The 72,089-nt window shown below is 40.3% G+C and overlaps 1 pseudogene across 1 annotated transcript; it reads left to right on the forward strand.

Annotated features, from left to right (window-relative positions):
* The first annotated feature begins 27,154 nt into the window (after window positions 1–27,154).
* LOC307194414 (histone-lysine N-methyltransferase SETD2-like) lies at window positions 27,155–49,873 on the forward strand (annotated as a pseudogene). The gene is made up of 2 exons: window positions 27,155–27,175; window positions 44,628–49,873. The product of its transcript is annotated as a histone-lysine N-methyltransferase SETD2-like (transcript).
* Window positions 49,874–72,089: the final 22,216 nt, after the last annotated feature.

Raw genomic sequence — 72,089 nt, forward strand, 5'->3', positions numbered from 1 at the left:
TATTTGCTGTGGCACGTGGGCTTCTCCCTAGTTGTGGCATGTGGGTTCTCTCTCTAGTTTTGGTGCGTGGGTTCTAGAGTGCATGGGCTCTGTAGTTTGCAGCATGCAGGCTCTCTAGCTGAGGCGTGCAAGCTCAATTGTTGTGGCATGCCGGCTTAGTTGTCCTGCAGCATGTGAGATCTTAGTTCCCTGACCAGGGATCAAACCCACATCCTCTGTATTGTAAGGTGGATTCTTTACCACTGGACCACCAGGGAAGTCCTATACACAAACAATTTTAAAGGAGATGGTAAAGGGGCAGGTAATAGGCATACGTAGAGCCCTTGAAAGACAGGCTTCGAAAGACAGAAACAGAGGCAACCGTGTCAACCAATGTATACATGTCTGCTCATCTGGGCAACCATGACCTTCCCAGGAATGGACTGAACCAGAAAAACAGCTTCCTAAAGAAGCTTAAGTACACACTTAAGAAAATTATGTATCCTTAGGCAATTAGGAACTCTAGAATAGTTATTAACTGAGATTGAACATAAACATTTATACATGAAAAGGCCGACCTAGCTTCTTTATTGCCATATTCAAAATAGCTTTTTAAATTTTGTTTTAAAAGAAAACCCTTTAAATTATTTTTAAAGAAAAGTTTAATGTTAGTTTCAGGTTTTTCATCTTTGTAGATAAAATGAAATGTTACCATAGTATAATGTGGGATGATCAAACTTCTGCTGAGTTATTTTGATTTATTTAAACAAGGAACCATGGAAGATACTTATAGATATATAAAATGGACAAGTATATACCTTCCCCTTCAGAGGTTTATAAAATGAAAACCATTTCAGTATGTGTGTTAACTGCTAACATACTAACAAGTAGAGATGAACCTATCCCTACTTTCCCTTATTCCAACCATTTTATGTTGGTTCTGCCCTTTATATTATATTCAATATGACTTTTAAGTTCAAAAGTTCAACTCCTATTCTCACCACTACTTCCCCCCAAATCACTTCCACCATGGCCATTGCCACCAGTAGTAGAAATACAGCTGCAGAACTTTTCACCCAGTCTTCAATGACTCTGACTGTATTATCAACCCTTAAGAGAACAGTAAATGAAAAGCAAACACCGTTGATTAGGTCTGGGAGTTTTTCATAAGGGCAACGCTTATCACTACCAACTGCAGGCAAATCTCATTTTGTTTCCTGTATCTAGTAAAAATTGTCACAAGTTGTAGTCATGCTACTTTGGTTACACTTTAAAGTACATTTTTCTCTTTCTAGACTAGTCTTTCCCCAAATGTACAACCATGTAATGTCTGTCTTGGGAAAATTTTAGCAAAAAAAAGAGTTTCTTGGGAAATTCTGAATACCATATTCCTTTTTTAAAGATTCACAAGATGAGTTAATGTGAGTGAGTGACTCTCATAACAAAGGAACCTACTTATCTTAGCTCAGCATTTCCTATTTGACCATTAGACTCTCCCCTGCCCATAATGTGTGAGTAGCTATGAACATCCCTCAGAACTTGTATTTCCAGGAAGACACTCTGGTAAATACTTATCTTGACTGACAAGGGATAGAATCAATTCAGATGAATGTTACGTCCTTTCAAAGCTTGAAAGCCCTGATAAGGTCTCAGAAGAGGCCACTAACCACAACTAAATGAGGAGGAAAGGATTTCTGGGAATCACAAGGCTGCTTGATCAATGGTAGACAACGCTTAAGGAGATTCCTGAGATTTAAAACAGCCCGAATGTGCTGTGGATGTAGCTGAAGAGCCCTCTGATAGTATACCTTTGGCTCTTCCGTGTCTCTGGTCAGTGTTTCAGGGCTGTTCATGGCACTTTCGTAAGTGGATACAGCCTGAAATAGTGTAAATGCTAGGCCACGATTGTCAAACTCCTCTAAGTTTGGCAAAGTTTGCTTGTTTTTTTTTTTTAATTAAAAAAATTTAATTATTATTATTTTCTAATCCAGGTATTCCATGACCAAAATAAAACACTGAAATCTTCCATTACTTTCTCATCAAAAACGGTACAACTGTGCCAAACTTTCTGATAAATTTCTAGTTTGTAAAAGGAAAAAAGTAATATAAAGTCGTTTATAAATTTTTTCTTGAGGTATACAAATTTGGCAGGAGAGCATAGATTTGACACATAGTAGTGAATATAACCCCTAAGTAATGCAATTTAGAAATAGCATACACAGCTAGCATGGTTAAATAAACTCCAATCTTTCATGGCTTATAAAGTTACTTGCAAGTTCTTTTGGTAAAAAATTCTCATGAGGGCTTCCCTGGTGGTGCAGTGGTTAAGAATCCACCTGACAATGCAGGGCACATGGGTTAGAGCCCTGGTCTGGGAAGATCCCACATGCTGCAGGGCAACTAAGCCTGTGTGCCACAACTACTGAGCCTGCACTCTACAGCCTGCGAGCCAAAATTACTGAGCTCACATGCTGCAACTACTGAAGCCTGAGCACCTAGAGCCCCTGCTCCGCAACAAGAGAAGGCACCGCAATGAGAAGGCTGTGCACCACAACGAAGAGTAGCCCCACTTGCCACAACTAGAGAAAGCCCGCGTGCAGCAATGAGGACCCAACGCAGCCAAAAAAAAAAATTCTCATGAGATGCTGGCTGAGTTTTTGGTCTGGAGGGATTGCTGCAACCTGCTCCATAGTGCCCTCCTTTTACACAAGGTGGTGGGAATTCTTTGGTTTGTATATGAGGGATTTACATAAATGTCTTTAGATCAGAGAATCAGTAAACCTAGCCTTCCAAAGAAGGAAAGTTACATAAAATGTATGCACATAAAAATAAATTATATCCCTAAAATGGTTCTTCTTTTGGATTCATCAGTTGTCTCATTTCCCCCTTCTTTGTCACGAGATCTTACCTCGTCTGATGTAGAAAATCCTGGCAAGATACATAAAAATAAAATTTTAAATAATGCACAATTATGTAAAAAAAAAAAAAGGCTAGCAATCCTAAGGTTCAAGTGCAAATGCAAAGGAGGTCTGGATGTACATTAATAAAGGAAATTTATGCTGATGTAGGAAGCAAGGGCATCTGTTTTCTTCCTAAATGATAAAGAAGCCAAATGATCACAGGTACATAATTCAGATGTTTCTGCTACATTTAGAGTGGATATATTTGACAATTTAATATGTACTCTCCATCTCTGTCATCTAAACAACAAAACTGTGAAGCTGTCTTTAATGTAGAAAAGCCTAGAAAATGTCCAAGGAATAAAAACAGGATCTGCACTTGTCAAATCCTTTGACAACAAAATGCCCCACTTGCTCCCTGTTCTGTCCTATCTAAGAAGATCAGTTTAATTTTGGAGAAGGAGTTCTTATGCAAACGCCAAGGAAGACACTTCGCAATAGCTTAAAAGGTCCACACAATAGCTTGGGAAGCTGTTTGGAGAGACATGTTATTAGAGGCAGCTGGACAGAGAAAACACGTGGAGCTGGGCCTTTCCTGATGCTGCTTGGTGTACCTTTAATAGGCAGACAGTTCTAGGGCCTCCCCTGCCGCAAAGCACACTGGGAACAGTAACAGGGCCAGCACGGCCCTCTGCTAATATTTCTGAAAGGAGATAGAGTCTATTGTAGCAGGAGGCAAAAAACACTGTTGTGCTGAAAAAATACTCCTGTTCCAAGCCCATGAAAAGTCCTTGGTTTAGACATGAGAACTACTTTGTTACTCCCTGGAAGCGATTACAAAGAGCATATCTCAGCCAGGATTTACTGATTTAGGTAAAGCGCTGTGATCTCTGATAGATTCTGGGTGAGTGCAGTGAGCACGGTGAGGGCAGTTCTTAAGCTCATTGTTTCCTAGATGACAAACAGTAATGGAAAGCATATCTGGCATATTTTCCCCCCTTTTATCACAGAAAAGATAATTTCTTAAAACTTGATCTTTTTCTTATTTCTCTGGGTTTGGGGGCCCTAGAAATAAGCATCTGAGGTGAAAGCACTGACTAGAGGGAGGGTCAGACCAAATTCAAGAAGAGCTTCCTTGATGCACTGAGGTGTCTGTAAGATGTCCGTCCCCTGGGTCACGCAGCTGCCCTCTCTTGCTGCTCTCAGCCCACCTTCTAGGACTTCATACTCACTCACGGTCCCACTGTTCTTTAAAGAGTCATGTTCACTGACTGCAGAACTTTTTTCTTTTTGATCTGAAACAGGAAATAAATTCACCCCTGAGCTCTCAAAACCAGAAACAAACATTAACAAGGAGAAAGGAAAAAAATATGAGCTCTTTGAGCAGAGAAGAGACTTTCTTTTAACAAATAGCCCCAAACTAACATTCGCTTGTTGGCATTTACTGTAATTTAATGATTCTATTGCTAATACCAAGCTCAGTCCTCCATCTGGATAATGACACTTTTTATTTCTGTAATGACAAAGGTTTGCAGGAATATCTTCTCTTTCTCTCTAGGTATCTGGTGAAAATTTCTGTGGGCTTCACCTAACCACACATGAGCACGACTGTTTATGAAACAAAGCTGAATTTTATTAAAAACACTCTTCAACAACCAAGTAAAAATACTGTTGATATTTTACAAATTCAGTTTTATAAAACACATACTTTTCTCCTATTTACCAAAGACTCTTGCAAAGATAAAACCTACTTTATGTTTTTCTCTTTAATTAAATGTGTGTTTGAGTTATACTGGAGCATGATATCTTTGGAAAAATCAAGTGGGATTTATTTCTACTGAAAAGATGTAGAGTTCAAGAGATGTCTGTGTTTCTACATCAATTGCCAGAATAAACTTGACTCTTGCTTCTACAGGTACAGTTATACAGAAGTTTTTGTTCATAGTTATTCCTTACCCTATTGAAAGCAATTCAGACTCACATTGGTATAAAAAACAAATACTTCACTGAACTGGAAAAGACTGCTACTTTTTAGTGCTGGGGTGAACAGCCACTGCATTTAGTTGGTCTCACCATTAAAAAAAAATTTCATCCTATAAGATGAATCACAAATTTTTAAAATAAAAGCATAGGTAGTGTGCTCAAGTAATAAACCTTATTGTTTCATTTTAAAACACAAATATAAGTACAGAGACAATTTTTTTTTTTTTTTTGCAGTACATGGGCCTCTCACTGTTGTGGCCTCTCCCATTGTGGAGCACAGGCTCCGGATGCGCAGGCTCAGCGGCCGTGGCTCACGGGCCCAGCCGCTCCACAGCATGTGGGATCTTCCCGGACCGGGGCATGAACCCGTGTCCCCTGCATCGGCAGGCGGGCTCTCAGCCACTGCGCCACCAGGGAAGCCCCAGAGACAAATATTTTCATGAGCTACACAGAAAAGAATTTTTTTTTTTTTTGCTTACATTATATTCCTTTTAAAAAACTGAGGTTAAAAAAAAACCAAAACTGAGGTATAGTTGATTTACAATACTATAGTAGTTACAGTTGTACAACGTAGTGATTCAATATTTTTAGAGATTATACTCCATTTAAAGTCATTATAAAATATTGGCTTTATTCCCTATGCTGTACAATATATCATTGTAGCTTATTTATTTTATACATAGTTGTTTGTTCTCAATGGTGAAAAGCTGAAAGCCTTCTTGCTAAATTCATGAAAAAGACAAGGATGCCCACTCTCACCACTTCTGTTTAACGTAGTATTGGAAGTCCTGGCCACAGCAATCAGACAAGAAAAAGAAATCAAAGTAACCAAATTAGAAAAGAAGAGGTAGAAATGTCACTATTTGCAGATGACATGATACTCTATATACAAAACCCTAAAGTCTCCACCCCAAAACTATTAGAACTAATACATGAATTCAGCAATTTGCAGGATACAATATTAATATACAGAAATCTGTTGCATTTCTATACACTAACAATGAACTATAGAAAGAGAAATTTTTAAAATATCCTGTTTAAAGTCACATAAAAAAGGACCTAGGAATAAACTTAACCAAGGAAGTGAAAGACCCATATTTTGAAAATGATGAAACACTGATGAAGGAAATTGAAGAAGATTCAAAAAAATGGAAAGATATCCTGTACTCTGGGATTGGAAGCATTAATATTATTAAAATGGCCATGCTACTCAAAGCAATCTACAGATTTAATGCAATCCCTACCAAAATACTCATAACATTTTTTGCAGAACTAGAACAAATAATCCTAAAATTTATAAGGAATCACAAAAGACTCAGAATAGGCAAAGCAATCCTGAGAAAAAGAACAAAGCTGGAAGCATAACCCCTCCAGACTTCAGACTACACTACAAAGCTACAATAATCAAACTAGGATGGTATTGGCACAAAAACAGACGCATAGATCAATGGAACAAAATATCCCAGAAATAAACCGATGTACTTCTGGTAAATTAATCTATGATAAATGAGGCAAGAATGTAAAATGGAGAAAAGACAATCTCCTCAACAAGTGGTGCTGGGAAAATAGACAGCCACATGTAAAACAATGACATTAGAACATTCCCTCACACCGTACAGAAAAGTATATTCAAAGTGTTTTAAAGACCTAAATGAAGATACGAAAAAGTAAAACTCCCAGAAGAGAACATAGGTGGAACTCTCTTTGACATAAATGATAGCAATATTTTCTTGGAAAAAAAATCGTTTTGAATGAAAATAATAGTGCTTTGATTTTAAAATGTATCTACACATGTGACTACTAGGTGATATTAAAACAATTCTAGTTTATTATTTTAAGTAAAATTAACACAGTATGCAGGACTCTAAATGTGAACACCAATATAGTAGTAAACTCATTCCAGCAGAGGACATTTCTCCATGTGTTAAACTTGGATAACAAGTGTTGTTGGAATTTTAATTCCTTCCAGAAGCACCTGCCAGTTGGTGTATGAGGCCATCCATAATTATGAGAGCTATTTTAAAAGTTCATTAAAAATAAGCTGTGTAAAAATGTGGTGTTTTTCGTATTCAGTGGGTCTTAGTTTTTACTATGTTCAAACTGCACGTTTCATTGAACATACTTTACATAAGAAATACAATATAATAATCTTATTGAATGCTCTTAGGATAGCACCAAAAAAAGTAGGCTAATTTGCACCTTCAGTTAGCTTTTGTTATATTTCCTTACAGCTCTAATAACATTTCTTTACTAGTCACCATTTTTTTAAAATAATTTTTTTCTTATTGAAAACTATACATCTAAGTCTTATGAAATTACCTTGAGGAGTTCCAGTTGCCCATACAGGAAGGGTGATTAGGTATTATATTAATGGCAATATTACCATAACAAGTCTCTATGCATTAAGTGAATTTTAATAAAAATAAGGTCAGACCTTTCCTTTGCCATGTTTTAACCAAAGTGAGATAGGGTTTCTTTTGTATAGAATCATTAAAAGCATAGTCCTTCCTTTTTAGTTATACTCAGATAGAAAACAACATGATCAAGGAACTTCAATCCTATTTGTGCAGTTTTCTTTCCTTTCAGAGGTTCTGCTTAAAACATCGATAAAAGACATATCAGGAGCATATATGGCCATTGTAAGGGTCCCACGGTTGTCCAGACACACTTGAGTCCTCCATAGGGCAGGATAATATATCTCCTGTTTGACCAAAATATTAGAGGAGAAAATCAATCTTAGTTAATTTACTTTTTATTTTGTGCTGAAGTCATACATGTGAAGAAGAAAATGGATGTCTGAGTGAGTGATGATCTCAACCCTCTTATCAAGATTAAATCCCGCACATCGTTGATATCCAAACACCTGGGGCACAGCAGCAAATCTTAGAGCACTGGGTACCATAGGGGCATTACAGGAATGGAGTGGTAGGAAGGACATCTAGGTGAACAAATGTTCCGTGGAACATGGGGTAATATTCTGGTGACATTGGAGAGACCAGTGTAACTCACTGGCATTCCCAGATGTGAGGTTCTTGATGACCAGCTGAAAATGACAGATAATTTCATCCAGTGGGTCTGAACAATAGTAGAAACTATGTGCTTTTTTTTTTTACTATTTTATCTATAGTAGATATATTTCTCCTATAATATTGAATAGAAACTCTTTTAAATAGTCTCTACTTTAAAAAATCACCAGGTTAGCAGACATTCTCTGTTCCCTTTGTGAAATACACTGAGTTATGACCTGACAGACACTTGAGGAAGTGCTCTGCTCTTTAATACACCTGTGCACCTCTGCTCCCACTTGGTTGAGTTTTTTGTTTGCTAAGAGTCACTTAATGTTTATTCCCAAGTTTATTCAGTTGCACTTTCTATTGTAATTGCATAATTTAGTAAAACATCCTGTAAGTGGATAAAATCATTTGATTTGAGTGTGAAAGAGTCGTCATTTTTATGAAAACCAAGTGTGTGCTTTGGAAAGTCTAAAAAAGTGAAATTGCTAACAAATAGAAAACTTCTGTTCAACTAAGCATGAATGAGACAATTGTAAAAGACTAGAGGGGAAAACCCCTGAAAATAGTGGATTCTTTACTCAATGTACTTGCAAGTACCTTTAGATTTTTGTTCCACTTTAAATATATGAAAATTGATGCTAATCATAGGTGATACATTTTGGATGTGCTAATGATGATTTAGTTTTCTAATCGATAGGCTCTCATTAAAAGACCTAGACCTGTCTTTAAAATATGGGTGACTGTATATTTGTATGTTTTAGGTTAAAATAAAATGTTTGAGGTTAAATATTATTTTCTTTATGATTCTTGGCTTTAAACTAAATTTTTAAATTAATCAATCAACTATTGGCCATTAAAAGTTCACTAATGGGCATCCTCTGCATTTTATCCAGACAGTGTCACTGTGCTCCTTTTGGATTTAACAGATGATGCATTTCATTGGAGTGCTTGTGCAAGAAGAGCTGAGATATTGGATGGTCTGGATTTTCTACTCCCAACACAAGAGCTGGAATTGTAGAAACCTTCCCCAGGGCAACTCAACGGTCTTCTGATTCTCCATTACACATAATCCCAAACTTTTTAGAATGCAGAATAAACATGAGAGTTGCCCTTCAGCAAAGAAAATCTAATGTTCGTGTTTGCTGAAGATTTAAGGGAAGAGTTTTGACTTTTTTCCCTGATGATTCAGGTTTTAAATAGAAACTGTAACTTTAAAGGCAATATTTTTCCAGGGCAAGTTTTCCCACACTATACAAATATATTTAAATGGGCCATGCCCAGAGGGAAGCAGCAGAGGTAATTATGCAATATTGTAAAAATAAAATAAAAATTTAAAAGAAGTGAAATAGTCATGTTGTATATCATTCCTAGTTTATTAGGGTAGTTTGAGAAATATAAGCCAGCCAAAAAGTGATTGGCTGGTAATAAATACAATTCAAATGACTAACTTCACTCTTGCTTTTGGAATCTACACCATTGTTACAGCTGGAATCAAGATTGTTAGAACTGACTTCAGATACTTTAACCCTGCGTTTCCCTTCATTCTCTCTCTTGTTGTGTGCAGATATGGGACAAAATTAGATACACTGAAATGGGAGATGGGATAGGCACTTGGAAGGGGGAGGAATCCCTCCCTTAGCAACTTTTGTGTAGAAGTAGTAATATTGAAATAAAGGCAATTTTCCAATCGCCTATGGTAAATAATCACCAAAATAATGAATAAGCTGGTAGTTTTTCCTTTTTCTCTAATGCTGATAAAGAGTGATGATTTATTTGAAAAGACACCAACACTGCTTGAATATTTACAACAGGGCCCTCTAGACAGTGAGGAGGGTATTTTCCAACCAGCCAGATATGTTAGCCTCGTCTGAGATGATAAAATATTTCATCAATCACTATGGGTATATTTGTAGCTTTAATTATTTGGTTTTTCATCTCTCAAGAGAAATGTTTCTCACAAAAAAGTTAATGAAACAGCATTTATTTTTATTGTTTCACTGGAGATAAACTCAAAGTGTCCAACTGACTACTTACTATAATCCTTTAAAATCAACCACCAGTGAATCACACTCATTTTATATCCTTATCCCAAGTGACTTAATGTCTGCTTTGGTTTTCTTTTTGAGCCTGACAGAAAATAGATTTTAATAATAAAAAGTATTTACTAAAACATTTCCTTTTATCCTATATTTTTTCAGGTAAACTTAGCACTCATTTTCTCCCCACAAGTATGCTATGTAAAATTGTTAAATGTTAATTCATTGTTCAAGGAAAAATATACCCATAAAGTTTAAATAATACTTTCTGATTGTTAAAGTACAACATTTTAAGGGTATAAATGTCAACATAATCCAACCAAAGACAATTGTAGTGAACCTAAGTCATTGTGGGGCAGAGTTTGAACTCCAGACCTAAAACTGATACTTTTTTTTTTTGTTTTGTTTTGTGGTACGCGGGCCTCTCACTGTTGTGGCCTCTCCCGTTGCGGAGGACAGGCTCCGGATGCGCAGGCTCAGCGGCCATGGCTCACGGGCCCAGCCGCTCCATGGCATGTGGGATCTTCCCGGACCAGGGCACGAACCCGTGTCCCCTGCATCGGCAGGCGGACTCTCAACCACTGCACCATCAGGGAAGCCCTGATACATTTTTTTAAGAAGCAGTAAAGAGTAGTGTTCAGGAATGTTGTCAATTTCCTTCATGTTTTACTCACAGTTTCATGAACTGTATTTGAAATGGTTTTCCCAGGGGAGGAGATGAAGATGGCGGAGTAGGAGGAGGCTGAGCTCCCTCCCCCTATGGACACATCAAAACTACATCTACATGTAGAGCAGTTCTCACTGAAAACAAGCTGCAGACTGGCAGAAAGACTCTCTTCCATAACCAAGGCTGTAAAGAAAGATCCACAAGGAGTTGATAAGAAGAGACGAGAAGTGATCAGGTTGGGACCTGCACCCCTAGGAGGGGACACAGAAGAGGAGGGTGATTACATGGGCTTGGAGATCCTCCTGTGGAGTGAGGGATTCGAACCACATGTTGGGCACCCCAGCCCTGGGGTCTGATACTGGGAAGACGAGTCCCCTTAGGTGTTTGAAAATCAGTGGGAGTAACAAGAGGGCTGAAGAAACCAAGACTCCACTTGTGAAGTGTGCACACACTTCTGGGAATTGCATGGAGGAAGCAGACTGAAACTGCCTGGGGCTCTGGTGGTTACCCCTGACAGTCCCTGTGCACACCCTGGCCCTCACTGGGTGCCTGCTCTGGCCCCTCCTGCTCCAACTCCCCACTAAGGGGAAGGCTGTTGCTGAGGAGAATACTACTATGGGGGATGGAGCTTGCTTGGACCTGGCACTGCATTTGAACAAGGCGAGGGCAGCCACTGCTGGCACTCGTGGAGGTGGTGGGTTGGGAGCTATCTTGAGCTCTGACTGGTGTGCCAGGACTGCACCAGCACCCACTCTGGTGGGTGCGGGGAGAGCACACACTTAGGGGAAATAAAACCAACTTGGACTCAACCCTCAGGGCTTCTGCTCCAGAACCTTGGGACCAACCCACACCCCTGACAGGGCGGTGATGGCCACTGACCATAGGAGAAGCTCTGGCTCACACCTGGCTCTGGCTCTAGCTCCTGACTCTCCAGCTCCACCTCCCACCAACGTGATAGATGCCAGCACACCCCAGGGGAAGATGTGACCCATAGTCATTTCAGATCCAGCTATCCCAACAAAGCCACTGGGGACATGAAGACTTCATAGGGATGCTCCCACACAGGACACCCCTTCAAGACTGGGATAGGTAAGTGTTTCACCTAATTTCATATATAGAGAGAAAGATAAACAGAGAAGACAGAGGAATATGTTTCAAATGAAAGAACAAGAACCACACCCCCCTCCCTGGAAGAATACTTAATGAAAGAGATGTAAATAATTTACCAGATAAAGAATTCAAAGCATTAGTAATAAGAATGCTAATTGGAGCAGAGTTAAGATGGTGGTGTGGGAAGATGCAGAGTTATTGTCTCCCCACAACTAGGGTGCCTGCCAGCCGCTGGTGGGGGACTCTGACACCCAAGGAGACAGGAGGAACCTCAAAGTGAACTGGTAGGATGTAGGGGGATTGAGGAGGGAGGAGAAGCAGACACCAGACAGGATCTGCAGCCCTGAGGCCGGGAGATCAGGAGAGGCAGGAGGGAGGGACTCTCTGGGAAGAGCGGGAGAGGGGCAGAGGGCGATCGCCTGGCCCAATGGGCCGGGGAGCCTGCTGAGCTCCCAGGCCAGTCCCCTGCCTTCCAAGGCCCCCTCCAGGCTGCATGGGTCCTTGAGGGCATAGGAGATACGCTGGGGAGATCAGGAGAAGCATGCAGGAGGAGCCATCCAGGAAGAGCGGGAGAGGAATGGAGGGTGATTGACCCACCCACTCGGGCCTGGGGAGACTGCTGAGATCCCAGGCTGATTCCCTGCCCTCCAAGGCCCCCTCCAGGCTGTGTGGGTCCATGAGGGCATAGGAGGGAGGCTGGGGAGATCAGGAGAGGCAGGCAGGAGGGGCCATCCAGGAGGAGCGGGAGAGGAGCAGAGGGCTATTACCCTACCCACTCAGGCATGGGGAGCTTGCTGAGCTCAATGCTGATCCTCTGCCCTCCAAAGACCCCTCCAGGCCACGTAGGTCTTTGGAGGCATAGGAGGGAAACCAGGGAGATCAGGAGAGGCGGGTGGTAGGGGCCCTCCCAGACTGGAGGAGCAGAAGAGGAGAAGAGGGAGTTTGCTCTGCCCACTCGGGCCCAGGAAGCCTGCTGGGCCCCCAGGTGAGGTCCCCTGCCCTCTGAGACCAGGGGTGGGGGGCACGCCTGGGCCCTTTCTGTTCCTTGAGCCTAAGCCCCACCTCCCCAGCCTCCAGAGCCTTTTCCAGCTCTGTGGATCCTGGACATTGGTCCACCGCCCAAACTTTGCCCCTGCTTAGGACCCTCTCTCCACAGCCAAGGCCTTATCCCCCCTTTTTTCTTTTCTTTTCCCTCCTCCTCTTTTTGCTATTGTGGTACTGATGTACCTTCCAGTTGTTGATTCATCTATATTTTTGTTTTTATATTCTTCCTAACATATCTGTTAGTTTCCTAGTCTAATTTTATTTTTACTTTATTATTTTATTTTTCGCCACCTCAGGTGGCTTGTGGGATCTTGGTTCACAAGCCCAGGGTCAGGCTGAAGCTCCTGTGGTGGGAGCTCCAAGTCTGAACCACTGGATTAACAGAGAACCTCAGACCCCAGGGACTATTCAGCAGAGTGAGGTCTTACAGAGTTCCTCATCTCAGTACCAAGACCCAGCTCTACCCAATAGCCTATAAACTCCACTTTTGGAAGACTCAGGCCAAACAACTAGTAAAACAGGAACACAATCCCACTCATTAAAAAAAAAAAAAAAAAAAGAGACAGCAAAAACCTTTTTCACAGATGAAGGAGCATGGAAAAAACCTCCAAGACCAAATAAATGAAGGGGAAATAGGCAATCTACCTGAAAAAGAGTTCAGAGTAATGATAGTAAAGATGATCCAGAATCTCGGAAATAGAATGGAAGCACAGATTGAGAAAATACAAGAAATGTTTAACTAAGATCTAGAAGAACTAAAGAACAAACAAGCAGAGATGAACAACACAATAACTGAAATGAAAAATACACTAGAAGGAATCAATAACAGAATAACTGAGGCAGAAGAACAAATAAGTGATCTGGAAGACAAAATGGTGGAAATAACTGCCAAGGAGTGGAATAAAGAAAAAAGAATGAAAAGAATTGAAGACAATCTCAGAGACCTCTGGGACAACACTAAATGCACAAACATTCAAATTATAAGGGTCTCAGAAGAAGAAGAGAAAAAGAAAGGGTCTGAGAAAATATTTGAGGAGATTATAATTGAAAACTTCCTTAACATGGGAAAGGAAATATTCACACAAGTCAAGGAAGCACAGAGAGTCCCATACAGGATAAACCCTAGGAAAAACACACTGAGACACAAATTAATCAAACTCACAAAAATTAAACTCAAAGAAAAAGTATTAAAAGCAGCAAGTGAAAAACAAAAAGTAGCATACAAAGGAATCCCCATAAGGTTATCAGCCGATTTTTCAGCAGAAATTCTGCAGGCCAGAAGGGAGTGGCAGAATAAAGTAATGAAAGAGTAAAACCTACAACCAAGATTACCCTACCCAGCAAGGATCTCCTTCAGATTTGATGGAGAAGTCAAAAGCTTTTCAGACAAGCAAAAACTAAGAGAATTCACCACCACCAAACCAGCTTTACAAGAAATGCTAAAGAAATTTCTCTAGGCGGGAAACACAAGAGAAGAAAAAGACCCACAAAAGAAACCCAAACAAAACAATTAAGAAAATGATAATAGGAACATACATATTGATTATAATCTTGAATGTAAATGGATTAAATGTCCCAGCCAAAAGACATAGACTGTCTGAATGGATATAAAAACAAGACATATATATATGCTGTCTACAAGAGACCCACTTCAGACCTAGGGCCACATACAGACTGAAAATGAAAGGATAGAAAAAGATATTCCATGCAAATGGAAATCAAAAGAAAGCTGGAGTAGCAATACTTCTATCAGATAAAATAGACTTTAAAATAAAGACTGTTACAAGAGATAAGGAGGGAAACTACATAATGATCAAAGGATGAATCCAAGAAGATATAACAATTATAAATGTTTATGCACACAACATAGGAGCACCTCAATACATAAGGTAAATGCTAACAACCAGAAAAGGAGAAATTGACAGTGACACAATAATAGTAGGAGACTTTAACACCCCACTTACACCAATGGACAGATCATCCAAACAGAAAATAAATAAGGAAACATAAGCTTTAAATGACACAAGATACCAGATAGATCTAACATATATTTATAGAACATTCCACCCAAAATTGGCAGAATACACTTTCTTCTCAAGTGCACACGGAACATTCTCCAGGATAGATCACATCTTGGGTCACAAATCAAGGCTTGGTAAATTTAAGAAAATTGAAATCGTACCAAGCATCTTTTCTGACCACAATGCTATGAGATTGGAAATCAGTTACAGGAAAAAAAAACCTGTAAAAAACAGAAATGAATGGAGGCTAAACAGTATGCTATTAAATAACCAAGATATCACTGAAGAAATCAAAGAAGAAATAAAAAAATACGTAGAAACAAATCACAACGAAAACACAACTACCCAAAACCTATGGGACACAGCAAAAGCAGTTCTAAGAGGGAAGTTTATAGCAATACAATCTCATCTCAAAAAACAAGAAAAATCTCAAATAAACAATCTAACCCTACACTTAAAACAACTAGAGAAAGAAGAACAAAGGAAACCCAAAATCAGTAGAAGGAAAGAAATAATAAAGATCAGAGCAGAAATAAATAAAATAGAAATGAAGAAAATGATAGCGAAGATCAATAAATCTAAAAGGTGATTATTTGACAAGATAACTAAATTGATAAACCCTTAGCCAGATTCATTAAGAAAAAAAGGTTGAGGATGCAAATCAATAAAATTAGAAATGAAAAAGGAGAAATCACAACTGACACTGCAGAAATACAAAGGATTATAAGAGACTACTACCAACAATTATATGCCAATAAAATGGACAACCTGGAAGAAATGGACAAATTCTTGGAAAGGTACAACTTTTCAAGACTGAACCAGGAAGAATTAGAAAATATAAACAGACCTATAACAAATATTGAAATTGAAACCATAATTAAAAATCTTCCAGCAAACAAAAGTCCGGGACCAGATGGCTTCACAGGTGAATTCTATCAAACATTTAGAGAAGAGCTAACACTGATCCTTCTCAAACTCTTCCAAAAAATTGCAGAGGGAGAAACACTCCCAAATTTATTCTACGAAGCCACTATCACCCTGATACTAAAACCAGAAAAATATATCACAAGAAAATAAAATTAAAGACTAATATCACTGATGAACATAGATGTAAAAATCCTGAACAAAATACTAGCAAACAGAATCCAGTAGCACATTAAAAGGATCATAAACCATGATCAAGTGGGAGTATCCCAGGGATGCAAGGATTCTTCAATATACACAATACAATCAATGTGATACACCACATTAACAAATTAAGTAATAAAAACCATATGATCATCTCAATAGATGCAGAAAAAGCTTTTGACAAAATTAAACACAAATTTATGATAAAAACTCTCCAGAAAATGGGCGTAGAGGGAACCTACCTCAACATAATAAAGGCCATATATGACAAATCCACAGCAAGCCTCAGACTCAGTGGTGAAAAACTGAAAGCATTTCCACTAGGATCAGAACAAGACAAGGACATCCACTCTCACCACTCTTAATCAACATAGTACTGGAAGTCCAAGCCACAGCAACCAGAGAAGAAAAAGAAATAAAAGGAATACAAATTGGAAAAGAAGAAGTAAAATTGTCACTGTTTACCAAAGACATGACACTATACATAGAAAATCCTAAAGATGCCACCAGAAAACTATTAGAACTAATCAATGAATTTGGTAAGGTTGCAGGTTACAAAATTAATGCACAGAAATCTCTTGCATTCCTATACACCAACAATGAAAGATCAGAAAGGGAAATTAAGGAAATACTCCCACTTACCACTGCAACAAAAAGAATAAAATACCTAGGAATAAACCTACCTAAGGAGGCAAAAGACCTGTACTCAGAAAACTATAAAACACTGATGAAAGATGGCATAAACAGATGGAGAAATATACCATTTTCTTGGGCTGGAAGAACCAATATTGTGAAAATGACTAAACTACCCAAAGCAATCTACAGATTCAGTACAATCCCTATCAAACTACCAATGGCATTTTTCACAGAATTAAAACAAAAAATCTTATAATTCATATGGGAACACAAAAGACTCCGAATAGCCAATGCAATCTGGAGAAAGAAAAACGGAGTTGGAGGAATCAGGCTCCCTGACTTCCAAACTATATCACAAAGCTAAAGTAATCAATACATTATGGTACTGGCACAAAAACAGAAATATAGATCAATGGTACAAGATAGAATACCCAGAGATAAACCCACACTCATATGGGGACCTAATTTATGACAAAGGAGGCAAGAACATACAATGGAGAAAAGAGAGCCTCTTCAACAAGTGGTGCTGGGAAAACTGGACAGCTACATGTAAAAGAGTGAAATTAGAACACTACCTAACACCATATAGAAAAAACTCCAAATGGATTAAAGAATTTAGTTTAAGACTAGACACTATAAAACTCTTAGAGGAAAACATAGGAAAAACACTCTTTGACATAAACCACAACAAGATCTTTTTTGACCCACATTCTATAGTAACAGAAATAAAAACAAAAATAAACAAATGGGACTTAATGAAACTTAAAAGCTTTTGCACAGCAAAGGAAACCATAAACAAGACAAAAAGACAATCCTCAGAATGGGAGAATATATTTGCAAATGAAACAACAGACAAAGGATTAATCTCCAAAATATATATACAAATAGCTCATGGAGTTCAATATCAAAAAAGCAAACAATCCAGTTAAAAAATGGATGGAAGACCTAAACAGACATTTCACCAAGGAGTACATACAGATGGCCAAGAGGCACATGAAAAGATGCTCAACATCACATTACGAATTATTAGAGAAATGTAAATCAAAACTACAATGAGGTATCACCTCTTGCCGGTTAGAATGGCTATTATCAAAAAATCTAGAAACAAATGCTGGAAAGGGTGTAGTGAAAAGGGAACCCTCTTGCAGTGTTGGTGGGAATGTAAATTGATACAACCACTATGGAAATCAGTATGAAGTTTCCTTAAAAATCTAAAAATAGAACTACCATATGACCCAGCAATCCCACTACTGGGCATATACCCTGAGAAAACCATAATTCAAAAAGAGTCATGTACCACAGTGTTCATTGCAGCACTATTTACAATAGCCAGGACATGGAAGGAATGTAAATGTCCATTGACAGATGAATGGATAAAGAAGATGTGGCGCATATATACAATAGAATATTACTCAGCCATAAAAAGAAACAAAATTGAGTTATTTACAGTGAGGTGGATGGACTAGAATCTGTCATACAGAATAAAGTAAGTCAGAAAGAGAAAAACAAATACTGTATGCTAACTCATATATATGGAATCTAAAACAAAAAAATGGTACTGATGATCCTAGCTGCAGGGCAGGAATAAAGAGGTAGACATAGAAAATGGACTTTAGGACATGGGGTGGAAGGGTGAAGCTGGGGCAATGAGAGAGTAGCCTTGACATATATACACTATGGAATATAAAATAGTTGGCTGGTGGGAAGCAGCAGCATAGCACAGGGAGATCGGCTTGGGGCTTTGCAATGACCTAGAGGGGTGGGGTAGGGAGGATGGGAGGGAGGCTCAAGAGGGAGGGGATATGGGGACATGTGTATGCATATGACTGATATTCTTTGTTGTGCAACAGAAACTAACACAGTATGTGAAGCAATTATACTCCAATAAAGATCTATTTAAAAAAAAGAATGCTAATTGAACTTGGGAAAATAATAGAGGAATACAGTGAGAATTTTAACAAGGAACTAGAAAATATAAAAAGTACTGGGCCTCCCTGGTGGCACAGTGGTTGAGAGTCCACCTGCCGATGCAGGGGACACGGGTTCGTGCCCCGGTCTGGGAAGATTCCACATGCCGCGGAGTGGCTGGGCCCGTGAGCCATGGACGCTGAGCTTGCGCGTACGGAGCCTGTGCTTCGCAACGGGAGAGGCTCAACAGTGAGAGGCCTGCGTACCGCAAAACTAAAACAAAAACAAAAAAAACAACAACAAAAAGTACGAATGAGGGCTGAAGAATACAATAACTGAAGTGAAAAACACACTAGAAGAAATTAATCGTAGACCAGGTGATACAGAAAAACGCATATGTGATCTGGAAGGTGGAATAATGGAAATCACCCAATCAGAACAGTGAAAATAAAAACAAATAAAAAAATGACAGTTTAAGGGACCTCTGGGACAACATCAAAAGTTCTAACATTTGCATTATAGAGGTCTCAGAAGGAAAAGAAAGAGAGAAAGGGGTCAGAAATGTATTCATGAAATTATGGCTGAAAACTTACTGTTCCTGTAGAAGGAAACAAATTTCCAGCTACAGGAAGTACAAAAAAAGTCCCAAAGAAAATGAACACAAAGAGACCCACACCAAGACATATCATAATTAAAATGGCAAAAGTTAAAGATAAAGAAAGAATTCTAAAAGCAGCAAGAGAAAAACAGAGTCACATACAAGGGAAACCAAATAAGGCTATCAGCTGATTTTTCTGCAGAAACTTTGCAGGCCAGAAGGGAGTGTAATGATATATTTAAAGTGCTGAAAAGGAGACCCCCACAACCTAGGATACTCTACTCAGCAAAGTTATCATTCAGAATGGAAGGAGAGGTAAAGAACTTCTCAGACAAGCAAAAACTACAAGAGTTAATCAAACTGAACCGACCCTATAAGCAGTGTTTAAAGGGTCTTCTCTAAGTGGAAAAGAAAAGGCTGCAATGAGAAGTAAGAATTTATAGGAAATGAAAAATCCCACTAGTAAAGGCAAATATATAGTAAATGCTGTGGATCAACCACTTAAATAAGCTAGTATGAAGATTAAAAAACAAAAATTGTAAAATCAACTGTAACTACAATAAACAGTTAAGGGATAAACATGAAGATGTAAAATATGACATCAAAATCACAAAATGTGGAAGAAGGGAGTAGAAAATGTAGATCTTTTGGAATGTACTTGAACTTAGACTTCTATCAGTTTATGGTTTTTCTCTATCTAATGGTTAGGATTTGTGAATTATATGAGATACTAAACATATGGAAAATGATGAAGAAGGCAGGTGTGCGTATTTTATTTATTTATTTATTTTTGCTGTGTTGGGTCTTTGTTTCTGTGTGAGGGCTATCTCTAGTTGTGGCAAGCGGGGACCACTCTTCATTGTGGTGCACGGGTCTCTCACTATGGTGGCCTCTCTTGTTGCGGAGCATAGACTCCAGACGTGCAGGCTCAGTAGTTGTGGTTCACGGGCCTAGTTGCTCCGCGGCATGTGGGATCCTCCCAGACCAGGACTCGAACCCCTTTCCCCTGAATTAGCAGACAGACTCTCAACCACTGTGCCACCAGGGAAGCCCCAGGTGTGTGTATTTGAACAAACATGTTATCTGCATATGAACAAAATGCCCTTAGCACGTACTTAAGGGTTTGTATGTGCCAGAGACACACCTGGAGCCCGAGCACAGCTCTGTCATCTCACCTGAGGCATCTCTGGGAGCACAGCAGGGCCCATCATGCATCCTGAGGGCACATCACACAACCAGGGAATCATACAGCTCTGAATTATCAGGCCAGTCTGGCTTTCCTAATTTAGGGTGCGGTGGGCAGAAGGTGAGGTGAGGTGACACTGGGGCTCCTGCAAAGCTACATGCTGCAGAGGACAATGACAGGCACTCATCCTGCTAGGGGAGCCAGCATTAAGTAAACCCTTTCTTCCTTTCATGTCTATCCATCTACAAGGGGAAGGCTTTTTGATCACAGAGATTTGATGAAATAGCCTAAGTTGATCTTTGTGAGCATGATAAAGAACCAAAGAAAGAGATTAGTGATTTTCATAAAAGGAGAATAACCCATAACCACAACCTCCTCTACAAAGTGTGAGACGAAGTACACTGTGTGGTGCCTCTTTATTCTCTGCCTCTTCCTTTTAGTCTTTCCCACCAGTCTCATTTCCTTCAACATGGGAAACCATGCAGCCGACTTGTGCCTAAGACTCTCTCCCATCCCCTTCCAGCCTGCAAAATCACTGCTTCCTTCTTCCTCTGCACAGTTCTCTTAGGTGCCTGTTGGAAGAAAGACACCATCCAGACCCAGGGGTGTGCATGGGGACTTGGAAAGCTCCTGAATTACTCCACAATGGTGGGTAGTAAAGTCCACTTGCTTGAGAGAATTATCATATGACTGGTCTGGCCAAGAAGGCAATCAGTTCTGAGTGAATGGAAGGAGAGGAAAAGGTCGAGGTCTGTGCAGACCAGAGCAGAATCATTAACAGGGGGATATCTCAGAAGTGAGAAGGTCCTGGACAAATTAATTTTCAAGCATTTGAAAATCTGAGTAGTTCACTATATATGCGGGGCCTGCTATGTGCCAAGAACTGTGTTAGGTGCTGGGAACAGAGCTCCCATCCTCAATGAGCTTACAGGAGGTCAGGAAATCTGGGTAATTACAAAACAGCTTGTTACAGTGGTGATCAAGGTGCATGGGAGCACAGAAGAGGAGGCTTATCTCAGATGTGGGGACAAGGGAAAAGTTCCCAGAGGCAGTGATAACTAAGCGGAGAATTTAAGAGTGTATAACAATTAGTTTCCAGAGCAGAAGGGAGATCTGGGAAGGGGCAGAATGTCCTAAGCAGAGGATCTAGAGAAAAGAGAATGTGGGGCTTCTGACAGACTACAAGAATTCAGGGTGGCTGGATCTTAGAGGGCTGAGTCTGGGAGTGCATAGACCCTGAGGGGCTTTGGGGGTCCCATTTAGGCTTTATTTGAAGCAGTGGGGGTCAGTGGAATTGTTGCTGGATGGAATTTGTGTCTGCTCACCCATGTGCAGTAAAGCCAATCTACTGACACCAGGTTGTGGTGAAGGCAAGTGTAGTGTTTACTGCAGGTGCCAAACAAGGAATTCTGGTGGCTAATGCTCAAAAGGGCCGAATTCCTTGTTTGGCACCTGCAGTAAATGCTGCACTTTCCTTCACCACAACCCAGTGTCAATAGATTGCCTTTACTGAACGCAGATGGGTGGACCAAAGTTTGGCTCGGTAACAGAATGTTTTAAACAGAGAAGTGAGACCAACAGTTTAATATTTTAGAGTGATTTCTCTGGGAGTTGTTTCAGTAGAGGAGTAGAGAGAGAAGGCTAGGGGCCAGAACTACAGCAGCGGCTAGAGAGAGAAGTGGAAGGATTCAGGAAATATTCAGGAATCAGAAGTGACAAGATTTGCTGATAGATGATTCCTTAGAGAAAAACCCTGTATGTTCACTCAGCTCTCTCCTACCCCTTTCCCCTTTTTCTTTCTTTCTTTCTTCCTTCCTTCCTTCCTTCCTCCCTCCCCTTCCTCCCTCCTTCCCTCCCTCCCTTTCCTCCCTCCCTCCTTCCTTGTTTCCTTCCTTCCTTTCTTATTAAACTTAGGTTTGGGCTTTAAAGTTGATATAAAGTGACTTTAAAATAAAAATGACTAGGACTAGGTTTTTCATTTAGAGAGATTAAATTTTTTGACTTTACAATAAAATAAGAATAGCAGCTAGCACTCATGAATAGCTACTATGTGTCAGAGGCTGTTCTAAGCACTTTACATATATTAATTCTTTTAATCCTTATAACCTTATTACCCCCAAATTACACACGGGAAACTGATGAACAGAGAGGTTGAGTAACTTGCCCAAGGTCACACAGCTGATAAGTGGCAAAGCTGGGATTTCAACCAAAGTACTTTGGTTCAGTCCCTGCTTCCCCACTTAACTATGGGAATGACCATGGGGAAAATATTTAAAAAGATTGCCTGAGATCTGTTTGGGATAAGATTGCCTGCACCCCCTGTTGATTAGATAGGAGATGAGTGATCAAATAGGAAGCTGGAAAGGGCTAGAAGAAGAAATTACTGATGATGGTCTAGTTTCTGGGCAGCTGTAATTTCTCCAGGATAACATGTTTTCACTTAATATTTGTAGTGGATTGAATGGTGGCCTCCCAAAAGATAAGTCTACCCAGAAACTGTGAATATGACCTTATTTGGAAAAAAGAGTCTTTGTAGATGTAATTAAGTCATCTTGAAATGAGATCACCCAGGATTATCCAAGTGAGTCCTAATTCAATTAGAAGTGTCCTTACAAGAAGAGGAGACACAGAGGAGAAGGCCACGTGGAGATGAAGGCCGATTTGCAGTTACACAGCTGCAAACAAAAAAAACCCAAGGACTGTCAGCAGCCACCAGAAGGTAGTAGAAATGTATGAAATGAATGGTCCCTCAGAGCCTCCAGAAGGAATCAAACCTGCTCCTGCTTGATTTCAGACTCCTGGCCTCCAGAACTGTGAAAGAAAAAAATTCTGTTGTTTTCTATCCAGAAAAATTCTATCTATCTAAATGTAAAGAGTGCTTGGTAAGATGTAGGTTGAAAAGACAGCATAGGCTAGAAGACCATCTTCTTCTTAATGTGTTAAGCATTTCGATTACTGCACTGATATGGATACCTTCTTATTGGAATTGATCCTTTACTTCTCATTCAGTTAGCATAGTTACTCTGCTTTATGTTTCAAATGAGGAATACACAAATGGTTCTGTGGAAGTGTGACAAGATCAGATCATTGGTCTGTGATGGCAAGAGGCAGTGATATTTATAATAGCCAAGTAAAGGTGGGTGGAGTTAACCCCAAGAACACTGCTTTTCCATCGTATTCTACTGTAAGCTCCTTCTGTAACATTTTCTGCTACTCTTTTCCCATCTTCAGTTTTACAATGAACAAAAAGAATATAAAAATGAGATAAATGCAAAACATTCCATATACCTGCAGCTTCCAAGATTGCTTCTCTCTCCAGAGTCAGGCTTCTGTGTTTGCTTTCTTGATGCCCTAAGTTAGTACTTGTAAGTATTTTAATTGAAATATGCAGTTATCGGCATATTTTTTCCACAAGGAAATGTAAAGATCATAAATTATTTTGGTAGATCCAAAATTGTTATTATAATTACAGCAAGTCAAGATTACAGTTAAAGCCTTCCTTTTAACTTAGAATCTTCATTCCCATATTTCTTACAACACTTTGTTGTAGAACCGTAAAGATGACAGAAAGACAAGTTCTGTCAACTGTATCTTCAAGTTTTAAAAATATTAAGCTATTTTTTCAACATTACTGGACAGTGGAGCAGGAGGACATCCCTGAGAAAGTAAACATAAATTTAAAAAAATTAAATTAAAACAAAGTAGTGTTCAGCTAGAGGCTGAAATGCATTAATTTGTTTCTCTCTAAAATCTGGGCCCTCTTTGACCTGACTTCTAGTTTTGACAATGACTACACTTAAAAGAGCTAGTTCTTAGACAGTACTTAATTATAAATCAAGCTCTGGGCTAAACATAACTTTTCCATGGATTCACTTGTTCAATTCTATCAATGACCCTGTCAAGTGGGCGCTATCATTGTCATCTTCATTTTAAAGATAAAGAATCTGAAGCACAGAGAAGTAAAGCTTTATTCCCAAGGTCACAAAGCTAGGAAGTAGCTAGTTGAGTAGGAATTTGAACAAAGCTTCAAGGTTTTAAGACATTACATTTAACTATCTCCTATACTTGAGCAAAATCAGTCTTGAGTTTCTGAGCCAATGCGTGATGTGAAGGAAGCACCCCGGGGAAACCAGCTGATTAGGACTTCGCTCTTGCAGGGCTTATATTCACTGTGGTAGGTCTGCTGCTCTCCCTGGCTCAGGAATTCAGAGAACAGCAAAGAGGAGTGTGCTGCCTGTAGAGGGAGAGGATAATTTAGCAAGGGATTGGAAAACTTTATATAAAGGGCCAGAGAGTAAAAGCTTTTGGCTCTGCAGGTCATATGATCTCTGTCACTCAACTCAGCCATTATAGCATGAAAGCCGCCATAGAGAAAATATCAACAAAGGGGCATGGGTGTGTTCCCATAAAACTTCACTTACAAAAGTAGGTGGAAGACTGGATTTGACCCAAAGATGGTAGTTTGCCAACTCCTGGTTTGAAGTGCTATTTGTTGCCCTTAAGCTATAGTGAGATCAACTACCTCAGAAGCCCATCAACTTTCTCCTAACGAAAAATAACCAGGCCTCCAATGTGGCAGAGACATGGCCCCAGTCCTAGTCTCTCCTCCTGATGGGTTCTTAACCTGTGGTCCGTGGACACTCATAAGCAAGTTTCAGAGAGTCCACAAACTGGATATAAGAGAAAAGATATTTTATTTTATGTCTTTCTTAGTATTTTGAAGACTGTGGAGGAAAATTTGATCAGTTTGAGTTATTTCAGTATAGTAAGTCCCCTACATATGAACGAGTTCCATTCTGAGAGTGCGTTCATAAGTCTTATTTGTTGGTAAGTCCAACAAAGTTAGCCTAGGTACCCAACTTACACAATCGGCTATATAGTACTGTACTGTAATAGGTTTATAATTCTTTTTACACAACTACTACATAAAAAACAAACAAGGGCTTCCCTGCTGGCACAGTGGTTGAGAGCCCACCTGCCGATGCAGGGGACACGGGTTCGTGCCCCGGTCCGGGAAGATACCACATGCCATGGAGCGGCTGGGCCCGTGAGCCATGGCCACTGAGCCTGCGCGTCTGGAGCCTGTGCTCCGCAACGGGAGAGGTCAAAACAGTGAGAGGCCCGCGTACCGCAAAAAAAAAAAAAAAAAAACCCAAAAAAATAAAAACAAAACAACAAACAAACAACCCCCCCCCAAAAATATAAAGAAAACATTTTTAATCTTATAATACAGTACCTTGAAAAGTACAGTAGTACAGTACAACAGCTGGCATACAGGGGCAGGTAGCGAGTCAACAGGCAAGAATAGTTACTGACTGGAGGAGGGATGGGAGATGGGAGATGGTAGAGCTGAAGGATCGTCAGCAATAGGAGATGGAGGGCAAGCTGCAAGTTCACTCACGTTAATGGCACAGGGCCTGGTTCCTTGCTGGATTCAACTCCATTTACCATCTTGAAAAAAATGATCCAGTGATGTCTGGGTAGTAGCTCTTTTTTTCTCATCATAGATGACACGGTAGCACTGGATTGCATTCTGAACGGCTGCTGTAGCCTTCGCGTACCATCCTACGTTCAGGTCCTGCGCCTCAAAAACTAACAGTGCCTCCTCAAATAAAGAAAATCCCCTTGCCATTTTCTGTGTCATGAATCTCTTCGGTTCTTCAGTTACTTCTTCTTCCTCTTGTCTCTCTTCATCCTTTCTCCGGGCCTCCAATTCCATCAGGTCTTCATTAGTAAGCTCCTCATGTTGCACAGCAAGGAGTTCAATGAAGTCGTCCTCTTGCAGATCTAGCTCCAGCTTCTCACTGAGGGTCTCTAAGTTGCTGAAGACCTCTTTGGGCTCCTCATTTACTTTCTCAAATCCATGAAAATTTTGAACAAACTGTGGGCAAAGATTCTTTCAAACAGGAAGAGAGCCCTTGGCTAGGTTTTTGAGGCATCTTGGGTTCTCTGAATGATAAACTAAGAAAGGCTTCAGCTTCATATCACCAGAAGCATTGCCATGAAACAACAGAGTTACCTTATCTTTTGCTGCTTTATAGCCTGTCACCAACTTTGCCTCCTTACTGATGTAACTTTGGTCTGGCATCCTCTTCCAGTAGAGTCCTGTCTCATGCACATTAAAAACCTGCTCAGGTAAATACGTGCCTTCATCAATAATTTCTCTAAGTGTTTCAGGAAATTCCCAGGCAGCTACCGCATCTGTACTCGCTCCCTCACCACTTACTTTTACATTGTGGAGGCTGGCTCTAGCCTTGAACCGATGAAACCAGCCATGGCTGGCATTAAAAGATGCACCCTCTGATTCTTAGCCATGTTCCTTCTTCAAGTGTTCATAAAGCCTTTTAGCTCTCTCTTGAATCAGCATTAAGCTGAGTGAGACTCGATGCTGATGCTGATCCTGCACCCACACACTGAGAAGTTTCTCCATTTCCTCCATCACTTTTCCATGCTTCTTCAATATTATTGTTGACATTATCGGCACAGCAGACGTCACATGTTCCATGATCTTGTCCTCATTCTTTAGAATTGTGCCGGTGGTTGAATGGCTCATGTTATAAGAATGAGTGACGTCTACCATCTTTTCGCCTGACTCCACTCTCTTAATTATTTTCATTTTTGTTTCCATCGTTATCGCTTGGTGCTTCTTTAGCAGTACAGCTACATCATCACTGCTTTTATGCTTGCTTCTGGACATCCTGGGCTTGAAATAAAGACACTGTACTGCTTTACTCTATACAGTACTGCACAGTAAAGTACACAAAAGCACAACCACTTTAGAGGATGCACGCATGTGACAATGTATACCAGACACGTGAACTAACGCTTGATTGGTCATGCTAAGGCACGTTCACATCTTTGAAAGTTCTCAACTTGAAGGTTCATATGTAGGGGACTTACTGTAATTAAAACTCTCGTTTTAATCCAAACAAGAGTACGGTAGCATGGGCTGTAACTACAACCAGGTGAAGATGTGTAGTCATTACCCTCCCCAGGTTTAGACATCAGATGATTTCTTGTTAATAGAAATTAAAGAAAATTCCCTGTAGCAGGATTATGAATATTTCTCTTTGCTTACACTGGGTCTAGTTTAGGTGTTGGGAACACAAAAACAAGTGTTTATGTATTCTTTGGCTTTAAAATCAGATGTGTGCTCAAATCCTGGCTCCCTTCTTGCTAGCTGGGTCATTTTGTGCAGGTTACTCACTCTCACTGAGCCTCGAATTTCTCAGTGTAAAACGGAATTATAAAGACTGAGTTAAACCATTGAGCACAGCATCCCAATAAATGGAAGCCCTCATCAGCTGCGTTGTGAAACATGGTGCTGGGTATTTGTACTTCTTGTGTGTAAGGTTTTTGCCAATGGAAACTGTGGGGGAACCTGTCATCCTGAAATGCACTGGACACTGGGATCTCTTTAGAGCAAGAAGCTCTTTTGAGAAAGACTGGAACTTGATCAGAATTTGAATTTTCTCCAAGACAAAGGCCTATATAAGGTATTCTGTAAGGCTGCTTTTGTACCGCCAAGCAAAACCACCCCATATAATTAGGCCTCAGTGAAGCCAGATGTCCTAGGAATGGTCGAGTAGGTTTATAGTTTCAAACTGAGGACAGGGTCTCTGTCAAAACATTATCGTCACCCAAACTGTTGACATTTCTTCTAATTTGCTGAAGCAGATTATGATAAAATTGGCAGTTAGGCCTTTGACATGCAAGTAAATGAAATCACTGACTTAGCGCAGTTCTTCCTTGATTTACCATGGGGTTACATCCCAATAGAGCCATTATTAGTTGAAAATATCATACTTTGAAAATGCATTTAAGACACCTAACCCACCGAACATCGTAGCCTACAATTACATGTGCCCAGAACACTTGCATTAGGTTACAATTGGCAAAATCATCTGACACAAAGCCTATTTTATAACAAAGTGTTGAATCTCTCATGTAATTTATGGAATACTGTACTGGAAGTGAAAAGCAGAATGGTTGTCTGGGTACAGTTCAGTTGTAGGTGTATCAGTTGTGTACCCTTGTGATCATGTGGCTGGATTTTGCCCATTATGGCCAATTAGGGACTTACTTATTTTTTTGAAGCATGATGTGGGTCCAAAAGAAAAGCATCTTTGGAGGCCTAGCTTTGTCCTCTGACTGTACAGTCCCTATGCTGACATCACTGGGTTCAGGGGTCTGTACCACCTTCTGCAGCCCCTCTAGGGCAGGACCAGTCTCGCTGTCTCTGTACCTCAGTCCTTAGGTCATAATAACGATACTAACAGCTTGCATGTTTTGTCTTATTTCATCCTCGTACCCAATTTACAGATGAGGAAATGGAAGCCAGAATGGTTAGGTATATAATTCTGACACAACTTCAACATGTGTCTGATACCACCAAGCAATTCTCTGACACCAGCTGAATGTCCTATCAGATCCCACAGGTTAAGGGCTCAGTTCTACCATATTGCTCCCTCACCCATTTCAGATGCCAATTGCAAGTCCAGGTTATTATCTGTGCTTCTGACCTACTATAAATCGGAGGTTCCCACTACCCCCTCCTTGGGTTTTATTTATTTGCTAGGATGGCTCACAGAACTTGGGAAACATTTTATTTATGAGATTACCAGTTTAATATAAAAGGGTATAACTTAGGAATAGCCAGATGGAAAGTTGCATAGTGCAGGGTATGGGGAAATGGTGTAGAGTTTCCATGCCTTCTGCAGTGGTGCATTCTCCCTGAATCTCCATGTGTTCACCAACCTGGAGGCTCTCTGAACACCAACTTTTTTTTTTTTTAATGTAGGCTTCATTACACAGGCACGATTGATTAAATCATTGGCCATTGGTGACTGAACTCAATCTCTAGCCCCTTTTCCTACCTGGGAGGTTGTGGGGAGTGGGTAGAAGTGAAAGTTGCAACTATTCTATCACATGGTTTGTTCCCCTGGCAACTAGCTCCCATTCTTAAGTTACCTAGGGGCTTTTTGAAAGTCACTTCATTGACAACAAAAGACAGCTTTATCCCTCTCAACACTTAGGAAATTTCAAGTGTTTTAGGAGCTTTGTGCCTGGACCAGGGATGAAGACCAAATATATATATTTCTTATCATAAATCACAATATCACAGGTAACTTGTCCAAAGTCACCTGCTTAGTAAATGGTAAATGCAGGAGAAGGACTGGAGAAGTGTGGTTTTATGCAGATCCTACATAAGCCAAAGCACTGTGCTGACTCATAGCAGTGACTGTTAAACTCATCCAAACATTATTCAGCATCGACAAATTTATAAACACATCTGGACTTGAGGAAATAAGTATAAACTTAAAGTCTTAGATTCTTAAATGTTATTTCAGTATAAAGAATAAAAAAGATGATCTCATGGTTTCTAAAAGTAGTGATAGTTTTTCTTGGCATAGAACAAAATTCTTTCAGATGCTCTCCCTTGGCCTCTCAGATTACATAGTGTCTTCCTTCACACAGATGTGATGGTTGTGTTTCAATAATCGAATCTTGACTTACTACACACTCTCTCAGAAGAAGAGCATCTTTCTAGATGCAAGGTGAAGGAGCTTTCTTTGAATTACTGCCATCTGCTGTTGTTATCGTATCGAACTAGGGTCTGCTCACCCACCACAAAGCAAAGCCAACTTACTGACACTGGATTGTGGTGAAGGAAAGTACATCATTTATTGCAGGGCCCAGCAAGGAGTATGGGCAGCTCATGCTCAAAAGACTTGAACTCCTTGATGGTTTTTAGGGGAGCATTTTTAAAGGCAATATTTGGAGTGAGGGCTGCAGGATTCATGATTTTCTTCTGATTGGTTGGTGGTGAGGTAACAGGGTGGTGCTTTGGGAATCTCAATCATCAACCTTCTGGTTCCAACTAGTCTGTGGTCTATGTGTTTGTGGTCACCATGTAGTCACTATCCTCCACCTGGGGGGCGGGTGGCAGTGAGTGTCTTAGTTCCTTAAGAATAACTCAAATATATAAGATTTTTATATATATCCATCGAGAAGGAATTAGGACTCTGTTTTATCCAGAGATTTTGTCATTACTTTTTTATTTAATTGTTTTTCCTTTGTTTCTTCATTCCCTCACTTCTCTAATTAGTAACTGCCTGTGCCTGATCTTTGGAACTCAGGGAAGGCCTAGGAGACTAAAGCCTTTTTATACAAACAAGAAACAGGGGACATGGAAGGACTTTGGTACCTGAGAGTGTTAGGGGAAACACTGACTGAAACTGCTCACCATGACCAGGCACCAAGGTAACCATTTGCATGAGTTATTTTGTGACAGGAGGTCCTGGTAAGGAACACGAAAAACAAGCCATACCAACCAGAAGAATTCAGGAAAGATCAAAAGGAGATGCCAGTCCATATGTCCTACCAACATCCCAGAATCCTCCTCACTGGAATCCATCTTGGCTGAGTGATGTGTGTGCCACCAGGAAGGACCCTGAGTCAGAATGATTGTCCAGAGACAACCTGGAAACTAATCCCATCACTATAAAACCTGAGACTGTGAGCCATGTGGCAGAGCAGTCCTCCTGGGTTCCATTACCTTCCTGCTCTCCACCCAGGTGTCCCTTCCCAGTAAAGTCTCTTGCTTTGTCAGCATGTGTGTCTCCTCAGAAAATTCATTTCTGAGTGTTAGACAGGAGCCCACTTTTGGGACCTGGAAGGGGTCCCCCTTCCTGCAACAGGAGGGCCCCATAGGGTACTGCTTGGTTTTAATCCCCCCTTTTCTTTCATACTCCTTAATATTCGGGGGAACAGGTGTGGGACAAGAAAAGTAATAAAGTTTTGGATAGAGAGGTTAATCATACACTCAGCAGAGGAACTCAGTTTCAGGGGCACTTGGTTTCCATGTGAGGGTTTGAACCCCAGCTTGTTATCCTTGAAATAAACTGCTGTCTTTCCAAAGATCCACTACCCAAGGTCACTTAGATGAAGACACAGCTGCTGTTCAGACAAAGGTTTAATAAAGGGCAGAACTCGAAGTTCTTTATAAAAGTTCTGACAACTGAAATGTGAAAAGAATATTTTGAAGAAAAAAAAGACTCAAAAAAGGACATTACATTACTGGATGTTAAAGTCTGTTTTTACAGAAAGACTTGGCCCTGGGTGGTTAGAGAGAACAGGTCTAGCATAATCTGTGACAATGAAGCTGACCATGTCCTCCTTCCCTGCATTCTGGAGGGCAGGTTCAAACAATTGTTAATCAGGGAAGGGAGGGGATGCAGAGACAAGGGAGGAGCAGTCAAGAAACAATAGTGCAGCCTTGGGGCAGGGTCCTGGTTCTGCCTCAAGGGATACACATAACGATATCTTTACGCTCTTCTACAGAACTAAAACTCCCACCAAATGGAAGATGTTCCAGAGAGAAAGTCACAGTTCAATAACCTCAAGAACCACAGATCACAAGACCACCTGACTCCAGAAGATCTCTAGATTGAAGAAATACAGGCCCTGCACGCACACTGATCCTTATCAGCAATCATGCCCCTTGACTACAAAACTCCTCACAACCACCCCACCCCGCCCAGGTTGGGACACACAGTTTTTGAGGGCACAAGCCCACTCTGTCTCCCTTTGCCTGGCAAAGCAATAAAGTGATTCTTTCCTACTTCACCCAAAACTCTGTCTCTGAGACTCGATTCAGCACCAGTGCACAGAGGCTGAGTTTCCAGCAACAGTCATGATGCTGAAGGCAGACTGGTTTGATGGAGATGGAATGAAACTCAAAAGCAAAGGTTGATTTCATTTCATATTTAAAATTTTCACATTTAAAAAATAGAAAACGTGCATGCAAAACTGAATTTTTATTTTCTATCAAAAAAGTAAAATGGTCATTTCAAAATCAGATGAATTTATTTAAAAATGGAAGCAGAATGTTTGTCACTTTTTGGGCATCCCAGTATCTACCCTTAGCCACACCTGGGTTTCCTACTGGAAAGTCCCTCTCTACCTGCCATGTACAATTTTGTTGAGATTCAAAGTTTTCTGCTCTCTGCATCAGTCCTCTGATGACTTTGGACAAGCCAGTCATCTCACTAACCTAGGGGGGATGAAGGTACATGACCTGAATCTAAACTCCGCTAATAGGATTCTCTCTACTGAGGACTTTGATGTTAAGTGAGACAAAAACAGTGGAAGTTTATCATTTATTCCAGTGACGATTCTCAGATCTTACTGTCAAAACCCCATATTAATTTGCTCAGGCTGCTATAACAAAAATACCACAGACTAGGTGATTTACACAATAGAAATGTATTTTCTCACAGTTCTGGAAGCTAGAAGTCCACGATCAAGGTGTTGGCAGGTCTGGTTTTCTCTGAGGTCTCTCTCCCAGGCTTGAAGACGGCTGCCTTCTCCTTGGGTTCTCATGTGCTCTTTCCTCTGTGAATGCATCCCTGGTGTCTCTGTGTCCTAATCTCTTCTTCTTATAAGGACACTGGTCAAATTGGATTAGACAACCTGCCCCCCACCCCCAGCCAATGGCCTTATTTAACTTAATCACCTCTTTAAAGGCCAAAATACAGTCACATTCTGAGGTACTGGGGATTAGGGCTTCAACATTTGAATTTCAAATTCAGCCCATAACATCTCCCATTTCTTGTTTACTAAAAGCCAGCTTCCTCCACATTCCTTTCAATTCTGTGAGCTCCCCCTACCCTCACTGTATAGTCTTCTTATTTAAGTTACCTAAAGTCACTTTTTGTTCTTTCGCTAATGCACACCCAGTGTCGAGCAGACTGAAAGACGTTCCCATGGGATTATGTAAACACTGACATGGTGGAGCAGTTTGACATAGAAAGGGTCATTCTGTAGGAACTTCTTTTTTGTTTTTTTTGGTCTAAAATTTGTTGAATCTTGCAGTCAAAAGGTACAAACTTCGAGTTATAAGATAAATAAGCACTGGGGATGTAATGTGCAACATTAACACTGCTGTATGTTACATGTGACAGTGTGAAGAGGGTAAGTCCTAAGAGTTCTCATCACAAGGAAAAAGGCTTTTAAAAAATATTTCTTTAATTTTTTTACTTACATGAGATGATGGATGTTCACTAAACATTGTGATAATCACTTTATGATGTATGTAAGTCAAATCATTGTGCTTAATTATCATTAAACTTCTACTGTGTTGTATGTCAATTATTTCTTAGTAAAACTAGAAGAAAAAAAAACTAACATAATTCACACACACAAAGCTGTTGAATCAAAATCTTCTCTCAGAAGCAGCTGGTGAGAGAGACGCTGATGAGGTTGGAATGATTAGGATGAGCTAATGAGATGCTGTGATGGGAATTACTGATAAAATTTTATTCTCCAGCATTTGCACTTATGAATTAATTTTGTCATTTATGTGTGTGAATGATAAAAGTTACCTTTTCAGAAACATCCACTGACATTTTACACCATTCATAATAGACACAACTCTTCCTCTGAGACAATAAGAAGGAGGAAGATGAAAAGAAAGTTTGTGAACTAGAGAGCGTCTGAGATCAGTCACTCCACAGGACCCCATCCTCTCAGCAGAGCGAAGGTGCACCTGTGAACTCTCCTCACAGACTTCAGACACCTCACGTACTTTAATTTCATTTAAAGCTCACAACCAAACTGTGGGAGGAATGAAGGTCACCCACAGGTGCGGTGAAGGGAAATGAGGAACAACTTTGCAACAAGAGCTGGGAAATAAGGACATATCTGGAGCCATCAACTAGAGATGAGCAAATCTCCATTGCAGCACAGCTGAGGACAAAGAAAACACATGTGGGGGAGCAGCCCATTTTAAAGACATTTACCAGCAAAACTTGTGGTTTTTTAACAGGAGAAGGAACATAGATTAGAGGATTTTTTTTGGTAGGATGCCCCATTATTATGTTTTTCTCCTGATAGGACTTGAGTTAAGGGTTTTTGGGAGGAAGACCACAAAGGTAAAGTGTCATAGAGAGTACACACTATCAGCAGACGGTTTATGAATACCAATGCTGACCTTGCTCACCTGGCTGAGGTAGTCGTTGTCAGGTTTCTCCATTGCAAAGTTACTCTTTTTTTCCCTTGTACAGTTCTCTTTAGAAGGATGTCACTAGGCACAGCCTGTACCTAAGGAAGGGGGAGAGGATTCTTTTCAAGGTGGAGGATTAGTAAATTAAGCACAAGGGAAATCAAGGGAGGGAGGTAAGGGGTAACAGATGGAATGATGGGTGCATGTCTAACCGCTGGCTGAAGAAGGGGAGCAAGAAGAAACAGGCTGACAGAATTGAGGACAGACAGCTAATTTAGCAGGAATAAATAATTGAAATAGAGTATAGACTGGCAGTCTGTTGGAGTTGGGGCATTTAAAAATGGTGTTGAGATATAAACAGAAGCCAGGTGAGGGTCCTTGTTGCTGGAGCAGAAACCCCTGTTCACACAGCATGGTGAGCAATGGCCCCAAAGAGTGTTTATACTTTACTACAAGTATTGGGCTATGAATTAACACTGTTATATTCTACCACGTAAAAGCCTATCAGGATATGAAAGAGTTTTTCACTTCCTTATGAAACAATAAGACTACAGATCACAATTTAATATCCTAGAATATTCTAAAATTGCTTGACTGAACGATGACATTAGGCTTACCAGTTTTATTTTGTTTACAGTTGATTTTACAGCCCAGCTCATCATTTATACAGTTTCCATCTGAATTCGTAGACGAGAAACTTTCCTATGAGCCCTCTCTTCATAAATTCATTTTAGAACCATCCCACATTAGATTTCATATAATATCATTTGAAAAAACTAAAGTAAGACATCAAATAAATTATACCTCCCAGAGACCTTCGAGATGGCGGAAGAGTAAGATGTGGAGATCACCTTCCTCCCCACAAATACACCAGAAATACATCTACACGTGGAACAACTCCTACAGAACACCTACTGAAGGCTGGCAGAAGACCTCAGACCTCCCAAAAGGCAAGAAACTCCCCACGTACCTGGGTAGGGCAAAAGAAAAAAGAAAAACAGAGACAAAAAAATAGTGACGGGACCTGCACCAGTGGGAGGGAGCTGTGAAGGAGGAAGGGTTTCCACACACTAGGAAGCCCCTTCATGGGTGGGGACTGCGGGTGGCAGAGTGGGGGGAGCTTCGCAGCCGTGGAGGAGAGCGCAGCAATAGGGGTGCGGAGGGCAAAGCAGAGAGATGCCTGCACAGAGGATCGGTGCCGACCAGCACTCACCAGCACGAGAGGCTTGTCTGCTCACCCGCCGGGACGGGCGGGGGCTGGGAGCTGAGGCTCGGGCATTGGTTGGAGCGCAGGGAGAGGACTGGGGCTGGCGGAGGGAACACAACCTGCAGGGGGTTAGTGCACCACGGCTAGCCAAGAGGGAGTCCAGGGAAAAGTCTGGACCTGCCGAAGAGGCAAGAGACTTTTTCTTCCCTCTTTGTTTCCTGGTGCGCGAGGAGAGGGGATTAAGAGCGCTGCTTAAAGGAACTCCAGAGACGGGCACGAGCCGCGGCTAAAAGCACGGACCCCAGAGATGAGCATGAGACGCTAAGGCTGCTGCTGCCGCCACCAAGAAGCCTGTGTGCGAGCACAGGTCACTATCCGCAACTCCCCACCCGGGAGCCTGTGCAGCCCGCCACTGCCAGGATCCCGTGATGCAGGGACAACTTCCCCGGGAGAACACACGGCGTGCCTCAGACTGGTACAACGTCACGCTGGCCTCTGCTACTTCAGGCTTGCCCCGAATCCGTGCCCCTCCCTCTCCCCGGCCTGAGTGAGCCAGAGCCCCCGAATCAGTGGCTCCTTTAACCCCGTCCTGTCTTGAGTGGGAACAGACGGCCTCAGGCAACATACACGCAGAGGCGGGTCCAAATCCAAAGCTGAACCCCGGGAGCTGTGAGAACAAAGAAGAGAAAGAGAAATCTCTCCCAGCAGCCTCAGGAGAAGCAGATTAAATCTCCACAATGAACATGATGTACCCTGCATCTGTGGAATACCTGAATAGACAACGAATCATCCCAAATTGAGGCAGTGGACTTTGGGAGCAATGATATATATATATTTTTTCCTTTTTTTCTTTTTGTGAGTGTGTATGTGTATGCTTCTGTATGTGATTTTGTCTCTATAGCTTTGCTTTTACCATCTGTCCTAGGGATCTGACTTTTTTTTTTTTTTTTTTTTTTTTTTTTTTTTTTTTACTATAGTTTTTAGCACTTTTTGTCCTTGGTGGATTTGTTTTTTGGTTTGGTTGCTCTCTTCTTTCTTTTTTCTTTTATTACTTTTTATTATTTTTTAGTTTTTAATAATTATTTTTTACTTTTTATTTTAATAACTGTCCTTTCTTTCTACTTCTACTAATTTCTTTCCACTTTTTCTCCCTTTTATTCTGAGCCATGTGGATGAAAGGCTCTTGGTGCTGCAGCCAGGAGTCAGTGCTGTGCCTCTGAGGTGGAAGAGTCAACTTCAGGACACTGGTCCACAAGAGACCTCCCAGCTCCACGTAATATCAAATGGCGAAAATCTCCCAGAGATCTCCATCTCAACACCAAGACCCAGCTTCACTCAACGACCAGCAAGCTACAGTGCTGGACACCCTATGCCAGACTACTAGCAAGACAAGAACACAGCCCCATACATTACCAGAGAGGCTGCCTAAAATCATAATAAGGCCACAGACACCCCAAAACACACCACCAGACGAGGACCTGCCCATCAGAAAGACAATATCCAGCCTCATCCACCAGAACACAGGCACTAGTCCCCTCCACCAGGAAGCCTACACAACCCACTGAACCAACCTTAGCCACTGGGGACAGACACCAAAAACAACGGGAACTATGAACCTTCAGCCTGCAAAAAGGAGACCCCAAACACAGTAAGATAAGCAAAATGAGAAGACAGAGAAACACACAGCAGATGAAGGAGCAAGGTAAAAACCCACCAGACCTAATAAATGAAGAGGAAATAGGCAGTCTACCTGAAAAAGTATTCAGAGTAATGATAGTAAAGATGATCCAAAATCTTGGAAATAGAATAGACAAAATGCAAGAAACTTTTAACAAGGACATAGAAGAACTAAAGAGGAAACAAGCAATGATGAACAACACAATAAATGAAATTAAAAATACTCTAGAAGGGATCAATAGCAGAATAACTGAGGCAGAAGAACGGATAAGTGACCTGGAAGATAAAATAGTGGAAATAACTACTGCAGAGAAGAATAAAGAAAAAAGAATGAAAAATCTGAGGACAGTCTCAGAGACCTCTGGGACAACATTAAACACACCAACATTCGAATTATAGGGGTCCCAGAAAAAGAATAGAAAAAGAAAGGGACTGACAAAATATTTGAAGAGATTATAGTTGAAAACTTCCCTAATATGGGAAAGGAAATAGTTAATCAAGTCCAGGAAGCACAGAGCGTCCCATACAAGATAAACCCAAGGAGAAACACACTAAGACACATATTAATCAAACTATCAAAAATTAAATACAAAAACAACATATTAAAAGCAGCAAGGGAAAAACAACAAATAACACACAAGGGAATCCCCATAAGGTTAACAGCTGATCTTTCAGCAGAAACTCTGCAAGCCAGAAGGGAGTTGCAGGACATATTTAAAGTGGTGAAGGAGAAAAACCTACAACCAAGATTACTCTACCCAGCAAGGATCTCATTCAGATTTGAAGGAGAAATTAAAACCTTTACAGACAAGGAAAACCTGAGAGAGTTCAGCACCACCAAATACCTAGAAACAAATGACAATGTAGACACAATGACCCAAAACCTATGGGATGCAGAAAAAGCAGTTCTAAGAGGGAAGTTTATAACAATACAAGCCCACCTTAAGAAACAGGAAACATTTCAAATAAACAACCTAACCTTACACCTAAAGCAACTAGAGAAATAAGAACAAAAAAACCCCAAAGTTAGCAGAAGGAAAGAAATCATAAAGATCAGATGATAAATAAATGAAAAAGAAATGAAGGAAACGATTGCAAAGATCAATAAAACTAAAAGCTGGTTCTTTTAGAATATAAACAAAATTGAATTAGCCAGACTCATCAAGAAAAAAAGAGAGAAGACTCAAATCAATAGAATTAGAAATGAAAGAGGAGAAGTAACAACTGACATTGCAGAAATACAGAAGATGATGAGAGATTACTACAAGCAACTCTATGCCAATACAATGGACAATCTGGAAGAAATGGACAAATTTTTAGAAATGAACAACCTGCCAAGACTGAATCAGGAAGAAATAGAAAATATGAACAGACCAATCCAAGCACTGAAATTGAAACTGTGATTAGAAATCTTCCAAAAAACAAAAGCCCAGGATCAGATGGCTTCACAGGCGAATCTATCAAACATTTAGAGAAGAGCTAACACCTATCCTTCTCAAACTCTTGCAAAATATAGCAGAAGGAAGAACACTCCCAAATTCATTCTATGAGGCCACCATCACCTTGATACCAAAACCAGACAAGGATGTCACAAAGAAAGAAAACTACAGTCCAATATCACTGATGAACATACATGCAAAAATCCTCAACAAAATGCTAGCAAACAGAATCCAACAGCACATTAAAAGGATCATACACCATGATCAAGTGGCGTTTATTCCAGGAATGCAAACATTCTTCAAAATATGCAAATCAATCAACCATATTAACAAATTGAAGGAAAAAAACCATATGATCATCTCAATAGATGCAGAGAAAGCTTTTGACAAAATTCAACACCGATTTATGATAAAAACCCTGCAGAAAGTAGGCATAGAGGGAACATTCCTCAACATAATAAAGGTCATATATGACAAATCCACAGCCAACATCATCCTCAATGTTGAAAAACTGAAAGCATTTCCACTAAGATCAGGAACAAGACAAGGGTGCCCACTCTCACCACTCTTATTCAACACAGTGTTGGAAGTTTTAGCTACAGCAATCAGAGAAGAAAAGGAAATAAAAGGAATCCAAATCGGAAAAGAAGAAGTAAAGCTGTCACTGTTTGCAGATGACATGATACTATACATAGAGAATCCTAAAGATGCTACCAGAAAACTAGTAGAGCTAATCAATGAATTTGGCAAAATAGCAGGATACAAAATTAATGCACAGCAGTCTCTTGCATTCCTATACACTAATGATGAAAAATCTGGAAGTGAAATTAAGAAACACTCCCATTTAGCATTGCAAGAAAAAGAATAAAATACCAGGAATAAACCTACCTAAGGAGAAAAAATACCTGTATGCATAAAATTATAAGACACTGTTGAAATAAATTAAAGTTGATACAAATAGATGGAGAGATATATCATGTTCTTGGATTGGAAGAATCAACATTGTGAAAATGACTCTACTACCCTAAGCAAACTACAGATTCAATGCAATCCCTATCAAACTACCACTGGCATTTTTCACAGAACTATTGTATCAAAACACAAAAGACCCCGAATAGCCAAAGCAATCTTGAGAAAGAAAAACGGAGCTGGAGGAATCAGGCTGCCTGACTTCAGACTATACTACAAAGCAACAGTAATCAAGACAGTATGGTACTGGCACAAAAACAGAAATATAGATCAATGGAACAGGATAGAAAGTCCAGAGATAAGCCCACACACATATCGTCACCTTATCTTTGATAAAGGAGGCAGGAATATACAGTGGAGACAGGACAGCCTCTTCAATAAGTGGTGCTGGATAAACTGGACAGTTACATGTAAAAGTATGAGATTAGAACTCTACCTAAAAATAAGGTGAAAATGGATGAAAGACCTAAATGTAAGGCCAGAATCTAGCAAACTCTTAGAGGAAAACATAGGCAGAACACTCTATGACATAAATCACAGCAAGATCCTTTTTGACCCACCTCCTAGAGAAATGGAAATGAAAACAAAAATAAACAAATGGGACCTAATGAAACTTCAAAGCTTTTGCACAGCAAAGGAATCCATAAACAATACCAAAAGTCAACCCTCAGAATGGGAGAAAATACTTGCAAATGAAGCAACTGACAAAGGATTAATCTCCAAAATTTATAAACAGCTCATGCAGCTCAATATCAAAAAAACAAACAACCCAACCCAAAAATGGGTGGAAGATCTAAATACACATTTCTCTGAAGAAGTTATACAGATTGCCAACAAACACATGAAAGGATGCTCAACATCACTAATCATTAGAGAAATGCGAATCAAAACGACAATGTGGTATCACCTCACACCAGTCACCAGAGCCATCATCAAAAAATCTACAAACAATAAATCCGGAGAGGGTGTGGAGAAAAGGGAACACTCTTGCATTTCTTTTGGAAATGTAAATTGATACAGTCACTATGGAGAACAGTATGGAGGTTCCTTAAAAAAACTACAAATAGAACTTCCTTATGACCCAGCAATCCCACTACTGGGCATATACCCCGAGAAAACCATAATTCAAAAAGAGTCATGTACCAAAATGTTCATTGCATCTCTATTTACAATAGCCAGGACATGGAAGCAACCTAAGTGTCCATCATCGGATGAATGGATAAAGAAGATGTGGCACATATATACAATGGAATATTACTCAGCCATAAAAAGAAATGAAATTGAGTTATTTGTTGTGAGGTGGATGGACCTAGAGTCTGTCATACAGAGTGAAGTAAGTCAGAAAGAGAAAGACAAATACCATATGTTAACACATATATATGGAACCTAGGGGGGAAAAATGTCATGAAGAAACTACGGGTAAGATTGGAATAAAGACACAGACCTACTAGAGAATGGACTTGAGGATCTGGGGAGGGGGAAGGGTAAACTGTGACAAAGTGAGAGAGTGGCATGGACATATATACCCTACCAAACTTTAAATAGATAGCTAATGGGAAGCAGCCACATAGCACAGGGAGATCATCTCAGTGCTTTGTGAAAACCTAGAGGGGTGGGATAGGGAGGGGAGGGAGGCTCAAGAGGGAAGAGATTGGGGATATATGTATACATATAGCTGGTTCACTTTGTTATACAGCAGAAAATAAAGCAACATTGTAAAGCCATTATACTCCAATAAAGATGTAAAAATTAAAAAATGTATGTAGCTCATAGGATTAAATGGATTAATTCAAGTAAAGTTCTTAGCACAGTTCCTAGGCCAATAGACATTAGCAGGAGCCAGATCTTATAGGCCATGATGAGGGCTTAAGATTGTATGAGAGACAGTTCTAGTGGTAGTATGGAGAATCAAGTAGAAGACAGGCAAGAAGCAGGGACACTAGCTAGAGAGCTTTCGCAAATATTCGGTCAAGAACTGGTGATAGAGCGTGGACCTGGTTAACGGAGTTTGAGGTAGTTCAAATTTGGAGGAAACTAGAGCAGTGTTCATGGAGGGAAAATATTTAAGCTGAGCCTTGAAGGAAGATATTTCCAAGGGAACCTCGGAAAAAAGCACAGATGACATGTCTTGAGCAGTGAAGAGTCAATGTGGTAATGGAACAAGAAATGGAAGAGGAAGTTGAAAGATTGAGACCAGAAAGATGAGTACTTTCAGAGCCTTACTTAACCTGCTTATTTGATACATAAAAGAACAGTGAGAGAAATTAATAGAACAGAAAGACATGGCTATGTCTTAGGAGTGACAGAGGAAGACCAATCAGATAAGAGGTTCAAAGAAAAAGGGGTTACCAACCATGTAAATATTTTGGTAGGATGAAGATTAATGCTACTGATAACTTGAGGAAGATTCAAATTGTAGCGGCTGAAGACAGATTGCAAGCAACTAAGCAGGTGGGGAAAACTACAAGTCTTCATTTCACAACAGGCTCTTGGATTTCAGCAGATAAAGGTAAAGAACTTTAGCTTGAAAAAAGTACTAGGAGTCTAGGAGGGAGTGGAAGTGGTGGAGGCTGACAAAGGGAAAACCAGAACATGACTATAGGAGAATGCTTGAAGATTAAGATGTAGGGCAAGAGAAAAAGAAAAAAAAAAACCTCTGGAGCTCTGTACCAGAGAATGAACATAAAGTACAGTGTGATCCAAGACAATGATGGAAACCATGCATTGTGAAAAGAAGGCTATCAAGCTTCAATATATGTTTTTGCCATGGCAATTTTAGAGACTCATGTTTTTATATAAACACCACACTAAAGAAGGAATATCACAAGTGACTTCATGAATCATCAGAATGAGAATTTGCTCTTGAATGTGAGCGCTTTACTGAATATAAAATCCTCTAGATAAAGTTTCACTTTTGTAGCAAGGTCTCTTTGATTATAAGATCACTTATGGAAATTAAATCATTTCACATTATTTTACCTTTTTATTTTCTAAAAATGTGTTAGGTAACATGAAGAAAATATGTGAATTTTGGGGTTACCTAAAGTCTTAAATTTCTTTGAGTAAATAGGAAATAGACTCTGGAAGTACCTATAATGAATACCTGTTATATGGCTGCCCAGTATCTATTTTTCTTCCTTCTTGGAGTAATAGCCTGAATTTCTTTTCAATACCTACCCAGTCCCTCCATTCTCACCGTTGTGATTTACATGGAAAATGGGCCTCATTTGCCCCAGAGAAAGGCCCTGATTCAGAGGCAATCTGAATGTGCCATCTCTGAATGTTTTGGAATTGGCACGATTACCTAAGCTGGTCAAATCAGTGACTCTTAAATACTTTTGCTGAATATATGATATAGATTCTCTTTGTTTCACAAAAAGGATTCATGTAATTCTTAGAGTTTCTCAAAGTCAGTTTAGGATTATGAACTGGGGTGTGGGGGGAGGGAGTAAGTTTGTCCAAAAACAGTCAACACCAGGGAAGTGACAGTTAAAAACTGAAAGAAACTAGGTTCTAAGTCACATTATGTGAGCTTCTAGTCTCACTCCTAGCAACATGTATCTCTGTAGTTTCAAAGGAAGTTAATTGGTTCACTCTATGTAAGCCATTCTCAGTTGGGTTTTTCTATTACTTGCTGTACTTGAAAGCTTCCTAGGTGACAGAATCTGTGATCTAGACACTAAAGCTTATGTGTCACTTTTCCATCAGCTGTCAGGATGTTGGTGAACTTGTCTATGGAAATAGATGTCATTTTTATGAAAAGTGAGCATTTTGGGACCCTTATGTATGTTGTATAAGTTCTTTAAAATGTTTAGTTTTACAGAGAAGCTTTTTTTTTAAATAATAAAGATATTCAATTCACCATGAAAAGCATAAGAGACTTAGAAAAATAAATAAAATCTGCTTATAGCTGAAGGCCCAACTACACAAAAGTTGGATTTGAAGGTTGTCCCTTATCTATTTTCTGACAGCAAATATTGCAGGATCGTTTGCTTATATTAATGTAAGTTTCAATATATGTTAATTATGAATAGAACAAGCCTAGAAAGTGATAAAACCAATTCACATTCAACTTGTCAAAAGAAATAGTAATAAGCTTCTTCCCTTAAGTGAAGCATGTTAACCTCTTCCCCACCCAGGTTCTAAAGTAATTCATAAGTAAACAAGAGGTATGTGGAACATGATGTATTATCTTTATTACTAATAACCCTCATTCTCTAATTTCAGCCTTATATCTGTGTAAAAGAGGGCTTCCTTACACTGAGCCCCATAATGATACAGACATACGCATCCAGCCGCAGACAGCACTGGACCCAGACTATTTTGCCGCCTGCCCTTGTAAGACTTATGGAGAAATGGGGCCCAATGCATGCTTTCTGTGAGCAGCTTATTCCCAAAGAGAGGGGAGAAAGTGCTACTTATGCTCACTTCTTTGTCCCAAATTCAAGCAAGTCATCACACCTCTACCAATCTAGGTCCAACCAGGAGACAGAACACGGTAAATTTAACCAGAATTGTTAAGCTATAATAGACTGAAATAAATACAATTACCCCTCTGTATCCATGGGTTCTGCACCCCGGATTCAACCAACCGTAAATTGAATTGCAGTAGATTGAATCCTCGGATGCAGAATCCTCCAATGTGGAGCCCCGGGGTAACTGAGGGCAGACTGTACTACTCCATTTTATATAAGAGACTTCAAGCAATCGCAGGGGACTGGGGGTGCAGGGGGAGCCTTAGAACCAATTCCTTGCTCATGCTGAGAGATGATTGCATGTTGAGAACTCTTAACAGTACCCTAGGGCAGAGGGAGAGTACCCAAGGAAAGGCAAGCTTGGAAGAGGATCCCCCTCTGGCATTCGTACCTCTGATGGAATAAAATTTAAAGGCAGGACAAAAAAAGTTAAACACAGAATTCTGTTTTAGCCTTCTCCCTCCCTAATGTCCAGTGTGCATCTGCATTACACATTAAGCAGAGCTCTTCAAATCTTCACGATCTAAAACAGAGAGAGATGATAAATATTTTAGCTACTCAAAACTTGAAAGAGATACTCGTTACATATCTCCTTGCTTTAGATCAGAGAGAGCGTGAAGGCAGAGCAGGTCTCGTTTCTTCAAGATTTCTTCAAATAGCTTTATGAATGTGCATTTGAAATCAAAAACAGTTATATGTGATAATGGAAGTCTGACAGATCAGCACTCAAAATTTGCATGTGGAGAATATAAGCAGAGTGTTGGTAGTACTAGTTCAGCTTCTGTTAATCATTTTGATGATTTATATCCACCTACAGGGAGCTCATGTATTGCTTCATCCCTTCAGAGTCTTCCACCAGGGACAAAAGTAGACAGTTTAACTCTCTTGCAATGTGGAGAGAATACATCTCCAGTTTTGGATGCTGTGCTGAAGAGTAAAAGCTCAGAGTTTTTAAAGCATGCAGAGAAAGAAATAATAGAAGTAGCTAGTGGCCTTCCTGATTCAGGAAGAGGATTTGCTTCCTGGGAAAACAGACATAATAATGGACTATCTGGGAAATGTGTGCAAGAGGCTCAAGAAGAAGGGAATTCCATACTGCCTGATAGAAGAGGAAGACCAGAAATCTCTTTAGATGAAGAAGGTAGAAGAGGACATACACATACTTCTGATGACTCAGAAGTTGTATTTTCTTCTTGTAATTTGAATTTAATCATGGAGGACAGTGATGGTGTAACATATACCTTAAAATGTGACAATAGTGATCGTGCCTCAGAGATTGTATCCACTGTCCATGAAGATTATTCTGGTTCTTCCGAAAGTTCAAGTGATGAAAGAGATTCAGAAGATACAGATTCTGATGATAGCAGTATTCCAAGAAACCGTCTTCAGTCTGTTGTGGTTGTGCCAAAGAATTCTACTTTGTCCATGGAAGAAATAAGTCCTTGTTCTTCTTGGAGCAGTCAAAGTTACAGACACTATTCTGACCACTGGGAAGATGAGCGATTGGAGCCAAGGAGGCATTCATATGAGGAAAAATTTGAGAGTATAGCAAGTAAAGCCTGTCCTCATACTGAGAAGTTCTTCTTTCATAAAGCAACAGAGAAGAATTCAGAAATCTCTTTTATACAGCCCAGACAAAAACAGACAGATAATCACCTGTCTGAAATTGCTCATCCTCAGAGTGATGGGGTTGATAGTACAAGTCATACAGACATAAAATCTGACCCTCTAGGTCATCCAAATTCTGAGGAAACAGTGAAAGCCAAAATAACTTCTAGGCAGCAAGAAGAGCTGCCAGTTTATTCTTCTGATGATTTTGAAGATGTCTCAAGTAAGTCTTGGCAACAGACCACTTTCCCTAACAGGCCAGATAGTAGACTGGGTAAAACAGAGTCAAATTTTTCTTCTTGTAAGATCTCCCGAGTGGATGGTTTCCGTTCATCATCAGAAGAGCTCAGAAATCTAGGGTGGGACTTCTCTCAACAAGAAAAGCCTACTACCACATATCAGCAACCTGACAGCAGCTATGGAGCCTGTGGTGGACACAAGTATCAGCAAAGTGCAGAACAGTATAGTGGGACATGTACTTACTGGCAAGGCAATGGCTACTGGGATCCAAGATCAGCAGGTAGGCTGCCTGGAACTGGGATTGTGTATGATCGAATTCAAGGGCAGGTACCAGATTCCTTAACAGATGACCATGAAGAGGAGGAGAATTGAGATCAACGTGGAGGATCTCACTTTTCAGGCCAGTCCAATAATTTTTTTCTGTCCCTTCAGAAGGACAAGGGGTCAGTGCAAGCACCTGAAATAAGCAGCAATTCCATTAAGGACTCTTTAGCTGTGAATGAGGAGAAAGATCTTTCGAAAAACTTAGAAAAAAATGATATGAAAGATAGAAGGCCTCTTTAAAAAAGGATAAAGGAATTGGAGAGTGATTCTGAAAGTGATGGTGAGCTTCAGGACAGAAAGAAAGTTAGAGTGGAGGTAGAGCAGGGAGAGACATCAGTGCCTCTAGGCTCAGCATTGGTTGGGCCTTCGTGTGTCATGGAGGACTTCAGGGACACAGAACAATAGAAGGAATGCGCCAAACAAGGGAAGATGCCTTGTTACTTTGATCTGATTGAAGAAAATGTTTATTTAACAGAAAGAAAGAAGAATAAATCCCATCAGGATATTAAGCGAATGCAGTGTGAGTGTACACCTCTTTCTAAAGATGAAAGAGCTCAAGGTGAAATAGCATGTGGGGAAGATTGTCTTAATCGTCTCCTCATGATTGAATGTTCTTCTCATTGTCCAAATGGGAATTATTGTTCCAATAGACAGTTTCAAAGAAAACAGCATGCAGATGTGGAAGTCATATTCACAGAAAAGAAAGGCTGGGGCTTGAGAGCTACTAAAGACCTTCCTTTGAACGCCTTTGTCCTGGAATATTGTGGAGAGGTACTTGATCATAAAGAGTTTAAAGCCCAGGTAAAGGAGTATGCACGAAACAAAAACATCCCCTACTATTTAATGGCCCTGAAGAATGATGAGATAATAGATGCCACTCAGAAAGGAAATTGCTCCCGTTTCATGAATCATAGCTGTGAACCAAACTGTGAGACTCAAAAATGGACTGTGAACGGACAACTGAGAGTTGGGATTTTTACCACCAAGCTGGTTCCTTCAGGCTCATAGTTAACATTTGACTATCAGTTCCAAAGATATGGGAAGGAAGGACAGAAATGTTTCTGTGGGTCGGCTAATTGCCAGGGTTACCTGGGAGGAGAGAACAGAGTCAGCATCAGAGCAGCAGGAGGGAAAATGAAGAAAGAACGATCTCGGAAGAAGGATTCGGTGGATGGAGAGCTAGAAGCTCTGTTGGAGAATGGTGAGTGTCTCTCTGATAAAAACCAGGGTGCTCAGCTTATCCTGGCTAATGGTTAGAATTGAAACTTTGGAACAGAAACTTACCTGTCTCAAGCTCATACAGAACACACATTCACAGTCTTGCCTGAAGTCCTTTCTGGAACGTCATGGGCTGCCTTTGTTGTGGATCTGGATGGCAGAACTACGTGATGGCCGGGAAAGTAACCAGAAGCTTCAGGAAGAGATTATAAAGACTTTGGAACATTTATCCATTCCTACTAAAAATATGTTGAAGGAAAGCAAAGTACTTCCTATTATTCAACGTTGGTCTCAAACCAAGACTGCTGTCCCTCAGCTGAGCGAAGGAGATGGGTATTCTAGCGAGAATACATCACGTGCTTACACACCGCTCAACACACCTGATCCTTCCACCAAGCTGAGCATAGAAGCTGACACAGACACACCCAAGGAGCTAATGTTTCGCAGACTTAATATTATAAGTGAAAATGGCATGGACAGTGTGATCTCTGATGCTACCAGCGAGCTAGAAGGCAAGGATGGCAAAGAGGACCTTGACCAGTTAGAAAACGTCCCTCTAGAAGAAGAGGAAGAGTCACAGTCACAACAGCTACTCACACAACAGCTGCCTGAATCTAAAGTTGATAGTGAAATTGCTGTGGAGGCCATTAAGCTACCGACATCTGAACCAGAGGCTGACACTGAAATAGAGCCTAAAGAGAGCAATGGCACAAAACTAGACGAACCTATTGCTGAGGAAACACCATCCCAAGATGAAGAGGAGAGTGTATCTGATGTAGAGAGTGAGAGGAGCCAGGAATAGCCACATAAAACAGTAGATATAAGTGATTTGGCCACCAAGCTCCTGGACAGTTGGAAAGACCTAAAGGAGGTATATCGAATTCCAAAGAAAAGGTAAACTGAAAAGGAGAGCACAATAACCGAATGAGGAAGGGATGCTGTTGGCTTCAGAGATCAAACAGTTGCCCCAAAGACTTCTAACAGGTCAAGAGAAAGAGACCCAGACAAACAAACTCAAAATAAAGAGAAAAGGAAATGAAGGGGCTGCCTCTCACCACCTTCTTCTGCCTATGAGTGGGGAACAAAAAGGCCAGGTGGCAGATATGATACACCAACTTCTAAAAAGAAAGTACGAATTAAAGATCACAATCAACTTTCTACAGAGGAGCGCCGAAAGTTGTTTGAGCAGGAGGTAGCTCAGTGGGAGGCTCAAAAAAAACAGCAGCAGATGCAGAACCTGGGAATGACGTCTCCACTGCCTTATGACTCTCTTGGCTACCATGCCCCTCGTCACCCCTTTGCTGGCTACCCACCAGGTTACCCCATGCAGGCCTATGTGGATCCCAGCAATCCTAATGCTGGAAAGTGCTCCTCCCCACACCCAGCATGGATCCTGTGTGTTCTCCTTCTCCTTATGATTATTCTCAGCCCTTGGTGGGACATTCTACAGAACCTCTTGCTGCCCCTCCACCTGTGCCAGTGGTGCCACATGTGGCAGCCCCTGTGGAAGTTTCCAGTTCACAGTATGTGGCCCAAAGTGATGGTGTGGTACACCAAGACTCCAGTGTCACCGTCCTGCCAGTGCCAGCCCCAGGCCCAGTCCAGGGACAGAATTATGGTGTTTGGGATTCAAAACAACAGTCTGTGAGTGTACAGCAGCAGTACTCTCCTGCACAGTCTCAAGCAACCATCTATTATCAAGGACAGGCTGGTCCAACTGTCTATGGTATGACATCACCCTATTCACAGACAACTCCACCAATTGTACAGAGTTATGCCAGCCAAGTCTTCAGTACATCCAGGGACAACAGATTTTCACAGCTCACCCACAAGGAGTGGTGGTACAGCCAGCCACAGCTGTGACTACAATAGTTGCACCAGAGCAGCCTCAGCCCTTACAGTCACCTGAAATAGTTGTGACAAATAACCTCTTGGATTTACCACCCCCATCTCCTCCCAAACCAAAAACCATTGTCTTACCTCCCAACTGGAAGACAGCCCGAGACCCAGAAGGGAAGATTTACTACTACCATGTGATCACAAGGCAGACTCAGTGGGATCCTCCTACTTGAGAAAGCCCAGGAGATGATGCCAGCCTTGAGCATGAAGCTGAGATGGACCTGGGAACCCCAACATATGATGAAAATCCCATGAAGACCTCAGAAAAGCCTAAGACAGCAAAAGCAGATGCCTCCAGTGAGCTGGCTAAGGAAAGCAAAGAAGTATTCAGAAAAGAGATGTCCCAGTTCATTGTCCAGTGCCTGAACCCTTACTGGAAACCTGACTGCAAAGTAGGAAGAATTACCACAACTGAAGATTTCAAACACCTAGCTCGCAAGCTGACTCACGGCGTTATGAATAAGGAGCTGAAGTACTGTAAGAACCCTGAGGACCTGGAGTGCAATGAGAATGTGAGACACAAAACCAAGGAGTACATTAAGAAGTACATGCAGAAGTTTGGGGCTGTTTACAAACCCAAATGGGACACTGAATTAGAGTGACCTTCAGGGCCAGGATGGGAGGACGGGCAAGCTGGTAGGAGAGACTCTGGGGAGAAGAAATCCCGTGGGCCCTCTCTCCCCACCCCACTGTCAGGGCTGTGCTACTGATGACACATCACCCTGGGGAATTCAAACCTGCAGAATGAGCTCACAAAAATGAGCTCCATCTACAACAAGTGGTCCCTGGTTGTGAGCTGTTGGTAGAGGCCATCTGAGGCAAGGGTTTAGGCCCTTGAGACCTTACCTTCTGAGATCTCGGCCAGGCCTGACCCCACTCTTAAGGCTGGGTCTCCTCCTTGGCAGTGCTGTCAGCGCACAGACTCATGCACATCCCCACCCACGACCCTTACCCTGACGATTGGTATTATATTTTAATGTATATGTGACTATATTGAAAATAATTTGTCTTTCCTGGTTTTTGGCTTTTGTTTTGCTTTTAAACCTCTGCGTGCTAGGATCACAGAAGACTTTGTAAGGATGGTTTAAGTTCTCCTGCAAGGTTTAATGTGTTATCATGTAAATATTCCAGAGCAGGCTGCCTTGTGGTTTTGGCCAGCCTTGTGCTATGTTGATAAGATTGATTTACTGCTTAAAATCACTTTACTTGGGCTTCCCTGGTGGCGCAGTGGTTGAGAGTCCACCTGCCGATGCAGGGGACGCAGGTTCATGCCCTGGTCCGGGAGGATCCCACATGCCGTGGAGTGGCTGTGCCCGTGAGCCATGGCCGCTGAGCCTGCGCATCCAGAGCCTGTGCTCCGCAACGGGAGAGGCCACAACAGTGAGAGGCCCGCGTACCGAAAAAAGAAAAAATCACTTTACTTTATCCAATTTTTACTGAACTTTTTATGTAAAAAATAGAATCAATTAAAGAAAAAAAAATGGATAAGTCTATGCCTTCAACTTCTAACAGGTGGAAGAGTTCTCAGTGCTTTCTGAGAATCTGCTTCCCAGGTTATAATACTCAGTTTGGCTCCAACCGAATTCCCTTTTTCTTAACTTGATGGTTAATTGAATTTTGGAGAAGGTGCGGTTGCAGACAACCACTGGCTGGTGAGAAAGTTTGCTGGGTTAGGGTCATCTGATAAACAGGAAACAATCACCTAGGGCACAGGCAAGCCAAGGCATGTAAGCAGGTTGCTGAGGAAGCTGGGATGTTTCTGCAGGTACCAAGCCAGAGCGGACATTGCCCACCTTGGAAAGGTCTCAGGAACATCCCTGCAGGGGGCAGGAAAGTCAGGCCTGGTCATGCTTGGGAGTGTGCGTGGTGAGGGCTGTGGGTTGCTACAGCATGAAGCCAGAAGCACGCGGTGTGCCTCTTAAGACAGCAGCAAGGTGAACACCAAGGCTCCTGGGCTGGGGCTACAAGGTAGTCAAAGGACTGAGCACTCTGGGTGTGCAATTGGAGAATGAATTTGGAGCTGGGAAGCAATAAGTTCAAAAGCAGCTCAGTCGACCGCTTTGACTTCTCAGCTTTCATATGCACCATTCTACACACATTTCAATGCCTGCCCAGCAAAGAAACTACATTTTCGCAAGAAACAGCTAACCCTCTGATAAGTGAAGTTCTTGCCCTTCCCCCAGGTAAAACACAAAGCCCCAAAGGTCATTGAATCCATTGCTACCTATATTAATTAGGCCTCAATTTCAGTCTTAGGTCCCACTAAAGACTACATTGTAAAGTTGACCTCCACCTAGTGTTATATAAAATTAAAATGGGAAGGAGAAGTTAGAATAAACACATACATATAACAGAAAATATGCAAAGCTACCAGTCCTCGTTTCTGTAGTTATTCACAAGGTCAGAGCTGACGTCTATAGCTTCCAACTTCACCCACTTATTCCCTGTTTTCCTTGCCCACAGCCAGAACCCACAGCTCCATCCAGATTCTTTACTGGTAGAATGATTCAATCCTTCCCTTCTGAATGGTCTGAAAACTCAATTGTCCTGCCTTTTTCCAGTTCCTGTAGCTTTCCATTGATCTTTACTGTTGGCATGGAATTATTGAAGGGAACCTCAGAAAATCTCCTGGGTTCCAGAAAAAATCCTCCTTGCTTCCATTAAAAAGTCGAACAATTTCCTGCAGTAACTGAGATCATAACACCAGTAGATTAACCTTTTTCACCTGCTGGTTCAGTGGTATAAGGAGTGTAAGGTGGCCAGGGAGCAGTCTGTGGTAGACAGAATTCTAAGATGGATCCCACAATTCCTGCCCCCTGAGGTAAACACCAGTGTAATTTCCTTTGAGCATTGTACGGACCTGTAAATACAATTGGATATCACCTTCATGATTATACAACAATATGGCAAAAGGAATTTGGCAGATGAAATTAGGGTCCCTAATCAGTTGACTATAATTCAAAGGGAGATTATCCTGGGTGGGTTCAACCTATCTAATCAGGCAAGTCTTTTAAAAGCAAAAGTTCTATTCTCCAGGATAGATCACATGCTAGGCCACAAGACAAGTCGCAGTAAATTGAAGATTAAAATCATATGTTGGGCTGCACCCCACAGGCCTGCAAGGCTTGTAGTTGCCAGCCTCAAGACTGAAGAAAGAGCCTAGAGACAGCAACAGAGACATCAGTGACTTATTGGACAAGGGATCTTACACACCTGAAGCAAGGTCCTGGAGCAACACCTCACTGTTTGTGGCAGGCAGCAAGCAGGACATGGCAGCAGTCTTTGCTACCCGGGGGAGGAGGAGGCTACCATTTATAGGCGGAATTAACCATCAGTTTGGCTCATAAATCACCAGAGAGACCAGCAGCTGGGGCAGGAAGCAAGCACATAGGCAGTTACTAATTAAGCCCTATAATTAAGAGATTGGATAGTCATGTGAGTGAAGCAGGTACTGGCTGAACAGGGGATATACAGAGCAAGAGGACAGTCATCTTGAATGGCGTGGTCAAACACTCCACCCTTACATACCCTGTATGACCTCTATAATCTTGGCCCATACTTCTTCTGCTATATCCCCGAGGACAGGTAGGTAGAAGTGCAGCTGCAACCAAATACCACAAATGCGATACCGACAGTCCAACAGGTGGGCAAGCTTTGGAACCAGGAGCTTATCAAGTCAATTCTTCATGGACCCTCAGAGGTTGACAATGGCATTTCGCTGTAATCAAACTCATTTCTCAGTGAGGCCACCATTGTCACCCAGTCCGCAAACAGATTCCCTTCACTCAGAATAGGACAAGCTGCAAGATGTCTAACAGGCACAATATAGGGAAGATCATGACCATTAAGCAAAATACAAGCAGTAACATCATTCTGAGGTAATGCCACCCCTGTCTACACGTTTCGTCCTGGCCTGCAATACCATACCACCTGCCCACCCTCAGTCTCCATAGCCAGTGCCGAATACTGGAGAGGTGGTGTAACAGTACACAGGGTTAGTATAATGGTGCCTTTCTACAGTAGAGGCCTGGATTAATTACCTTAGTAATCTGAGGTGGGGCTGGGTAGAAGACAGGTGAAATCTGTAAATCCCTTTCTGATCCTATTCCCCAATGGGACAGCAAACCCAAACCACTGAGGACTTACCTGCCAGTCCTAAGGGCTATTTATAATATGTTCCCCTGGGGATAGATCCTGTGAAGCGCAAAAATGAGTTGCTGTCCTGACCTGTAGTTGGCAACAGTCCTTCGGTGGTCAACAGTTGAACTCGAATGGTGTTGACTAGTTTCCTCCAGGTTAACATGGCGTCGGCACTGGGATAACTGCTCCTGGGATGTGTCCATGTGTTAAGAGTGAGTTTCCCACCTCAACTGCTGTTTAAGTAATCTCTTCATAGCCCAGTAGCAGTGGGGTTGTAAGGCAGGTGGAAATGCCCCTGTATGTCCTTTGTATTGGCCCATTCCTGAACTTCATGGCCAATAAAGTAGATTCCTTGGTCACTATCGATGTCCACAGGGATCCTATATGTTGCATACAAATGAATAGTGGTTTTTTGCATGCGCAAAGAATTGGGTAGGTTTTTTGTAATGTCTTCCACCTGTTGTAATGTATGGTAGACTGCCTATAGCTGTTGTTCCATCACACTCTATCATTGCTCTGCCCCCTTCCGTAGTTGGGACCAGAAGCCCAAGGGCACTCTTGTTATTTTGCTGTTGCCACAGACCTCAACCAAACACTCCTGGGTAACGGGCCATGTTAATTCACAAGTCTGTCTCTGAATTCATATCCCTAAAGCCTGTGTCTCTAATTGTTTAGGGGTGGTAGGTCAGGGATATGCTTGTATTTTGTAGATAATCCAGGTCCTTGAGTTTTGTCTCTATTCACCAGCCACCCCCGTGCAGTCAGATGAATGAGGAGCACTGGGCTGCTACTTTTAAACTGGGAAAAGACTGAGGTTAACAGGATATCATCAACATAATAGAAGAAAAAGACATCTCTCATGGTACACAGCTACCACAAGGCCCCACATGTTAGTAGACGGCCTCCTCCCGATCACCTCCACAACTTTCTGTTTCCCATCCTTATGTCCTGACATCTCAGCTCCCAGGAGTTTTCTCACCCAGAGACAGCAACAGAGACATCAAAGATTTATTGGACAAGAGAAACGTACACATGAAGCAAGGTCCTGGAGCAACACCTCACTGTGCATGGCAGACAGCAGGCAGGACATGGCAACACTCTTCACCACTCCAGGGAGAAGGCGGCTACCATTTATAGGGTGAATTGATGCCAGATTAGCTCATCAATTACCAGGGAAACCAGCAGCTGGGGCAGGGGGCAAGTAGGTAGGCAGTTACTAATTAAGCCCTATAATTAAGAGGATTAGAGAGTCATGTGAGTAAAGCAGGGACTGGTTGACCAGGGAAGGTACAGAGAGCAAGAGAACAGCCATCTTGAGGGCCTGACCATACATCATAGCAAGCATCTTTTCTGACCACAGTGCTATGAGACTAGAAATCAACTACAAGGAAAAAACTACCCAAAACACAAACACGTGGAAGCTAAATGATATGCTACTAAACAACCAATCGGCCACTGAAGACATCAAAGAGGAAATAAGAAAATACCTGGAGACAAATGAAAATGAAAACACAATCCAAAATCTATGGAATGCAGCAAAAGCTGTTCTAAGAGAGAATTTTATAGTGATACAAGTCTACCTCAGAAAGCAAGAAAAATATCAAATCAACAATCTAACCTTACATCTAAAGAACAACAAACAATACCCAAAGTTAGTTAAAGAAAGATATCAAGATCAGGGCAGAAATAAATGAAATAGTGACTAAAAAAAAAAACAGAAAAGATCAATGAAATTAAGACCTGGTTCTTTGAAAAGATAAACAAAATTGATAAACCTTTAGCCAGACTCATCAAGAAAAAAAGAGAAGGCCTCCCCCAAATAAAATCATAAACAAAAAGGGGCAATTACAACAAACACTACAGAAGTACAAAGGATCATAAGAGATTACAATGAACAACTATATGTCAATAAAGTGGACAAACTAGAAGAATAGGACAAATTCCAATAAAGGTACAATCTCCTGACTGAATCAGGAAGAAGTAGAAAATATGAACAGATGAATGACCAGGAATGAAATTGAGTCTGTAGTAAAAAATCTCCCAACAAACAAAAAATCCCAGACCAGATGGCTTCACAGGTGAATTCTACCAAACATTTAAAGAAGAGTTAACATCTGTCCTTCTCAAACTAGGTCAAAAAATTGCAGAGGAAGGAACTCATCCGAACTTATTCTACGAGGCCAGCATCACCCTGATACCAAAACTAGACAAAGAGAACACAAGAAAACAAAATTACAGGCCAATATCACTGATGAACACAGATGAAAGAATCCTCAACAAAATATTAGCAAACTGAATTCAACAACACATTAAGAGGATCATACACCATGATCAAGTGGGATTTATTCCAGGGATGAAAGAGATTCAATATCTACCAACCAATCAGTGTGACACACCACATTAACAAACTGAAGAATAGAAATCATATGATCAGCTCAATAGATGAAGAAAAATCTTTTGACAAAATTCAACATCTATCCATGAAAAAAAAACCAAAGGCCACCTACTGAATGAAAGAAGATATTTACAAAGACAAATATTGTTTGGTTTCACTTATATGTGGAATCTAAAAAACAAAACAAATGAACAAGCACAACAAAACAGAAACAGAGTCATAGATTCAGAAAACAAACAGCTGGTCGCCAACCAGACTTATCATGGTGATTATTTTGAAATGTATAGAAATATCGAATCACTATATTGTACAAAAGGAACTAACATAGTGTTGTAGGTCAATTAGGTTTCAAAAAGAGACAGACAAACTTACGGAAAAAGAGATCAGATTTGTGGTTACTAGAGGTGGGGATTGAGGGGAGGGGGAAGTGGATGAAAATAGTCAAAAGGTACAAACTTCCAGTTATAGAAATAAGTACTAGGGATGTAATGTACATGATAAATGTAATTAACACTGCTATATGTTATCTGTGAAGGCTGTTAAGAAAGTAAATTCTAAGTTCTCATCAGAAGGAGAAAAAATGTTTTTTCTCTTTCTTTTATTTCGTATCTATATGAGATGATGGAGGTTCACTAAACTTATTGTGATAATCATTTCAAGATGTACTTAAGCCAAATCATTATGCCATGCACCTTAAACTTATACAGTGCTGTATGTCAGTTATATCTCAAGGAAACTGGAAGGAAAAAAAAGTTTCATAATATCCCATGCTGGCTAGGGTAGGGAGAACAGAAATTCTCCAACACTATTGGCAGGAGTGAAAATTGTCATAATAATTGAGGGTAAGTCAGTAATATATCAAAATTTGAAACATGCTTCCTCTTGGACCCAGGGATAATGTGCCCTACAGGCACTCTTGCAGAAATGCCCCAGGACATACTGTGTGTGCAAGGAAATTTCACTGCAGCATTGTTTGAAACAGCGGGAATAGAAAGCAATGTTAACAGTCAGTCAGTCACTAGGGTCTAGCTAAATAAATGATGATCTATTACTACAATGGAATTCTGTGCAGCTGTTTATGAGGATGAGGTAAACATACATTTGTCTACATGAAAAGACATTCTTGGGACTTCCCTGGTGATCCAGTGGTTAAGACTCTGCTTCCACTGCAGGGGGGAACGGGTTCAATCCCTGGTCTGGGAACTAAGATCCTGCATGCTGCACTAGTGGCCAAAAAAACCCCCCAAAAAACAAAAATAATCCCACCAAAACAACAACAACAACAACAACAAAGATGTTCTTAATGTTAAATGAAAGATAAAAACATGTTTCAGAACAATAAAAAAGCAGAAGAATTCTCTTGCTAGTCTGGAAGCAAAACAGCCATGTTGAGATAGGAGGGGCCGCATGGCAAGGCCCTGAGAACGACCTCCAGGTGCTGAGAGCCATCCCCAGCTGACAGCAAGAGAACAGGGATGTTAATCATGCAGCTGCAAGGCACCGAGTTCTGCTAACAACCACATGACCTGTGCAGAGGACACTGAGCCCCAGATGCGATTGCAGTCTCAGCCAACACTTTGATTTCAGCACGGTGACACCCTGAGCAGAGGACTCAGCTAACCTGTGCCTAGATCCTTGACCCACAGAAACCATGGGATAAAGACATTTCTGTTATTTTAAACACATAGTCTCATCTTCCAATTCAGTGGAAACATTGTTGTATCCCCTGGCAGAAGCATTCCCTTATTAGATACTTAGATAGCCAAACCAGCAGAGCTCAAAGTTGTCAGGACAGGAAGCAAAAATCTGCAAATGGGTTATAAGATGTAATAGGGAGAGAAGCCATTTCCACTTCTGCCACTTGTATTCTGGCTATAGGAGCGAGAACACCATGTAATGCTTTCTGATCCAAAGCATATACTGCACCTGTAAGACAGAACCCCATTCTTTCAGGATGTTGTCTACCAACTGGTACCATCAATGAGTCCTCAGTAAGCCATTTCCCCTCTCATTTAGGCCAGTCACTTCCAGGTGATGGGGGATGTGGAAAGACGAGTTAATTCCATAGGACAAGCCCTATCGCTGCACTTCTTCGCTGTGACATGAAGTTTCTTGATCAGCAACAATGCTGTTTAGAGACTTACCTGGTGGTCCAACAGTTAAGACTCCGTGATCCCAATGCAGGGGGACCTGGGTTCAATCCCTGGTCAGGGAACTAGATCCTGCATGTCACAACTAAAGATCCCGCACGCGGCAATGAAGATCCCACATGCTGCAAGTAAGAAACAGCACAGCCAAAAAAACCAAAACTATATATATATAAAAGAAACAGTCCTGTTTAGAATGTAAGGTGGTGGATAAGGCATTCTTGTGAGTCCATGAATGGTAGTGCTAGCAGAAGCATTAAGGGCAGGGAAGACAAATCTGTATCCAGAATATATGTCTATTTCCATGAGAACAAATCTCTGCCCCTCCATGATAGAAGTCCAGGGTAATCAGCCTGCCACTAGGTGACTGGCTTGTCCCCCTGGGAATGATGCCATATTAGAGACTCAAGGCTGGACTCTCTGTTGGCCCATTAGGCACTCAGCAGAAGCACTAGCCAGGCCAGCCTTAGTAAGGGAAATTACATGTTGTCGAATCCATATATAACCTCCATCCTTGCCACCTCAGCCTTTTTGTTTAGGGGTCTATTGAACTAGCACTGGAGTGCTGGGGAAAGAAGCTGACTCACAGCCATAGTGAGTTATTTTGTCCACCTCATCATTAACAGCCTCTTGTGCAGTTGATGGCCTTTGGTGGGCATTCACATGGGACACAAATACCTTCACAGTCTGTGCCAATTCAAAGAGGTCTTAACTAATGTTCTGGTCTCCACTCAATATGTCCTTAATTCCAGTCCCCATCTGTCACAATTTTTACCCATCTTGGTTAACTTCTACCTATCTTCAACATTATTTCATCTAAACCCCCTCTCACCCACTTTTCCTTTCCAGGTTATTCTGAAGCAAATTCCAGACATCATATCACTTTATCTTGAATATTTCTGTATCTCTAAAATATAAGTGCTATTTTAAAATAACCACAATACTACACACCAAAACCCCAAATCATTTTATTTCAAATATCTATCAATGTTTAAATGTCCTGAACTACCTCAAGCATCCAAATAAAGTCCAAACACTGAAAAGAGTTAATATCTATTAAATCGATTAATCCATGTTTTCCTTTTTCTCTTTTGTTGCAGTACATTTGTTGAAGAAACCCAGTTGTCTTTCAAGTTTCCCATAGTCCTGGTTTGCTGATTATAATCCTGATATGTCAATTAACATATTCTTCTATCCCCTGTATTGCCTAAAATTTAACGGTTGTATCTGGAGTCTAAATCAGATCCAGTTTTTTTGTTTTTGTTTTTTTACATCTTTATTAGAGTATAATTGCTTTACAATGGTGTGTTTCTGCTTTATAACAAAGTGAATCAGTTATACATATACATATGTTCCAATATCTCTTCCCTCTTGTGTCTCCCTCCCTTCAACCCTCCCTATCCCATCCCTCCAGGCGGTCACAAAGCACCAAGCTGATCTCCCTGTGCTATGCGGCTGCTTCCCACTAGCTACCTACCTTACGTTTGGTAGTGTATATACGTCCATGCCTCTCTCTCGCTTTGTCACAGCTTACCCTTCCCCCTCCCCATATCCTCAAGTCCATTCTCTAGTAGGTCTGTGTCTTTATTCCTGTCTTACCCCTATGTTCTTCATGACATTTTTTTTCTTAAATTCCATATATATGTGTTAGCATACGGTATTTGTCTTTCTCTTTCTGACTTACTTCACTCTGTATGACAGACTCTAGGTCTATCCACCTCATTACAAATAGCTCAATTTCATTTCTTTTTATGGCTGAGTAATATTCCATTGTATATATGTGCCACATTTCTTTGTCCATTCATCCAATGATGGACACTTAGGTTGTTTCCATCTCCTGGCTATTGTAAATAGAGGTGCAATGAAAATTTTGGTACATGACTCCTTTTGAATTATGGGTATAATGCCCAGTAGTGGGATTGCTGGGTCATATGGTAGTTCTATTTGTAGTTTTTAAGGAACCTCCATACTGTTTTCCATAGTGGCTGTACCAATTCACATTCCCACCAGCAGTGCAAGAGTGTTCCCTTTTCTCCACATCCTCTCCAGCATTTATTGTTTCTAGATTTTTTGATGATGGCCATTCTGACAGGTGTGAGATGATATCTCACTGTAGTTTTGACTTGCATTTCTCTAATGATTAATGATGTTGAGCATTCTTTCATGTGTTTGTTGGCAGTCTGTATATCTTCTTTGGAGAAATGTCTATTTAGGTCTTCTGCTCATTTTTGGATTGGGTTGTTTCTTTTTTTGTTATTGAGCTGCATGAGCTGCTTATAAATTTTGGAGATTAATCCTTTGTCAGTTGCTTCATTTGCAAATATTATCTCCCATTCTGTGGGTTGTCTTTTGGTCTTGTTTATGGTTTCCTTTGCTGTGCAAAAGCTTTGAAGTTTCATTAGGTCCCATTTGTTTATTTTTGTTTTTATTTCTATTTCTGTAGGAGCTGGGTCAAAAAGGATCTTGCTGTTATTTATGTCATAGAGTGTTCTGCCTATGTTTTCCTCTAAGATTTGATAGTTTCTGACCTAAAGACATTTAGGTCTTTAACCCATTTTGAGCTTATTTTGTGTATGGTGTTAGGGAGTGATCTAATCTCATACTTTTACATGTACGTCCAGTTTTCCCAGCACCACTTATTGAAGAGGCTGTCCTTTCTCCACTGTACATTCCTGCCTCCTTTATCAAAGATAAGGTGACCATATGTGCGTGGGTCTATCTCTGGGCTTTCAACCCTTTCCATTGATCTATCTTTCTGTTTTTGTGTCAGTACCATACCGTCTTGATTACTGTAGCTTTGTAGTATAGTCAGGGAGCCTGATTCCTCCAGCTCCATTTTTCGTTCTCAAGATTGCTTTGGCTATTCAGGGTCTTTTGTGTTTCCATACAAATTGTGAAATTTTTTGTTCTTGTTCTGTGAAAAATGCCAGTGGTAGTTTGATAGGGATTGCATTGAATCTGTAGATTGCTTTGGGTAGTAGAGTCATTTTCACAAAATTGATTCTTCCAATCCAAGAACATGGTATATCTCTCCATCTATTTGTATCATCTTTAATTTCTTTCATCAATGTCTTATAATTTTCTGCATACAGGTCTTCTGTCTCCTTAGGTAGGTTTATTCCTAGATATTTTATTCTTTTTGTTGCAATGGTAAATGGGAGTGTTTCTTAGTTTCACTTTCAGATTTTTCATCATTAGTGTATAGGAATGCCAGAGATTTCTGTGCATTAATTTTGTATCCTGCTACTTTACCAAATTCATTGATTAGCTCTAGTAGTTCTGGTAGCAGCTTTAGTTTCCTCTATGCATAGTATCCTGTCATCTGCCATCAGTGACAGCTTTACTTCTTCTTTTCTGATTTGGCTTCCTTTTATTTCCTTTTCTTCTCTGATTGCTGTGGCTAAAACTTCCAAAACTATATTGAATAAGAGTGGTGAGAGTGGGCAACCTTGTCTTGTTCCTGATCTTAGTGGAAATGCTTTCAGTTTTTCCCCATTGAGGATGATGTTGGCTGTGGATTTGTCATATATGGCCTTTATTATGTTGAGGAAAATTCCCTCTATACCTACTTTCTGCAGGGTTTTTATCATAAATTGGTGTTGAATTTTGTCGAAAGCTTTCCCTGCATCTATTGAGATGATCATATGGTTTTTCTCCTTCAATTTTTTAATATGGTTTATCACATTGATTTTTTTGTGTATATTGAAGAATGTTTGCATTCCTGGAATAAACGCCACTTGATCATGGTGTATGATCCTTTTAATGTGCTGTTGGATTCTGTTTGCTAGCATTTTGTTGAGGATTTTTGCATGTATGTTCATCAGTGATATTGGACTGTAGTTTTCTTTCTTTGTGACATCCTTGTCTGGTTTTGGTATCAAGGTGATGGTGGCCTTGTAGAATGAGTTTGGGAGTGTTCCTCCCTCTGCTATATTTTGGAAGAGTTTGAGAAGGATAGGTGTTAGCTCTTCTCTAAATGTTTGATAGAATTTGCCTGTGAAGCCATCTGGTCCTGGGCTTTTGTTTGTTGGAAGATTTTGAAATAGGATCAGGACTTTTCTCTTGCAGACTTTTGATGTAAGCTCTCATGAAATTCCAGTATTATCCTTGTGCTTTACATCCAAACAACCAGTTTTCCAAACTGTAGGAAATGCCTCCCCGCTTTAGAGCCTAGGTGTCAGCTCTCTATACACCTGGGAGTTTGCTTTGATCTTCAGGCCTGCCCTAGGTTTTCTGTGCCCAGGAAGATCTCATTCTTCTGGAAATGCTTGTGAGGTGTTTTACTTGGCTGTCCTGCCTGACTTTCAGTCCCTGCCATCTGAAAGTCTGGAGTGCCTGGAGGAGGGAAGGAGTTTCTGCCAGCTCTCCTACTCCACATGGAATATCTTCAGTTGATGTTTCTCAGCTGTCTCTTCTTTCCCAACAACCAGGCAAAGAACTGGGGAGGGTACATAGATGCTAAATATTCATTAAAATATTAGCTGATTTCTCCTGTTCTCATGGACGGCAGACTCTCATGGTAAGCTGCCTGTTCCATCACCTCTTAATGAGGAGGGTCTTGTCACCTTCCCTGTGACCAGGGCCTCATTTCCTCCTGACCCACATTCCTTGTTGTTGTTTGTCCATGTGAACTCCTAAGCTCTCCTGTTCCTGTTGCTTATGAGGACACCTCCATACCTCACAGAGGAGGTCACATACCCATGCCTACTGACCACTTTCTGTCACCCTCATGAGAGAGCTTGTCCTCATGGCAGATGCACTGCCTCCCTTCCCAGCCCCACCCACCCAACTCCTGGGATGCATCTGCTTCTCCTTACTGGGCCCATCCTTCTGACTTAGCAGACCTAGGCAGTCATGCTCCAAAACATGAAAACTTTTGCATAAATACTTTTTGGGAACCTTGCACATATTTTCTATGACATTAGTTTGACTCACAAAACAATGGAAATTTAGAGGTAGTTGAAATCTTAGAAATCACGTAACCTGATTTTTTAAATGCTGAGCCAAAGTCTTTTAAATTAAATGCAAAAAACAGTTGTATCATGTAATTGGGCAGCCTATTAATATTGTCAGGAAAAAAAAACAGGTCAATACTCAGCATCTGTCATGAAAAAAATTAATTGAAAAACAAGTAGAATTTAAATTTTGAAGTAACCAAAATAATGGAAAATATCTGTTTCATGGTGTATATATTATGAATAAAGTCACACTTTCTTGACATTTCTCAAAATGTCCTTACCTTTCTGATGGATCTTCATATTAGATTACTAAATTATGCTTGTGTATATTTTAGTTAACTGAATCAAAACCCTCATTTAAAGATCCATTAAAAATTTTCAAATGTAGATTAAAAAAAAAAAGGCAGCACTGCCTATTTAGTGGCACCAGAATTTTAGGTTTCTAAGAAACACTGTGGGAGAATGTCAGGGGGTTGTCTAGTAAGGTTATTAATAATTAATAATTATTAAGAACCTTTAATTTTGTAAAGTAAAATATTAATAAATAAAATTACCATCTGCCTTTATTATCATTTCATAAAAGAAAGGACATCCTAACAGCAACAAAATAGAACCTACATAATTTAAAACTACTTAGCTTTAGTTTTATGAAAAACATTATACCGTCTTCCTTTATTTTCCATGTGGCCATAGGTCAATAAAAACTGTCATGGACCAGCAGTCCACAATGTTCCTCCAACTCTATTTGGAAGTCATTGAGGGAAGCCAACCCTCTCATTTTATAGATCAGAAAGTGGTCATGTGGCAAATTTCAATGATTTTCCAAGGTTATCAGCTATTTCAATGTTCTTCTTACTACTTTGCTAGATTAGGTTTCTGATAACATACATGCCTTCCCTGTCAATGGTAACATCGGCAACTATTAGATTCAGGATCAGTTAGCCATCTCTCTTCCCCAGTGACTCTGAAGCATGAGAGATTCACACTCACAGATAACACATCAGAATGGATCCCACATATTGTATGTAACATTCCTCAAGAAATAAATATGGAACTTCATTTTTATTGAGATTGTTATTTGATTAAAATTTTAATTTCATATTAATAGATAGGATTTAAAATTTTTACTCATAATAGAAAATAACAGAAGGTCCCTCTTTAAATTCCTCATGTCTCAAGCATCTATAAGTTTATAGAGAGCATCTCTTTTTAAGTTTACAGTCACTTTAAATTTTTCCCTTCTTTCTCTGACTATTCAATTTCTCTGTATTCTCAGTTATTCTAATAATTTCTATCCCACATATTATTTCTACCATTGCTAATTCTGTCTACTTTTCCCCCATTCCAATCCATTCATGTTTTCTATTAGTTTAGGATTTTCTCTTTAGTACTAAAGTGAATAAATTATCATTTTCTGGCATGTGAATGATCAGAATCTATTACTTATTCTGATATCTCTCATCAACTAGTCCAACTTCTTCAATTGTAAGAAATTCTAGTCATTTGAAATTTGACTGGAACATGGAAAAAATAGTCATGAAATTATATGTATCATTCTAGATAAAAATAAGAGGACAAAAAATTTGTAGTAGATCAATTTAAGCCATAAATATGTTTGCCTAGTCAGAAAGGACACTCGTAAAACTGGCATTTGTCATCAAAATAAAAGATTATTCCCATATATTTTAATGATGAAATTCTGACCCTAAAACTATACAGTGCTAAGTAGGTGGTCAATGATAAGTAACAATTCCCATTCTCTTTATCCAGATTTCAGAGTGCAACAGAGAGGAGGGTAGTATTGGGGCACCTTTGAGTTAAGGGTGGAAGGAAAACAGATGGCACATATAGAATATCTAGAATTATTGACTAATTTTTATCTTATAAAATAAAGAATACTATCAAATAGTTTTTACTGAGCAATAATGAACTGTTTCTCAAATTGTTCTGGAGCCTTATAAAGCAAATAATGGGCTCGACTGCTCCTTTAGTCAACTGAAAACAATATTTTGAGACATCTCAAGAAAGCTACCAAGTACTTGGTTCTTAATAGCTTGACAATTTTGAAATCCATTTCTAATAAAAATGTATGATTTTGATCAGTTTTATTGCTAGCTCAAAATCATAAAAAATAATTTCTTGATACTTTGGCTATTGATAATTGACTTTCAGAAAATGATTATTCTTATATATCATTTCTAAAATGGCATAATTACAGAGACTGTTTAATCAAATCCAGAGATCATTTAGTCAAAAGAGAAAACCTGGCCCAAAGAAGCTTTGTGTCTCTCTCCAGGACAAGTGACTGAAAATAGGTAGAACAAATACTCTATTCCTTGATTCAGGGTCATTTCCAGGTATCCAAAAGGAAATGTGGCCTTGGAATGCTGACATTTAAGACAAGAGATGAGACAGGCTCTAGTACAGTTTAAATATTCAGAGCCAATTGGCATTATGTAATCTCACATGTTTGAAGGCCTTTATATTTTTTAAACCAATTTTTTTCAAGAACAGATTTCTTGAGACTGTTCCCATTGTAATTTTATTTTAATTAATAAAAAATTTCATTTATTTATATATTTTAAAGTAAAAATTGTGTAATTCAAGATGTACAACATGATGCTTCAATACACATATACATAGTGAAATGGATTTTATAGTCAAGCCAATTAACATATCTCCTTACATAGTTATCATTTTTGTGTGTGATGAGTACCCCTGAAATTTACTCTCAGTATATTTCCCATTTTTAAATTAAATAAAAAAGAAAGAGGGAAAGAAAGAAGGGAGAAGACAGGAAGAAGTTAATTACAATCATTCTACTTAACATAGTTAATAATTTTATGCAAATCAACAAATATTCCTAGAAAATTACTATAATTAAGTTTTAATAAACACAGACACTTGGACAAAGAAGTCATGGTAAATGATTGCTGTGAAAATCCTGAATATATTCCACTCAATATTTCACATGGAGCTATCGAGCTTTCACCTGGAAGTAAACGCTGTAAACTGGAGTGAATGTGTGTAAACTTGATCTCATCCAACCTCCTCTGCAGCTGTTTTTAAAGCTAGGGTAATAAACACCTTAGGTCCACAAGGATCTGTCCTATAGGCAAAGAACGGTCTCTCTGGAGCCATCTGTGTTGGTGACAGAGGGCATGTCTCGTAAAGAGGAGACCAGGACCAATTTACATTCCCATTAATAGTGTAGGAGGGTTCCTTTTTCTCCACACCCTCTCCAGCGTTTATTGTTTGTAGACTTTTTGATGATGACCATTTTGACTGGTGTGAGGTGATACCTCATTGTAGTTTATTTATTTATTTATGGCTGCGTTGGGTCTTTGTTGCTGCATGCGGGCTTTCTAGTTGCGGTGAGCGGGGGCTACTTTTTGTTGTGGTGTGCGGGCTTCTCATTTCAGTGGCTTCTCTACTTGTGGAGCACGGGCTCTAGGCATGTGGGCTTCAGTAGTTGTGGCACGAGGGCTCAGTAGTTGTGACTGGTGGGCTCTAGAGTGCAGGCTCAGTAGTTGTGGCTCATGGGCTTAGTTGCTCCGTGGCATGTGAGATCTTCCCGGACCAGAGATCAAACCCGTGTTCCCTGCATTGTCAGGCAGATTCTTAACCACTGCGCCACCAGGGAAGTCCCTCATTGTAGTTTTGATTTGCATTTCTCTAATAATTAGCGATGTTGAGCAAGTTTTCATGTGTTCGTTGGCCATCTGGATGTCTTCTTTGGAGAAATGTCTATTTAGATCTTCTGCTCATATTTTGATTAGTTTGTTTTTTGATATTAAGGTGGATGAGCTGTTTGTATATTTTGGAAATTAATCCCTTTTTGGTTGCATTATTTGCAAATAATTTCTCCCATTCTGTGGGTTGTCTTTCATTTTGTTTATGGTTTCCTTTGCTGTGCAAAAGCTTGTAAGTTTGATTAGGTCTCATTTGTTTACTCTTGTTTTTATTTCCATTACTCTAGGAGACAGATCCAAAAAAATATTGCTGTGATTTATGTCAAAGAATGTTCTGCCTATGTTATCCTCTAGGAGTTTTATAGTATGCAGTCTTACATTTAGGTATGGAGGTTCCTTAAAAACTAAAAATAGAGTTACCATATGATCCAGTGATCCCACTCCTGGGCATATATTCAGAGAAAACTATAATTTGAAGAGATACATGCACCCCAATGTTCACAGCAGCACTATTTACAAAACACAAGACACAGAAGCAACCTAAGTGTCCATTGGCAGATGAATGGATAAAGAAGATGTGGTATATATACACAATGGAATACTACTTAGACATAAAAAAGAATTAAATAATGCCATTTGCAGCATCATGGATGGACCTAGAGATTATCATATTAAGTGAAGTAAGTCAGACAGAGAAAGACAAATATCATATGATATCACTTATATGTGGAATCTAAAAAAAATGATACAAATGAACTTATTTACAAAACAGAAATAGACTCACAGACAAAGAAAACAAATGGTTACCAAAGGAGAAGGGGGTGTAAATTAGGAGTTTGGGATTAAAATTCACACACTCCTATATATAAAATAGATAACCAACAAGGACCGACTGTATGGCACAGGGAACTATATTCAATATCTTGTAATAACCTATAATGGAAAAGAATTTTAAAAAGAATATATATATGTATATATTATATATATACACACACACACATATCTGAATCACTTTGCTGTACACTGGAAACTATCACAACATTGTAAATCAACTGTATTTCAATAAAAATAAAAAACAAAAAAATATAAAAATAAAATTAATTAAAAAAGGAAGAAACCAGAAGCAGTAATTACCTAGGCATGTATAGGACTCTCTCAGCCACCAAGAAACCCACCCTGAAGAAGAGGTTGCTGGCTGGGATGAACGGGAAAACCAGGAACAACAAGCCCACCAAAACTTCCCTGTGCTCCAATCTCTGAAACACACAATAATTAATGGAGGACAAATTAATCTAGGTTTAATTCCACTTCCGTCAGCATTTAACCATCTCTTTCATTTTCAACTTCTCATTGAAGGAATGAATAAATTAGACCAATGTAAAACTTTTGATCAGTGTGCTGAATTCATCAGAGAAAGCCCTTAGGCTAAAACCTCTGGCTTGTGGAAATATTTACATGTACCCCTGACACACATTTGCCACCCAGAACATCTGCTATTTGCATAACATGATCAGTGACCATTATTTCTTATTCTGGGCTGGCCTTACAGCCATCCTGCTTCTTGGCCTGGCTCCTTTTAGAGTTCCTATGCCCCCAGGCAACTCATTCCAGGGAGCAAAGCAGCTGGATAAGGATCAAGCCCACTAAGGCATCATGGAGAATTACTGTCCTCTCAGAAACAGAACGCATTAAAAGCAAAACAAATTAAAAAAAAAAAAAAGAAAAAAAGCCCCACACAAAACCCACCAGGAGAGGCAAAGCTGAGCATGAATTAAATTAAATGAAAATGGTGAAATGTGGGGCACCAATGAGGGAGATCATTTGAGCTGAGGTGTTTTTAGCATCTTTCAAAATAAGCCAGTAAGCAAGTATTTATTCCATGAAATTTTTTGGAATCAAAATTCATTACAATAAATCATTAAACTGACAGAACACCTTTCTCTTACATTGTATATATTAATTTGTAAAGATTTTTGTCACTTAATAGTTAACATAAAATATTTCTATTTATTACTAATAATATGTTGTAATGGGCACTGTAAAAGTTAGTGTGTATTTCCAAATAGACATATTTGAAGGAAAGCCTATTTAAAACAAACCTAAATGTATTGGATGGTATTACTTTTTTCTTTTTAAAAAAAGTTTAAGGGGAAAAGCAAATAGAACTTTCCATGTTACAGTTTTAAATTTTGTCTTATAAACATTTTAAATAGCCTATTACTTTTAATAATTGTGAAAGACTAAACAGAATTATTTCAAAAACCTAAATAAGATTCCCTGATACAAACTACTAATACTTTAAGTAGACAAAGTAAAAGATTTCAAACATATTGAGACATTTGTCACCTGGATTTTATTAAAATCTTTGTTTTGCTGACTACAATATATTGAATAATAGAATTTCTAAGAGCAATTCCATATGAACAAATGTGATTTGGACAATTTCCTTTAAAAGTAAGGTAACATAACTAATGATCTCATTTTTTACCTAGAGTAACCATACTCTTTAGAATTAAAAGGTGAAAGAAGAAAAAATTTTGCATAACAAGCCTTCAATTCAAATGGATGCAATAATGTTATATTTTCTATGACCCACTTAAATTGAAGGAATAAAACAGGTGAGAAGTAACAAGTTCATTATATTTAAAAACTGCAAGCTATCTTTGTAATTTAGATTTTTCTTTCAGTTTACAGAGTATATTTCAGTCCAAGAATTTAAAGATTTGTAAAGAGAATGTAATACCCCCTATTAATTAATCCTAAGCATGGAGGCAAGGGCAGGGGTTAAGAGAATTCTGACCAGGTCACCATCCAGGTCCCTGGATCGTGTTTTACCCCGTGAGGCGCCTCCCCACCTCATTGCGGTTATTGGAGATCAGCCCTCACTGCGGAACTGAAAGAGGCGTCGCCTTCACACCCCCAGTGTCACCCCTTGCTGCCTGACCGAAGGCCCTTCCTCACTGTGGTGTCGTATGTTTCCGGCCTTTACTCAGCAGAAGCCCGAGCTGGGGAGCCAGTAGGTTGGGAGGAGCCGGTGTCCGGGGAGCACAGAGGTGCCCTCGGGCTCCTCCCTTCCCGGTCCCGAGAGCTGCCGCCGCTGCTGGAGGTGCAGAGATGGGGCTGCAGGCTCCAGGCACGGCCTTTATTCCCTTCCTGGCTCTCATCCCAGTTGTGATTACGTATTTATCTGTGTGCTCACTGTCTTTAATTAACGTCTCCAGCAGACTGTAAGCTCCATGAGGACAGGAGCTGCTCAGTTGTGTTCAGTGGCACGTGGTTTGTGCTCAGCTCAGTGCCTGGCACTTAGTGTTTAGAAATATTTGTTGAATAAATCAATAAATGAATAAATGTTCCATGTGAGACAGAAAACTGGGTGTGAGAAGGGCAGAGGATAGAGAGGGCTTCCTGGTGGAGGTGACAGTCTGGGTTTGAAAAATGAGTGAATACTCACAAAGCAGAAAACGTTGAGGAAGGGTCAAGACAAGGGTCTTTCCAGGCAGAAGGTACAGAAGGTAGGAGACAAGTAGGTGTCGAATGCCACACAGTGTATTTCAGAGGCAATCTGTACCTCAGAGTGTAAAGTGCAGGGCGAGACTGATGGGAAATAAGACTAAACAAGTGGGCAGGAGAAAGATCGTGAGGGTTTCTATGGCCTTTTGTGAGCTGACCTTTACCTTGAGGCAAAGGGGAGCTGCTGGAGGGTCCTTCCTGCACAGAAAATAAAGCCTCGTATTGGGAGTTGCTGTCTGGACTTCAGTTGTGGCCTGCCACTAATACCCCATTGGTCACCCTGGGCAGGCATGTTAGCCTTTCCATCTTCAAGGGCCTGAACTATAAAATGTGACAAGTGAGGCTTAGGGCTCAGAGCTCAGCCCAGTCGGGCTGGGTTCCAGAAGTTCCTCCAACTCTGAAAGACATTGTCATCTGAATTACGTTACCCTGTGATATGTGGCCACTGAGGGGCCAGAGAGGAGAAGGGGGAGACTTCTGAGTGGGCGCTTTGACACGTGGAGGGAGGCCACCACTCCCTGCTTCTACTAGGGAGTGCTGATCTGAAAAGGGAGGAAGCAGGCCTGTGTTTCCTTTATTTTAAAAACATCTCACTTAAGCCCAGGGCAAACTACCTAATTTCCATGAAGGTAATTTTGAAAACAATAATATTCACAAATGATTCTTTAACCTAAATTTTAATTGTCCATACTATTTGTTCTCCCTCCTTTCCAACCAGCTTAGTTAGATTCAAAATATGTAAAAAGGTATTTCTTTAAAATATGAGTGAATATGCCAAGCAGAGAATTGGGAAGTTAGGAAAAAAAACTTTCATTAGGACATGGCTAAATTTCCTAGGACAAGAAAATCTAGGAGGAGAGTCCAATTGTGGATCTGGGGGATCCAGATATGACAAAATTTGCTAAAGAGTGCATAGCTTATTTCAGCCTAATAGGTGCAGATGAAACTCAGAAAGAATAAGGACTAGAAAGAGAGATTTGGGGACATTTCCTAAGAGACTAATTTAATTTTTAGGAAAAGAGTCCAGTGGAAACTGACTTATTCCTAATTACATGAGGAAAGGGAATAGAGATTAGAATGAAAGTACCTAATAATATAGCTACTAATAGCCTGTTATTCTACGCAGGAGCAACTGTGTGACTTCAAGAAAATTACTTTTTTTTTTTTTTTTTTTGTAGTATGCGAGCCTCTCACTGTTGTGGCCTCTCCCGTTGCGGAGCACAGGCTCCGGACGCGCAGGCTCAGCGGCCATGGCTCACTGGCCTAGCCGCTCTGCGGCATGTGGGATCTTCCCGGACCGGGGCACGAACCCGTGTCCCCTGCATCGACAGGCGGACTCTCAACCACTGCACCACCAGGGAAGCCCAAGAAAATTACTTTTTTTGTGCTTTAACTGGATGATCAGTTAAAAACAAAGGTGTTGATATCTGACCAAGCCTGTCTCATAACGTACTTGTGAAAACAGAGGTGGGATATTAATATATTCCACGCGGAAGCTATTACTGGCTTGAATCTTCTTTTCTGTCTTGGGAAGATATAGAAGAGCCTCCTCCTGAGCTGCAAAGAGGTAAACAAATACCTTCTCTCAATACCCGAGTAGAAGTCTCCATGGTGACTGAGTGTAAGCCCAGAGTCACTCAGCTTCTGCACAGCTGCACATCTGTCAAGCCACTAATGGAAGAGTAACAGTTTTTTTCAATGCTATAAATTACAGCCGATGAGTTTCAGCTCTGGGGCCGAAGTGTAACCTGGGAGCTCCTGGCTGTTCCTTCCACTTTTACTCTGATCTCAGCTTCCAGAGCATGGGGCATAGCTGAGGAAACAAAGATCTGCACACAGATACAGGACACAAACACATACACAGACAGACCCAGGCAGCAACATGGGGCAAGAAAATCTGGGGCAATCTTAAGGTAAGAAAAGTTAAAAGTTGATTTTGAAAGCAGAATCACTTCTGCCTTATCTCTTAATGATTT

Source organism: Stenella coeruleoalba (genome assembly GCF_951394435.1).
Source record: "Stenella coeruleoalba genome assembly, chromosome: 11".
Classification (NCBI taxonomy): domain Eukaryota; kingdom Metazoa; phylum Chordata; class Mammalia; order Artiodactyla; family Delphinidae; genus Stenella; species Stenella coeruleoalba.